Here is a 72,089-nt window from a genome sequence, read left to right as displayed (position 1 = left end):
CACATCCACTGGTTCTCCCTTATCCACTCTATTAGTTACATCCTCAAGAAACTCTAGAAGATTTGTCAAGCATGATTTCCCTTTCATAAATCCATGCTGACTTGGACCGATCCTGTCACTGCTTTCCAAAGGTGCTGCTATTACATCTTTAACAATTGATTCCAGCATTTTCCCCACCACCGATGTCAGGCTAACTGGTCTATAATTCCCTGTTTTCTCTCTCCCTCCTTTTTTAATAAGTGGGGTTACATTAGCTAACTTCCAATCCATAGGAACTGATCCAGAGTCCATGGAATTTTGGAAAATGACCACCAATGTATCTACTATTTCTAGGGCCACTTCCTTAAGTACTCTGGGATGCAGACTATCAGGCCCTGGGGATTTATCGACCTTCAGTCCCATCAGTTTCCCTGACACCATTTCCTGACAAATAAGGATTTCCCTCAGTTCCTCCTTCTCGCTAGACCCTCGGTCCCCTAATATTTTTGGGAGGTTATTCGTGTCTTCCTTCGTGAAGACAGAACCAAAGTATTTGTTCAATTGGTCTGCCATTTCCTTGTTCCCCATTATGAATTCACCTGATTCTGACTGCAAGGGACCTACATTAGTCTTCACTAATCTTTTTCACTTCACATATCTATAGAAGCTTTTGCAGTCAGTTTTTATGTTCCCTGCAAGCTTACTCTCATACTCTATTTCCCCCCTCCTAATTAAACCCTTAGTCCTCCTCTGCTGAATTCTAAATTTCTCCCAGTCCTCAGGTTTGCTGCATTTTCTGGCCAATTTATATGCCTCTTCCTTGGATTTAACACTATCCCTAATTTCCCTTGTTAGCCACGGTTGAGCCACCTTTCCTGTTTTATTTTTATGCCAGACAGGGATGTACAATAGTTGTAATTCATCCATGTGATCTTTAAATGTCTGCCATTGCCTATCCACCGTCAACCCTTTCAGTATCATTCCCCAGTCTATCCTAGCCAAATCACATCACATACGATCAAAATTTCCTTTCTTTAAGTTCAGGACTCTAGTCTCTGAATTAATTGTGTCGCTCTCCATCTTAATGAAGAATTCTACCATATTATGGTCACTCATCCCCAAGGGGCCACGCATGACCATATTGCTAATTAATCCTCTCTCGTTACATAAGACCCAGTCTAGGATGGCCTGCTCTCCAGTTGGTTTCCCGACATATTGGTCTAGAAAACCATCCCTTATACACTCCAGGAAATCCTCCTCCACAGTATTGCTACCAGTAATATTCTGCCTTCCTGTTTTTGCCACCAAAGTGGATAACCTCACATTTATCCACATTATACTTCATCTGCCATGCATTTGCCCACTCACCTAACCTATCCAAGTCACTCTGCAGCCTCATAGCATCCTCCTCGCAGCTCACACTGCCACCCAACTTAGTGTCATCTGCAAATTTGGAGATACTAAATTTAATCCCCTCGTCTAAATCATTAATGTACAATGTAAACAGCTGGGGCCCCAGCACAGAACCTTGTGGTACCTCACTAGTCACTGCCTGCCATTCTGAAAAGTACCCATTTACTCCTACTGTTTGCTTCCTGTCTGACAACCAGTTCTCAATCTACGTCAGCACACTATCCCCAATCCCATGTGCTTTAACTTTGCACCTTAATCTCTTGTGTGGGACTTTGACGAAAGCCTTCTGAAAGTCCAAATACACCACATCAACTGGTTCTCCCTTGTCCACTCTACTGGAAACATCCTCAAAAAATTCCAGAAGATTTGTCAAGCATGATTTCCCTTTCACAAATCCATGCTGACTAGGACCTATCATGTCACCTCTTTCCAAATGCGCTGCTATGACATCCTTAATAATTGATTCCATAATTTTACCCACTACCGATGTCAGGCTGACCGGTCTATAATTCCCTGATTTCTCTCTCCCTCCTTTGTTAAAAAGTGGGGTTACATTGGCTACCCTCCACTCCATAGGATCTGATCCAGAGTCTATGGAATGTTGGAAAATGACTGTCAATGCATCCGCTATTTCCAAGGCCACCTCCTTAAGTACTCTGGGATGCAGTCCATCAGGCCCTGGGGATTTATTGGCCTTCAATCCCATCAATTTCCCCAACACAATTTTCCGACTAATAAGGATTTCCCTCAGTTCCTCCTTCTTACTAGACCCTCTGACTCCTTTTATATCCGGAAGGTTGTTTGTGTCCTCCTTAGTGAATACCGAACCAAAGTACTTGTTCAATTGGTCTGCCATTTCTTTGTTCCCAGTTATGACTTCCCCTGATTATGACTGCAGGGGACCTATGTTTGTCTTTACTAACCTTTTTCTCTTTACATATCTACAGAAGCTTTTGCAGTCCATTTTAATTTTCCCTGCAAGCTTCCTCTCGTACTCTATTTTCCCTGCCCTAATCAAATCCTTTGTCCTCCTCTGCTGAGTTCTAAATTTCTCCCAGCCCCCAGGTTTGCTGCTATTTCTGGCCAATTTTATGCCACTTCCTTGGCTTTAATACTATCCCTGATTTCCCTTGATAGCCACGGTTGAGCCACCTTCCCTTTTTTATTTTTACGCCTGACAGGGATGTACAATTGTTGTAGTTCATCCATGCGGTCTCTAAATGTCTGCCATTGCCCATCCACTGTCAACCCCTTAAGTATCATTCGCCAATCTATCCTAGCCAATTCACGCCTCATACCTTCAAAGTTACCCTTCTTTAAGTTTTGGACCATGGTCTCTGACTTAACTGTTTCATTCTCCATCCTAATGTAGAATTCCACCATATTATGGTCACTCTTCCCCAAGGGGCCTCGCATAACGAGATTGCTAATTAATCCTCCCTCATTACATAACACCCAGTCTAAGATGGCCTTCCCCCTAGTTGGTTCCTCGACATATTGGTCTAGAAAACCATCCCTTATGCATTCCAGGAAATCTTCCTCCACCGTATTGTTTCCAGTTTGGTTAGCCCAATCTATATGCATATTAAAGTCACCCATGATAACTGCTGCACCTTTATTGCATGCACCCCTAATTTCCTGTTTGATGCCCTCCCCAATATCACAACTCCCACTAGCGTTTTCTGCCCTTTGGTATTCCGTAGATCCACCCATACCGATTCCACATCATCCAAGCTAATGTCTTTCCTTACAATTGCATTAATTTCCTCTTTAACCAGCAACGCCACCCCGCCTCCTTTTCCTTTCTGTCTATCCTTCCTAAATGTTGAATACCCTTGGATGTTGAGTTCCCAGCCTTGGTCACCCTGGAGCCATGTCTCCATGATGCCAACCACATCGTATCCGTTAACTGCTATCTGCGCAGTTAATTCGTCCACCTTATTCTGAATACTCTTCGCATTGAGGCACAGAGCCTTCAATCTTGCCTTTCTAACACACTTTGACCCTTTAGAATTTTGCTGCAAAGTGGCCCTTTTTGTTTTTTGCCTTGGGTTTCTCTGCCCTCCACTTTTGCTCATCTCCTTTCTGTCTTTTGCTTCTGTCTCCATTTTGTTTCCCTCTGTCTCCCTGCATTGGTTCCTATCCCCCTGCCATATTAGTTTAACTCCTCCCCAACAGCACTAGCAAACGCTCCTCCTACGACATTGGTTCCAGTCCTGCCTAGGTGCAGACCGTCCGGTTTGTACTGGTCCCACCTCCCCCAGAACCGGTTCCAATGCCCCAGGAATTTGAATCCCTCCCTTCTGCACCACTCCTCAAGCCATGTATTCATCTGAGCTATCCTGCGATTCCTACTCTGACTCGCACGTGGCACTGGTAGCAATCCCGAGATTACTACTTTTGAGGTCCTACTTTTTAATTTAGCTTCTAGCTCCTTAAATTCGTCTCGTAGGACCTCATCCCATTTTTTACCTATATCGTTGGTACCAATGTGCATCACGACAACTGGCTGTTCACCCTCCCTTTTCAGAATGTCCTGCACCCGCTCCGAGACATCCTTGACCCTTGCACCAGGGAGGCAACATACCATCCTGGAGTCTTGGTTGCGGCCGCAGAAACGCCTATCTATTCCACTTACAATTGAATCCCCTATCACTATTGCTCTCCCACTCTTTTTCCTGCCCTCCTGTGCAGCAGAGCCAGCCACGGTGCCATGAACTTGGCTGCTGCTGCTCCCCACTGATGAGTCATCCCCAGCGGTGTATCTGTTTTGCAGGGGGATGACCGCAGGGGATCCCTGCACTACCTTCCTTGCACTGCTCTTCCTGTTGGTCTTCCATTCCCTATCTGGCTGTGGACCCTTTACCTGCGAATAGTATAAACCAGGAAGGGAAACCCCACCTAGGTAGCAAGAACCTAGGCAGCGAGAACCTAGGCAGAGAGAACCTGGGAACAACACTCAACAGAATCAGGGACCAGGGAGTGACCATTAAAGGAACAGTGTCAGGACCGGATTGATCACCCGGGACGTATTGGGTAGCTATGAGAGTATGTTGAGTTGAACAGAGTTAGTATTTTGAGCGGAAAGGAACACCTTTTGGAAAGCTTTTTCTGCAGAGTTAAGCAGAGTTAAAAAGAGTATAATTATTGAGTCTTGTACTTCTTCTGTATCGGAGAATTATAGAATATAAGTAGTGAGTCTTGTACTTTTCCTGTATTAAACGAACATTAATGATACTGTCATTTGTCTAGTGTGTGATTTGATATTTAACTCAGGAACAGTCGCAGGCAACTACTAGTCACATGACTAGCGAAATTGCCGCTTGTGCAACAAGGACACCACGCTTGTGAACGGTTTGGTTCAGCCTCAGACAGTGCCCAGGGAGAGGGACGGAGTTTGTGGTGGGGACCAAAGACAATGGCAATATTGATGGACATTTCTGCTCATCCAATACTGGATGTTGAATAAGAAGCATGACAAATTAAAATCAGTAGAGGGGTTGAGAAAGGTGGTGATGAGGTAGAGCTGGGTGTTGTCAGCGTACATGTAGAAACTGATCTGAGGGGCAGCATGTAGATGCGAAATAGGAGGGAACCAAGGATAGATCCTTAGGGGACTCCAGAGATAATGGAGCGGGAGCAAAAGAATTGCATTTATATTACATCTTTCACGACCACCAGACGTCTCAAAGCACTTTACAGCCAATTAAATACTTTTGAAGTATAGTCACTGTTGTAATGTGGGAAACACGGCAGCCAATTTGCACACAGCAAGCTCCCACAAACAGCAATGTGATGATGACCAGATAATCTGTTTTTGTTATGTTGATTGAGGGATAAATATTGGCCAGGACACCAGGGAGAAGTCCCCTGCTCCTTTTCGAACTAGTGCTGTGGGATCCTTTACGTCCACCTGAGAGAGCAAACAGAGTGTCGGTTTAACGTCTCATTCGTAAGACAGCACCCCAGACAGTGCAGCACTCCCTCAGCATGGCACTGGAGTGTCAGTCTAGATTCATGTGCTCAAGTCCCTGGACTGGGACTTGAACCCACAACCTTCTGACTCAGAGGCAAGTGTGCTACCCACTGAGCCACAGCAGGAAGAGAAGCCATTGCAAGTGATTCTCTGGCTATGACTGGGTAGACAAGAATGGAACCAGGGAACAACCAGCTGGACGATGGAGGAGAGGCGTTGAAAAAGGATGCTGTGGTCAACCGTATCAAAGGCTGCAGACAGGTCGAGAAGGATGAGAGCTAGTTTACCACGGTCAAGTTTATCACGGTAACTTTGATAAGGGATATTTCAGTACTGTGGCAGAGGTAGAAACCTGATTGGAAGAGTTCAAACATGGATTTGCAGGAAATATGAGCAGATTTGGAAGGAGACAAGAAGTTCAATAGGGAATTGGTTCGAAGGTAAGAGACAGAACGTAGGGTTAATGGGTATATACTCTAATTGGCAGAATGAGACCAGGTATTTGTACCAGGGCCTCAGCTTTTCACTAATTTATAACTGACTTGGTTGAAGGCATACAGAGCCGTATATCTAAATTTGTTGATGGCACTAAATTAGGTGGCACAGTAAATAGTGTAGATGGGAGCAGAAAATTGCAAAGGGTCATTAACAGATTAAGTGAGTGGGGAAAACTGGCAGATGGAATTTAACGTGGGGAAGTGTGAGGTCATCCACTTTGGACCCAAGTGAGAGATCTCAAAGTATTTCCTAAATGGTGAAAAGCTATGAACTGTGGAGGAGCAGAGAAATTTAGAGGTACAAGTACAAAAATCACTAAAAGCTAGTGCAGAGGAACAAAATATATAAAGTACGAATGGGATGCTAACCTTTTTCTCAAAGGGGCTAGAATACAAAAAGTAGAAATTATGCTACAGTTGTATAAAGCTCTGGTTAAGACTCCATCTGGAATACTGTATTCAGTTCTGGGTACTGCACCTCTGGAAGGATATATTAGCCAGAATGATACTGGAGCTTAGAGGGTTAAATTACAAAGACAGGTTGCACAAACTAGGCTTGTATTCCCCTGAGTATAGAAGATTAAGAGGTGATATAACTGAGATGTTTATGATTGGAGATCATTATTTCCTCTGGTGGGAGAGTCCGGAACAAGGGGGCACAACCTTAAAATAAGAGCTAGGCCTTTCAGGGGTGATGTCAGAAAACACTTCTTCACACAAAGAGCAGTGGAAATCTGGAACTCTCGCCCTCAAAAAGCTGTTGAGGCTGGGGGTCAATTGAAAATTTCAAAACTGAAATTAATTGAATTTTGGTAGGCAAGGGTATTAAAGGTTACGGAACCAAGGCGGTTAGATGGAGTTAAAATGCAGATCAGCTATGATCTAATTGAATGATGGAACAGGCTCAAGGGGCTGAATGGCCTATTCCTGTTTCTATGTTCCTCCTGCTTCATTTCTATATTCGCCACCACAGGATGTTCCCTTATCCACTACAGGTTCCACCCACTCATACACTCACCTTCATAGGATATTCTCTTATTGGTTGTACACTTCTTCCTCCCACACTCTGAAATCTGTTCCACTGAGAAGAACTTGCCATCAGTCCTAAATCTGTCTCTTGCTCGTTTGAACCTGTGCCCCATAGCCAGTCATGATTTAACTTATAATGGTGTTTATATTTACTTTTTCTGCTGTTACCTGTTCAAGCCCAAGAAGTTTTTCCAGTCTCTCAAGTTCATTCCGTGACCAGTTTAAAAAAAAATTATCATGTATTACTTTCTTTCTCTGTTAAAACTGCTTTTAATTCCGCTGCAGAGTTGGTGTGCCTCTGAAGCAGCCTTTCCTGCACAAGTTGGCAGTGGTCACAGGCTGAGACTAGAAGCACTGACACCAGGATACACGATGGGTTACAGCCCTCCAGTCCATACCATCAGGAATGCAAATGAAGACTGAAACATGAGTCCAGCACAAAGAAATACATAGAAGTTACAACACAGAACCAGTTTGTGTCAGCAATTACCCACATACAATAGTTCTAATCACATTAACCCGTCCCATTCCCACGTTCCTTCATCCACCGATCCAATCTAATCTTCAATGTGGACAGTTTCTGGAACACCACTGACCCTGAAGGTGAAATCCATAAATTCAAGCTCATTAATAAAAAAATTAAATTTTGACCTTAGGCATTATCATTTGGACTGGCATAATCATTCATTTCTAATGATGTTCATATGCATCTACCGAGGCATTGTCACTCCGTTAAACTTTACTCTAGTTCCTTAGGTCTCCCAGCAGCTTGGGGGGGGGGCAAAGTTTTAGCGCTACTTATTAGCTAATCCTGGTGACAAAAATCAATCAGCAGGAGGGTGAAGAGAAGTGTACACAGAATCCTCTCCTCCACTCTCTGCTGCATGGGTACAACTCCAACAGTGCAGCAGCTCCCATACCTCACCCAGCTGGCCGGTTTTCAGTCAAGCCTGGACAATGATTGCTGGCCGACTATCCAACTATAAGAAACTTGGCAGCTGAGCCAGTGTCTGCCTCCACCTAGCATCATAAGATATACACTTCCACAGGAACCCTGGCTGAGAGATTTCTGTTTTGTCCCAGATTAGGAGTAGACTCACGTAGAAACATAGAAATTAGGTGCAGGAGTAGGCCATTCGGCCCTTCGAGCCTGCACCACCAGATGGCTGATCATGGCTGCTCATTCAACCTCAGTATCCCTTTCCTGCTTTCTCTCCATACCCATTGATTCCTTTAGCTGTAAGGGCCATCTCTAACTCCCTTTTGAATATATCTAACGAACTGGCCTCAACAACTTTCTGCGGTAGAGAAATCCACAGGTTAACAACTCTCTGAGTGAAGAAGTTCCTCCTCATCTCGGTCCTAAATGACTTACCCCTTATCCTTAGACTGTGACCCCTGGTTCTGGACTTCCCCAGTATCGGGAACATTCTTCCAACATCTAACCTGTCCAATCCCATCAGAATTTTATATGTTTCTATGAGATCCCCTCTCATTCTTCTAAACTCCAGTCAATACAAGCCCAGTCGATCCAGTCTCTCCTCATATGTCAGTCCTGCCATCCCGGGAATCAGTCTGGTGAACCTTCACTGCACTCGCTCAATAGCAAGCATGTCCTTCCTCAGATTAGGAGACCAAACCTGAACACAATATTCCAGGTGTGGCCCCACCAAGGCCCTGTACAACTGCAGTAAGACCACCTGCTCCTTAATTCAAATCCTCTAGCTATGAAGGCCCGCGAGATCGAGGAGCGGGAGTCCGGGGCCGATAAAAGGCCTGCGAGTTCGAGAGGTGGGAGATCGAGGAGCGGGAGTCCGGGGAGTCGGAGGCCTATAAAAGGCCTGCGAGTTCGAGAGGTGCGAGATCGAGGAGCGGGAGTCCAGCGAGTTGGAAGGCCTATAAAAGGCCCGCGAGTTCGAGTGGCGGGAGATCGAGGAGCTAGCTGGTGCAGGTGCAGGGACAGAAAGGTAAACAAAGTAGAAAGAAATCGAAAGGTGCCATCACAGCCAAGCGGGTAAGTGATTGACTGATGGATTGGTGAGTATTTAATCTTTTTTTCTTCTTTTTATTTCGTTATCGGTAGCTAACCTTTATCATTGCTGTTGCCAAATTAAGTTAATCTAGGGGTTAAATCATGGCAGGAGAGCTCAGACACGTGTCATGCTCCTGTGCTACGTGGGAACTCAGGGACGCTTCCAGAGTCCCTGACGACTACATGTGGGAAGTGTGTCCTGCTGCAGCTCCTGACAGACTGCACTGCAGCTGTGGGTGGATTCATTCTGGAGCATCCGCAATGCTGAGGATACCGTGAATAGCACGTTTAGTGAGTTGGTCATACCGCAGGCAAAGGTTACACAGACAGAAAGGGAATGGGTGACCAACAGGAAGAGCGGTGGCAGGACGATAGTGCAAAGGTCCCCTGCGGTCATCCCCCTCCAAAACAGATACACCGTTTTGGGTACTGCTGGGAGGGATCACTCATCAGAGGAAGGCAGAAGCAGCCAAGTCCATGGCACGTGAGTGGCTGTGCTGCACAGGAGGGCAGGAAAAAGAGTGGGAGAGCTATAGTGGTAGGGGATTCTATTGTAAGGGGAATAGATAGATGTTTCTGCGGCCGCAATCGAGACTCCAGGATGGTATTTTGCCTCCCTTGTGCAAGGGTCAAGGATGTCTCAGAGCGGTAGCAGGACATTTTGGAGGGGGAGGGTGAATAGCCAGTTGTCATAGTGCATATAGGTACCAACAATATTGGTAAAAATGGGATGAGGTCCTACAACCTGAATTTAGAGAGCTAGGAGTTAAATTAAAAAGTAGGACCACAAAAATAGTAATCTCAGGATTGCCACCAGTGCCACGTGCTAATCAGAGTAGGAATCGGCAGACAGCTCAGATGAATACGTGGCTTGAGGAGTGGTGCAGAAGGGAGGGATTCAAATTCCTGGGACATTGGAACCGGTTCTGGGGGAGGTGGGACCAGTACAAACTGGACGGTCTGCACCTGGGCAGGACCAAAACCAATGTCCTAGGGGGGAGTGTTTGCGAGTGCGATTGGGGAGGGGTTAAACTAATATGGCAGGGGGATGGGAACCTATGCAGGAAGACAGAGGGAAGTAGAATGGGGGCAGAAGCAAAAGATAGAAAGAAGAAAAGTAAAAGTGGAGGGCAGAGAAACCCAAGGCAAAAATCAAAAAGGGCCACATTACAGCAAAATTCTAAAGGGGCAAAGTGTGTTAAAAAGACAAGCCTGAAGGCTCTGTGCCTCAATGCGAGGAGTATTCGTAATAAGGTGGACGAATTAACTGCACAGGCAGCAATTAATGAATATGATATAATTCGCATCACAGAGACGTGGCTCCAGGGTGATCAAGGCTGGGAGCACAATATTCAGGGGTATTCAACATTCAGGAAGGATAGACAGAAAGGAAAAGGAGGTGGGGTAGCATTGCTGGTTAAAGTGGAAATTAACGCAATAGTAAGGAAGGACACTAGCTTTGGATGATGTGGAATCTGTATGGGTGGAGCTGCGGAATACCAAAGGGCAGAAAACACTAGTAGGAGTTGTGTACAGACCACCAAACAGTAGTAGTGAGGTTGGGGACGGCATCAAACAAGAAATTAGGGATGCATGCAATAAAGGTATAGCAGTTATCATGGGCGACTTTAATCTACATATTGATTGGGCTAACCAAACTGGTAGCAATACGGTGGAGGAGGATTTCCTGGCGTGTTTCGGGATGGTTTTCTAGACCAATATGTCGAGTAACCAACTAGAGGGCTGGCCATCCTAGACTGGGTGATATTTAATGAGAAAGGACTAATTAGCAATCTTGGGTAAGAGTGACCATAATATGGTAGAATTCTTTATTAAGATAGAGAGTGACACAGTTAATTCAGAGACTAGGGTCCTGAACTTAAGGAAAGGTAACTTCGATGGTATGAGACGTGAATTGGCTAGAATAGACTGGCAAATGATACTTCAAGGGTTGATGGTGGATAGGCAATGGCAAACATTTAAAGATCACATGGATGAACTTCAACAATTGTACATCCCTGTCTGGAGTAAAAATAAAATGGGGAAGGTGGCTCAACCGTGGCTAACAAGGGAAATAAAGGATAGTGTTAAATCCAAGTAAGAGGCATATAAATTGGCCAGAAAAAGCAGCAAACCTGAGGACTGGGAGAAATTTAGAATTCAGCAGAGGACAAAGGGTTTAATTAGGAGGGGGAAAATAGAGTATGAGAGTAAGCTTGCAGGGAACATAAAAACTGACTGCAAAAGCTTCTATAGATATGCAAAGAGAAAAAGATTAGTGAAGACAAACGTAGGTCCCTTGCAGTCAGATTCAGGTGAATTTATAATGGGGAACAAAGAAATGGCAGACCAGTTGAACAAATACTTTGGTTCTGTCTTCACGAAGGAAGACACAAATAACCTTCCGGAAATACTAGGGGACCGAGGGTCTAGTGAGAAGGAGGAACTGAAGGAAATCCTTATTAGGTGGGAAATTGTGTTAGGAAAATTGATGGGATTGAAGGCCGATAAATTCCCAGGGCCTGATAGTCTGCATCCCAAAGTACTTAAGGAAGTGGCCCTAGAAATAGTGGATGCATTGGTGATCATTTTCCAACAGTCTATCGACTCTGGATCAGTTCCTATGGACTGGAGGGTAGCTAATGTAACACCACTTTTTAAAAAGAGAGAAAATGGGTAATTATAGGTGAGCCTGACATCAGTAGTGGCGAAAATGTTGGAATCAATTATTAAAGATGAAATAACAGCGCATTTGGAAAGCAGTGACAGGATCGGTCCAAGTCAGCATGGATTTATGAAGGGAAAATCATGCTTGTCAAATCTTCTGGAATTTTTTGAGGATTTAACTAGTAGAGTGGACAAGGGAGAACCAGTGGATGTGGTGTATTTGGACTTTCAAAAGGCTTTTGACAAGCTCCCACACAAGAGATTGGTGTGCAAAATTAAAGCACATGGTATTGGAGGTGATGTACTGACGTGGATAGAGAGCTGGTTGGCAGACAGGAAGCAGAGAGTCGGGATAAATGGGTCCTTTTCAGAATGGCAGACAATGACTAGTGGGGTGCCGCAGGGCTCAGTGCTGGGATCCCAGCTATTTACAATATACATTAATGAGTTAGATGAAGGAATTGAGTATAATATCTCCAAGTTTGCCGATGACACTAAGCTGGGTGGCGGTGTGAGCTGCGGGGAGGACGCTAAGAGGCTGCAGGATGACTTGGACAGGTTAGGTGAGTGGGCAAATGCAGTATAATGTGGATAAATGTGAGGTTATCCACATTGGGGGCAAAAACTCGAAGGCAGAATATTATCTGAATGGCAGCAGATTAGGAAAAGGGGAGGTGCAACGAGACCTGGGTGTCATGGTACATCAGTCATTGAAAGTTGGCATGCAGGTACAGCAGGCGGTGAAGAAGGCAAATGGTATGTTGGCCTTCATAGCTGAGTATAGGAGCAGGGAGGTCTTACTGCAGTTGTACAGGGCCTTGGTGAGGCCTCACCTGGAATATTGTGTTCAGTCTTGGTCTCCTAATCTGAGGAAGGATATTCTTGCTATTAAGGGAGTGCAGCGAAGGTTCACCAGACTGATTCCCGGGATGGCAGGACTGATATTATGAGGGGAGACTGGATCAACTGGGCCTGTATTCACTGGAGTTTAGAAGGATGAGAGGGGATCTCATAGAAACATATAAAATTCTGACGGGACTGGACAGGTTAGATGCAGGAAGAATGTTCCCGATGTTGGGGAAGTCCAGAACCAGGGGACACAGTCTAAGGATAAGGGATAATCCATTTAAGACTTAGATGAGGAGAAACTTCTTCACTCAGAGCTGTTAACCTGTGTAATTCCCTACCACAGAGAGTTGTTGATGCCAGTTCATTGGATATATTAAAGAGGGAGTTAGATATGGCCCTTACGGCTAAAAGGATCAAGGGGTACAGAGAGAAAGCAAGAAAGGGGTACTGAGGTGAATGATCAGCCATGATCTTCCTTAATGGTGGTGCAGGCTCGAAGGGCCGAATGGTCTACTCCTGCACCTATTTTCTATGTTTCTATGCCATTTGCCTTCTTCACCGCCTGCTGTACCTGCTTGCCGACTTTCAATGACTGACGTACCATGACACCCAGGTCTCGTTGCACCTCCTCCTTTCATAATCTGTCACCATTCAGATAATATTCTGCCTTCCTGTTTTTGCCACCAAAGTGGATAACCTCACATTTATCGACATTATACTGCATCTGCCATTCATTTGCCCACTCACCTAAACTGTCCAAGTCACCCTACAGCTTCTTAGCATCCTCATCACAGCTCACACCACCACCCAGCGTAGTGTTATCTGAAAACTTGGAGCATTACATTCAATTCCTTCATCTAAATCATTAATGTATATTGTAAATAGCTGGGGTTCCAGCACTGAGCCCTGCGGCACCCCATTAGTCACTGCCTGCCATTCTGAAAAGGACCCGTTTATCCCGACTCTCTGCCAACCAGTTCTCTATCCACGTCAATACATTACCCCCAATATCATGTGCTTTAATTTTGCACACCAATCTCGTGTGTGGGACCTTGTCAAAAGCCTTTAGAAAGTTCAAATACACCACATCCACTGGTTCTCCCTTATCCACTCTACTCGTTACATCCTCAAAAAAGTCTATTAGATTTGTCAAGCATGATTTCCCTTTCTTAAATCCATGCTGACTTGGACCAATCCTGTCACTGCTTTCCAAATGCGCTGCTTTTTCATCTTTCATAATTGATTCCAACATTTTCCCCACCTCCGATGTCAGGCTAACCGTTTTCTCACTCCCTCTTTTTTTACATTACATTAGCTACCCTCCAGTCCATAGGAACTAATCCAGAGTCAATAGAATGTTGGAAAATGATCACCAATGCATCCACTATTTCTAGGGCCACTTTCTTAAGTACTCTGGGATGCAGCCTATCGGGCCCTGGGGATTTATCGGCCTTCAATCCCATCAATTTCCCTAACACAATTTCCTGACTCATACAGATTCCCTTCAGTTCGTCCTTCTCGCTAGACTCTCGGCCCCTAGTATTTCCGGAAGGTTATTTGTGTCTTCCTTAGTGAAGACAGAACCAAAGTATTTGTTCAATTGGTCTGCCATTTCTTTGTTCCCCATTATAAATTCACCTGATTCTGATAGCTAAGTTTGTCTTCACTAATCTTTTTCTCTTCACAAAACCACAGAAGCTTTTGCAGTCAGTTCTTGTGTTCCCTGCAAGCTTCCTCTCATACTCTATTCCCCCCTCCCCCCCTAATTAAACCCTTTGTCCTCCTCTGAATTCTAAATTTCTCCCAGTCCTCAGGTTTGCTGCTTTTTCTGGCCAATTTTTATGCCTCTTCTTTGTTAGCCACGTTTGAGACACCTTTCCCGTTTTATTTTTACTCCAGACAGGGATGTACAATTGTTGAAGTTCATCCATGTGATCTATAAATGTCTGCCATTGCCTATCCACAGTCAACCCTTGAAGTATCATTCGCCAGTCTATCCTAGCCAATTTACGTCTCATACCATCGAAGTTATCTTTCCTTAAGTTCAGGACCCTAGTCTCTGAATTAACTGTGTCACTCTCCATCTTAATAAAGAATTCTACCATTTTATGGTCACTCTTACCCTAGGGGCTAATTAATCCCCTCTCATTACACAACACCCAGTCTAGGATGACCAGCTCTCTAGTTAGTTCCTCAACATATTGGTCTAGAAAACCATCCCTAATACACTCCAGGAAATCCTCATCCACCGTATTACCAGCAGTTTGGTTAGCCCAATCTATATGTAGATTAAAGTTGCCCATGATAACTGCTGTACCTTTATTGCACGCATCCCTAATTTCTTGTTTGATGCCATCCCCAACCTCAGTACTACTGTTTGGTGGTTTGTACACAACTCCCACTGGTGTTTTCTGCCCTTTGGTATTCTGCAGCTCTATCCATACAGATTACACATCATCCAAGCTAATGTCCTTCCTTACTATCGCGTTAATTTCCTCTTTAACCAGCAACACTACCCTACCTCCTTTTCCTTTCTGTCTATCCTTCATGAATGTTGAATACCCCTGGATGTTGAGTTCCCAGCCTTGGTCACCCTGGAGCCATGTCTCCATAATCCCAATTATATCATATTCGTTAATAGTTGTCTGCGCAGTTAATTCATCCACCTTATTACGAATATTCCTCGCATTGAGACACAGAGCCTTCAGGCTTGTCTTTTTAATACTCTTTGTCCCTTTAAAACTCTTTGTCCCTTTAGAATTATGCTGTAATGTGGCCCTTTTTGATTTTTGCCTTGGATTTCTCTGCCCTCCACTTTTACTTTTCTCCTTTCTATCTTTTGCTCTTATATTGTGCTGGCTGAAAACTCTGGGTGCATACAGCATTTAGTAATTGATAGACACATGAGGAAAAAGACAATTTCCAACACAAATGTATTTAAAATTGAATAATTACCAGCGTAATTAAAGATTTAACATATATGGCTGGAATACACCATCAATAGTGACAGTAGCAAAATAATTCACACATTCGTTCCAACATTAGCATTTATTATCAAGTTCTGGAATTCATACAATGCACAATACCAAATGAGAAAATACTGGTGAAAGGATATTAAAAGCATCAGTTTTCCTGCTCATCAGGCAATATCCCTAATTTCTAATTTTGATTTCATCTACTGTGAAATGGCGTACAAATCCAATCAATGAATTTCAAATAAGGATAGCTGTTCAACATCCTTTTAAAACCTTCAAATTAAATTCACAGCAATGCTTTTAACTGTTAAATACCTTAAGAAAATAATATTTTCTGTGGAATAGTTCCCCTCAAAATCAACACAGGGCTGCAGACTGAACATATGCGGGAATGTTGCTGGGCACTCAGGTTATCGGAAGGTAACAGGAGATGGAAAAGCAGCAGTACACTTCAAGTCCTTCAAAATATGTTTAAACAGCAGAGGGGGTGGGGGCAGCAGGTGAAGCAGTAAAACAAAGCTGGGCTGTTTTCCACTAGTGACAGTATTTGGATTGGCCCCCACGTTATACAACTGTTAATGTAGGTTTTAGAATTCTTCGCCAACTTTACATCTAATGCGAAGGCTTGACAAAGTACGATTTCTCTCTGTACTTTTGCCAGTGTCTACTCTGCTTATTACAGGACTCCGAATAATTTAACACTGCCACATAAATGGATAACGAACAGCACATTCCTGGGGACAGTTCTGGGAGGAGTGGGGAGGAGCATGGGCAGCAATAGTCAGTTCCCATTCTGCACTCAGATCCACCTTTAGGGAGTGAGCATTCAGCTCTCACACTGGGGTACTAATGCAGTACACACTGCACTAGAGAACTCCCATCTGTACTGAGTTCAGGCAGGTTAGGGAGACTGCAAGACAAGCTCACCCGAGCACAAGCACAACTCCTTCAGTTAAACAACACGACTGACGTGGCTGTGTCAGATTTCGCTTCCTCTCATGTAAAAGCCCGCTCCTTAGTGAGTGCTTTATACAAGGAAAGACTCCTATACATGTAGTTTTCAAATGCTGCAGATTTAACGATTCAAGTGTCCCAACTTCCTTACAATGGGACTCTGAGGAACTGGTCTGCTGTTACTGTGTGCGACACACACTGCTCTCACTGTCACCAACTAAAATCCAGGGCAGTTCTCAGCACGCTGCTAGTCGGGCCAAATATCAAGGAAAATGTTCATTGGACCCTGCCCTTTGCCCGTACTGAAGTGGAGCAGTGTGATGTGTACACACCAAGCAACTCACAACTTGTGTTAAGCTAGTGATTGGTTAGAAACGGCCGTCAAAACTGAAAATGTATAGTCTGTCCGTCAGCTAGTGTTAAATTTGAGCCCTACAAAATCGAGGGAAAAAAAATTCTATAGACCCGGTGGTAAGGCTTCCTCCATCCTCCTTTCATTTGCAATAGAAACCGAATCTGATCAGCCGCAAGGTTATCCCAGAAGATGACTCGCTTGGCTCCTGCTTGCTGCAAGTTTCTTTGTGTGTTGACAGATCCAATGTTTGTTACTTTTACCCATGTTACCAGATGAATCTCAGTTTGTTTGCTGCATTTGAGACTGTTCCCTAAACTGAGAACAGGTTCTTTGTTGTGGATCCACTTTTGCTAGATGTGTCATCATGTGACTGGTAACCAATAAGAGCTTTCAAAGACAGTCCTAAACGTTCTTTGTACAATTGCCTGTAAAATACATTTAATTTGTTTACAAAATGCAAACATTAACGCAGAGTGAAAGTCGAAGGTACTACTGACAGCTAATGTGAGCGCTATTCTCAAAAAAAAGGAAACATTGGGAGTTCATAGGTTGATCAGCATGTGAAAGAGAAAATTTCATGTGAGATGCTTTATCAGAATTCAGATGCTGGGTCCCACCCAAAAGGTTGACCTGTCTTTTTAGCCTTCAGCTGCTGACACGCTTTTATCTGATTTCCAGCTCGTGGCTTTTCCCTTCATCTCAACTGTGTGGACTGCCTGCCCCTTTCCCTCAAACTGGCGCTGGAGAGGGTCTGCAGCAGCATGCCCCATTTCTCAATTACCAACCGGCGGTTTGGTAAAGGTCCTTGGCTGAAGTTCGATGAGCAGCAAAGCTCCCATTAAAGGCTCAGTTGTTAAAGGGAGCGCACCAGTGATATGATCCACATTGCACAGTAGGTCCCAGGTTGGACCCCTGCTCTCTGCTCTACTAGCTCATTTCCGGTGGCCAGCAACTAGGGACAGGCATTGTGCCGCAGGTCCCCGGACTAGGGAGAAAAAAAATAAACTCAGCCCAGCTCCTGTTTATTATTCAGTGAGTCCTACTGGTCACCTGGTGAGGAAAGGATAGGTAAAGGCACTTCAGTGAGGTAGTGGAGTGCGCACATGGAACCGTCTGCCAGTGAGTCAGCACACTGTCCAGGCAGAATAGCAGAATATCAGACATAAACTAATCTAATGTTCTTATGTTCTAACGCACACCTTGGCCCCATTATCAATAGATTCTGGGTACCACCGCCCCCCATCCGCCATACGTAAACAGGAAATGGATGAATCACCTGAGGTCAACTCACCCTCAGAGGAGGGGCTGGGTCACCTGGGGTCATTGCTGTCCCCCCCCCCCCACTTCTCCCATACAGGGAAGAAATGGGGGTTAACAGGGGGTCACACAGTGATCTGTGTTATGCAAAGTGAACAGCAAAACTGAACAGTGCTGGGAACCTGCCGAATCATTAGAGATGTTACAACATGGAAACAGGCCATTCGGCCCATTCAGTCTATGTCAGTGTTTATCCTCCACACAACGAGTCCGATTCACATTTGCCATATCCCTTTAATTCCTTTCCCCACATCCACTTAGCCAATCTAATCTTGAATGTCGACAATTTCCGCCTCAATCATTAACCTTGGAAGTGAATTCCACAGGTTCAAAACTCTCTGAAGTGCCTCCTGTCCTCTGTTCTAAATCTCTTCCATTTAATCTTATATCTATGGCCCCTTGTTCTAGACCCCTCAACTACTAGAAACAGTCTGCTTCTTTCTAACCTTTCCTAACTTAAAACATTTTGATCATATTGTGCTCGTATAACGAAGACCCAATTTTGCAAATCTTTCTTCGTATTTTGATTCCACACGTCCTGGGAAGACCCGAAACAGGACAAGGGCAGGGGAGAGTAAAATAGAATAAGCCACGGCACGATACAGAACAGCCCCCCACCCCCACACTTTAATAGTGAAGATTGTGACATTGAGACTTACCCTATTGAAACGACTGCTTCTCTGTTTTGGCAGTTCCCTGTCCAAATTGCTATTTTGTCACCTTTCGGCCTGACATTTACAACAGCTCCACACACCTCGTCACTGTACTCATCAAAGGCCTCCCCAATCAGACACAGGAGCTAGCGCATGCGACAGGAACAAAAAAAGAACATTTAAATACTACACCGAATAGTCTTCATGTATCAAGACAGTCATATAAACAATCCCATAGGCCACAAATGCGCTGCAGATATCTTGACCACTAGCAATGCAGAAAGTCTTGGAATTTATTTTGCCATAGTCAAGTGTTAATAGAACACCCAAGGCAGGTACAGAACGTTTAGATACAGACTAAAGCTCCCTCTACACTGTCCCATCAAACACTCCCAGGGCAGATACAGCACGAGTTAGATACAGAGTAAAACTCGCCCTGCACGCCACAAAACGTTTGATAAAGTGCCACATAATAGGCTTGCCAGCAAAGTTGAAACCAATGGAATAAAAGGGACAGTGGCAGCATGGCTACAAAATTGGCTAAGTGACTGGAAAGAGAGTGTAGTGGTGAACGGTTGTTTTTCAGACTAGAGGAAGGTATACAGTGGTGTTCCTCAGGGGTGGGTACTAGGACCACTGCTTTTCTTGATATATATTAATGACTTACAGATGACACAAAACTTGGTAGTATAGTGAACAGCGAGGAGGATAGTGAAAGACTTCAAGAAGGCATACACAGGCTGGTGAAATGGGTGGACACGTGACAGATGACATTTAACGCAGAGATGTGTGAGGTGATTCATTTTTGTAGAAAGAACGAGGAGAGGCAATATAAACTAAAGGGTACAATCCTAAAGGGAGTGCATGATCAGATATATCTGGGGGTATATGTGCACAAATCATTGAAGAAATAGGAGCAGGAGTAGGCCATTCGGCCCCTCGAGCCTGCTTCACCATTCAATAGGATCATGGCTGAACTGAAAGGTGAGAAAGCGGTTACAAAAGCCTACGGGATCCTGGGCTTCATGAATAGAGGTATAGAGTACAAAGCAAGGAAGATACGACGAACTTTTATAAAACACTGGTTCGGCCTCAACTGGAGTATTGTGTCCAATTCTGGGCACCACACTTTAGAAAAGATGTGAAGGCTTTAGAGAGGGTGCAGAAAAGATGTAAGAGAATGGTTCCAAGGAAGAGGGACTTCAGTTATGTAGATAGACTGGAGAAGCTGGGGTTGTTCTCCTTGGAGCAGAGAAGGTTGAGAGGAGATTTGATAGAGGTATTCAAAATCATGAGGGGTCTAGACAGAGTAAATAGAGAGAAACTGTTCCCATTGATGGAAGGGTCTAGAACCAGAGTTCACAGATTTAAGGTGATTGGCAAAAGAACCAAAGGCGACGAGGAAAACTTTTTTACGCCGTGAGTGGTTAGGATCTGGAATGCACTGCCTGAAAGGAGGGTGGAGGGACATTCAATTATGACTTTCAAAAGGAAATTGGATAAGTACCTGAAAGAAAAAAATGTGCAGGGCTATGGGGAGAGGGCAGGGGACTGGGACTTGCTGAAATGCTCTTGCTGGCACGGGCTCGCCGGGCCAAATGGCCTTCTTCTGTGCTGTAACCATTCTATGATTCAATGATGCACCATCCTATCAAATACCCCCAGGGCAGGTACAGAACAGTTAGCTACAGAGTAAAGCTCCCTCTACACTGTCCCACAAAACACCAAAGAACAGCATTCAAGTGACGAACTGCCAACCTTTCTCACACCAATCATCCATGAGATCAAAGATAACTAATGTTCCCAAATGATAGGGCAACTCTCTGGATGCAGGTCACCGCACAAGGGAATCAGTTAAGACGATCCAATGCCACAGTCACTCAGACTTTCAGCCAGATGGGAGACCATCGCTCCTTTCGGTGCTGAATTTGATTTATCAACTGAAAGAACTAACAAAGTGTAGAGTTCCCCCCCCAATACTAGCTCCTCCCAATTTTAACTTTAAAAAGATAGCTTCAGTACTGCTTGGTGACAGTAAGTCAATCACGGACGTTCAGTGAATTAGATTCATTTTCAACGATGCAGTTTCATACATTTAATAGAGAAGGCTTTGTATTTCAATTAAACAAAGTACTGATTTTATTCCGATACATAAAAAGGAAGATAGAATAAGTCCAGGGAACTGTAGAAGAGGGGGCGGAGAGAAAGGGAGGGGGAAAGGTGGGAGGATGGGGTGGGGGAGCGAGGGGGAGGGCGGGCGAGGGCGAGTGAGGGTCGGAAGGGGGGAAGAGGGTCGGAAGGGGGGAGAGGGTCGGAAGGGGGGGAGAGGGTCGGAAGGGGGGGAGAGGGTCGGAAGGGGGGGAGAGGGTCGGAAGGGGGGGAGAGGGTCGGAAGGGGGGGAGAGGGTCGGAAGGGGGGGAGAGGGGCGGAAGGGGGGGAGAGGGGCGGAAGGGGGGAGAGGGGCGGAAGGGGGGAGAGGGTCGGAAGGGGGGAGAGGGGCGGAAGGGGGGAGAGGGTCGGAAGGGGGGAGAGGGTCGGAAGGGGGGAGAGGGTCGGAAGGGGGGAGAGGGTCGGAAGGGGGGAGAGGGTCGGAAGGGGGGAGAGGGTCGGAAGGGGGGAGAGGGTCGGAAGGGGGGAGAGGGTCGGAAGGGGGGAGAGGGGCGGAAGGGGGGAGAGGGGCGGAAGGGGGGAGAGGGGCGGAAGGGGGGAGAGGGGCGGAAGGGGGGAGAGGGGCGGAAGGGGGGAGAGGGGCGGAAGGGGGGAGAGGGGCGGAAGGGGGGAGAGGGGCGGAAGGGGGGAGAGGGGCGGAAGGGGGGAGAGGGGCGGAAGGGGGGAGAGGGGCGGAAGGGGGGAGAGGGGCGGAAGGGGGGAGAGGGGCGGAAGGGGGGAGAGGGGCGGAAGGGGGGAGAGGGGCGGAAGGGGGGAGAGGGGCGGAAGGGGGGAGAGGGGCGGAAGGGGGGAGAGGGGCGGAAGGGGGGAGAGGGTCGGAAGGGGGGAGAGGGTCGGAAGGGGGGAGAGGGGCGGAAGGGGGGAGAGGGGCGGAAGGGGGGAGAGGGGCGGAAGGGGGGAGAGGGGCGGAAGGGGGGAGAGGGGCGGAAGGGGGGAGAGGGGCGGAAGGGGGGAGAGGGGCGGAAGGGGGGAGAGGGGCGGAAGGGGGGAGAGGGGCGGAAGGGGGGAGAGGGGCGGAAAGGGGGAGAGGGGCGGAAAGGGGGAGAGGGGCGGAAAGGGGGAGAGGGGCGGAAAGGGGGGAGAGGGGCGGAAAGGGGGAGAGGGGCGGAAAGGGGGAGAGGGGCGGAAAGGGGGAGAGGGGCGGAAAGGGGGAGAGGGGCGGAAAGGGGGAGAGGGGCGGAAAGGGGGAGAGGGGCGGAAAGGGGGAGAGGGGCGGAAAGGGGGAGAGGGGCGGAAAGGGGGAGAGGGGCGGAAAGGGGGAGAGGGGCGGAAAGGGGGAGAGGGGCGGAAAGGGGGAGAGGGGCGGAAAGGGGGAGAGGGGCGGAAAGGGGGAGAGGGGCGGAAAGGGGGAGAGGGGCGGAAAGGGGGAGAGGGGCGGAAAGGGGGAGAGGGGTGGAAAGGGGGGGAAAGGGGGAGAGGGGTGGAGAAGGAGGAGTGGAGGGAAGAGGGAGTGAGGACATCAGCGTTGATTCTATAGATGAAGATGATGATAAGAGTCAAAACAAGTACTGTTGCAATAAAGATTCTAACATGACCGCAAATTTTATGCAGGTCTCTGCTCGTCAAGTATATTCAGCACGGATTTCAGAAGAGGTCATACTTGACCAAGGCTAATGAATTCTTTAAATAAGTTAACAGTAAGTGTAGACAAGGGTAATGTAGATGATGTAATATATTAGGAATCGGGATTTGGAAATACAACTTAAAAATCTGTGGACGGCACTAAATTGGAGGCTGTAGTTAATACAGGGGGTCTGTTACAAAATACAAGACGATATTAATAAACGTGCAGAATGGGCACAGAAGTGGCAAATTTCCATATCGAAAAGTGTGTGGTGTTACTTTTTGATCGTAGGAATAACGAGGCCACATAGACTTTGGAAAATGTAAGGAGGCCACATAATCCCTAGAAAATAAGTTGAAATGGGGTAAATGAGCAGAGATCTCCGGGTGCAGATACACAAATTACAAGTAGCGGCGCATGTTACTAAAGCCATAAAACAGCAAACAAAGCACTGGGGTTCAGCTCTAGAGGGATAGAATTGAAAAGCAGCAAATTTATATGTTAAACTTGTATAGAACCTTGGTTAGAGTATTGTGAACTATGCTGGTCTCTATGATAAAAAGGATATAGAGCAACTGGAGAAGGTACAAAAAAGATTTACTAGAATATTACCAGAGAAGTAATACTCATCAGAAAAGGCTGAACAAGGGTTCTTTTCTCTAGAAACGAGAATGTTGGAAGGGATATTGGGTAGAGGTTTTTAAGATTATGTAGCGGTTTGATAGGGTAGATGTAGAGAAGATGGGCCCAAGTTTCCACAAGAAAAAAAACGGGCGCCCCTCCGAGCTGGGTGCCCGTTTTTCGCGCCTAAAAAAATCCTCGGTATTCTCCACCTACTTACAGGTCCTCTGGCCCTCGGCGCAGCCAGCACGAGCTGTGGGGGGGGGCGGAGCCAGGTCCCGGCGCTGAAAACAGTGCCGGGACCTCTGCACATGCGCGCTACAGTCGGCACGCAAGTGCAGTAGCTCCAGGCGCCGAACTGTGTGGGTTCCCTTCCCCCCCACCTCGTACTGGACGCCTAATTTGTAACCTGCGCCTGATTTTTTAATGTGTCGAACAGGTTTTTTCAGTTCTACACAAATCTTCACTGGCTCCATTCTACTTTAGTTTGGAGTACATTTTCACTGTGGAAACTTTCAAATCAGGAGTCAGTGGCCGGACACGCCCCCTTTTGAAGAAAAAATTCTGTTCTAAACTAGAACTGTTCTACCTGACTAGAACTGCAGAAAAAAAAAAATGTGGAGAATTGCGATTTCTAAAATAGTCCGTTCTCCACCAGTTGCTCCTAAAAATCAGACGCGAATCATGTGGAAACTTGGGCCCGATGTTTCCACTCGTGGGGGAGACCAGGACTAGGGGCCATTAATACAATAGGGAATTCAGAAGAAACTTCTTTACCCAGAGTCGCGAGAATGTGGAACTTGCTGCCTCAGGGAGTGGCTGAGGCAAATAGCATAAGATACATTTCAGGGAAAAACTAGATAAACACATGAGGGAGAAAGGAATAGAAGGATATGCTGATAGGATGAGATGAAGAGGGCTTGGGTGGGGGCTCATATAGAGCATAAACACCAGCACTGGCCTGTTTCTGTGCTGTAATTTCTATGCCACTCGTAGAATGTGTAGCTGACCGGTTTATTTTATTCCAGTACTAAGTCAGATGGGCTTAAAGTCAAGAACAAAACCCACACTGCAGCAGAGCTCAGGATTCAGGACTGTACAAGAGTGCGGGCGACTCTGAAGCTGATCATATTTATTCGCCAGGAGAGCTGCAGTTACCGTTTCCAGCCAGTATCGGTCCAAGTCATTGTGCCTCTGTTGCTTGTTAAGGGTCATTAGCCACCTTCCTCCTTTTTTATTTTTATCATCTTCCCACATTGGTTTAATACCATCCTGTTAAAATAAAGTCACCACATCATAAAGAGCGTTGGTACAATTTCACTGACAATATCAAGCATCTTTAGGAAACATTAAAGCAAACACCTCCCCCCCCGCCTCCCCCACCACCACAGGACCTCCCCTCGCCTATCCCCCACCACAGAGCCACCCCTCCCCCCCCACCCCCAGAACCCACCACAGGACTTCCCCTCGCCTATCCCCCACCACAGAGCCACCCCTCCCCCCGCTCCCCAGTCCTCACTACAGGACCTCCCCTGCCCCAACCCCAGACCCCCACTATAGGGCCTCCCCTCCCCTACCACAGAGCCTCCCCATCCCAACCCTCCACCAGAGGGCCTCCCTCACCCCCAGACCACAACACAGAGCCTCCCTGTTATATATGTATACTTGTATTTACTCTGTACAGCCGCCAGAGGGCTCATCCCCTGGACTCCCAAGGGATCCCATAATCCCTTGGGAGCACAGGTATTTAAGCAGGCTTCACAGATTGGAGGCGCACTCTGCAGACCTGCAATAAAAAACTACGGTCATACTTTACTTTGAGCTCACAGTGTTCAGTCTGACTCTTTCTCCATACATAACAACTGGCAACAAGATACAGATAGTGAACCCAAAGATGCAGAGAACAGTGTACATCCTGGAGAAATTCTCGGAGGGAGAAGATTGGGGAACTGTTGTGGAGCGACTCGACCAATACATCGTGGCCAACGAACTAGATGGGGAAGAGAGTGCTGCCAAACCAAGGGCAATCCTCCTCACCATTTGGGGGGGGGGGGGGGGGGGGGCAGCAACGTATGGCCTCATGAAGAATCTGCTCACTCCAGTGAAACCCACGGAGAAATGTACAGGGCAGGTCATACGTACCTGCAGCTACACATCCGCAGATGTTTCAGAGTCCATCATAAAAAGGTGATGAATGCAAGGCCATTAACACCTTGTTGGCGCTGTGGGGGTGATCATCGTTACCATTCATGCCGATTCAAAGAGTACGTTTGCAAGGGCTGTGGAACAATGGGACACTCCAACGAGCGTGCAGGCGAGCTGCAAAGCCCGTTAAACCTGCAAACCACCATGTTACAGAGGACAGATCCACGGATGATCACGACGAACCAGAGCCTCAGATCGAGGAGGCAGAGGTACATGGGGTGCACACATTCACCATGAAGTGTCCCCCGATAATGCTGAATGTTGAACTAAATGGACTCCCGGTGTCAATGGAGCTGGCGCGAGCCAGTCCATCATGGGCAAAAAGACTTACGAAAGGTTGTGGTGCAACAACGCCTCAATGCCACTCTTAACTCCAGTTCGCACGAAACTAAGAACGTAAACGAAAGAACTGATTCCTGTAATCGGCAGTGCTGCTGTAAGGGTCTCCTACGGTGGAGCGGTGCACAAGCTACCACTCTGGGTGGTACCGGGCGATGGTCCCACGCTGCTTGGCAGGAGCTGGCTGGGAAAGATACGCTGGAACTGGGACGACATCCGAGTGCTATCGCCCGCTAACGACACTTCGTGTGCTCAGGTCTTAAACAAATTTCCTTCGCTATTCGAACCAGGCATCGGGAAATTCCAAGGAGCAGAAGTGCAGATCCACCTAATTCCGGGGGCGCAACCCACCCATCACATGGCGAGAGCAGTACCGTACATGATGAGAGAAAGGGTAGAAATCAAGCTCGACCGGCTGCAAAGAGAGGGCGCCATTTCCCCGATCGAGTTCAACAAGTGGGTCAGTCCTATCGCCCCAGTCCTCAAGGGAGACAGCTCCATCAGAATCTGTGGTGATTACAAAGTAACTATCAATCGTTTCTCCCTGCAGGACCAATACCCACTACCAAAGGCCGACGACCTCTTTGCAACGCTGGTGGGAGGAAAGACGTTCACGAAGCTGGATCTGACTTCAGCCTACATGACGCAGGAACTGGAGGAATCATCGAAGGCCCTTACCTGCATCAACACGCAGATGTCCATTTGAAATCCGATCGGTGGCGGCGATATTCCAGAGAAACATGGAAATTTTATTGAAGTCGGTCCCGCACACCGTGGTCTTCCAGGACGATATCTTGGCTACAGGTCGGAACACAGTCGAGCATCTGCAGAACCTGCAGGAAGTTCTTAGTCGACTCAACCGCGTGGGACTCAGGTTAAAATGCTCGAAGTGCGTTTTCTTGGCACCTGAAGTGGAGTTCCTGGGAAGGAGGAATGCAGCGGACGGCATCAGGACCACCAACGCGAAGCCGGAGGCAATCAAGAACGCACCAAGGCCACAGAACGTGACGGATCTGCGGTCGTTTCTGAGACTCCTGAACTACTTTGGTAACTTCTTACCGGATCGCAGCACACTGTTAGAACTATTACATGTCTTACTACGAAAAGGGACGAATGAGTTTGGGGCAAAAGCCAAGAAAATGCCTTTGTAAAAGCAAGAAAATTGTTGGCTCAAACAAATTGCTTGTGTTAATAAGAACATAAAAATTAGAAACAGGAGTAGGCCATCTAGCCCCTCAAGCCCATCATGTTGTATGATCCATGTAAGCGTTTGGTACTAGCATGTGACGCATCGTCATATAGTGTCGGGTGTGTATTGCAACAAGCTCATGATTTCGGGAAACTGCAACCGGTTACTTATGCATCCAGGAGTCTAAGGCTGAGAGAGCCTACAGCATGATTGAGAAAGAAGCGTCAGCATGTGGCAATGGGGTAAAGAAAATGCATCAATACCTGTTTGGGCTAAAATTCGATTGGAAACTGACCATAAGCCACTTATATCCCTATTCTCCGAGAGTAAAGGGATAAATACCAACGCATTGGCCCGTATCCAGAGATGGGCGCTCACGTTGTCCGCATACAACTACGCCATCCGCCACAGGCCAGGCACAGAAAACAGCGCCGATGCTCTCAGTAGGCTGCCATTGCCCACCACGGGGGTGGGAATGGCGCAGCCCGCAGATCTAGCCATGGTTATGGAAGCATTTGAGAGTGAGCAATCACCTGTCACTGCCCGGCAGGTCAAAACCCGGACAAGCCAGGATTCCTTATTATCTCCAGTCAAAAGCTGTGTGCTTCATGGGAGCTGGTCCAGTGTCCCAGTGGAAATGCAGAGAGAGATAAAGCCGTTCCAACGGCGCAAAGATGAAATGTCTATACAGGCAGACTGCCTTCTGTGGGGCAATCGAGTAGTGGTTCCCAAGAAGAGCAAAGACACTTTCATCAATGACCTCCACAGTACCCAGGCATCGTAATGATGAAAGCGATAGCCAGATCCCACGTGTGCTGACCCGGTAACGATGCGGAATTAAGAGTCCTGCGTTCACAGATGTAATACATGCTCGCAGTTAAGCAATGTACCCAGGGAGGCGCTGCTAAGTTTATGGTCTTGGCCCTCCAAACCGTGGTCTAGGGTACACGTCGACTATTGCAGGCCCGTTCTTGGGTAAAATGTTCCTTATGGTTGTAGATGCGTACTCCAAGTGGATTGAATGAGAGATAATGCCGGCTAGTACATCCGCTGCCGCTACTCAAAGCCTGCGGGCCATGTTTGCCACACATGGCCTACCCGATGACCTGGTGAGCGACAACGGGCCATGTTTTACCAGTGCTGAGTTCAAAGAATTCATAACCCGTAATGGGATCAAACATGTCACATCTGCCCCATTTAAACCAGCGTCCAATGATCAGGCAGAGAGAGCAGTGCAAACCATCAAGCAAGGCTTGAAGAGGGTAACTGAAGGCTCACTGCAGACTCGCCTATCCTGAGTCCTGCTTAGTTACCGCACGAGACCCCACTCACTCACTGGGATCCCACCTGCTGAACTGCTGATGAAAAAAGCACTTAAGACAAAACTTTCGTTAATTCACCCTGATCGACATGAACAAGTAAAGAGCAGGTGGCTTCAACAAATTGCATACCATGATAGCGCAAATGTGTCACGCGAGATTGAAATCAATGATCCTGTATTTGTATTAAATTATGGACAAGGTCCCAAGTGGCTTCCTGGCACTGTCGTGGCCAAAGAGGGAAGCAGGGTGTTTCGGGTCAAACTTTCAAATGGACTCATTCACCGGAAACACTAGGACCAAATCAAACTCAGATTCACGGACTACCCTGAGCAACCCACCTTAGACACTACATTTTTTGATCCCCCAACATACACACCAGTGGCAACCGGCACCACGGTTGACCACGAAGCAGAACCCATCATCCACAGCAGCCCAGCAGGGTCCAACACATCAGGCAGCCCAGCGAGGACCCAACAAATGATTCAACACCACCAGCTTTCACACCGAGACGATCAACCAGAGCAAGGGCCCCAAATCAACTCATATTGTAAATAGTTACACTATTGACTTTGGGGGGGAAATGTTGTTATATATGTGGACTTGTATTTACTCTACAGCCACCAGAGGGCTCATCCTCTGGAGTCCCAAGTGATCCCATAATCCCTTGGAAGCACAGGTATTTAAGGAGGCTTCACAGGTTGGAGAGGCACTCTTGAGACCTGCAACAAAAGACTATGGTCACACTTTACTTTGAGCTCAGTGTTCAGTTTGACTCTCTCTCCATACACAACACTCCCCTCCCCCACCCCCCAAACCCCACCACAGGGTCTCCCCTCCACCACAACAGGGCCGCCCCTACCTACCCCCAGAGCCTCCCCTTCCCCACCCCCCACCAGAGTCTCCCCTCCCCCATCCACAGATTTCACCACAGTGGCTCCCCTCTCCCACACCTCACCAAACGCCCTCCCTTCCCCCACCGCCAGATCCCACCACAGCCTCCCCCAACCCCAGACCCCCACCATAGGGCCTCCCCTACCACAGAGCATTCACTCCCCCAACCCGCAACCATAGAGCCTCCTCTCCCCAAAACTCCACCACAGGGCCTCCCTTCCCCCACCACAGGACTTCCCCCACCCCCAGACCCGCACCGTGGGGCCTTCCCCACCCCCAGACCCCCACCGCGGGGCCTCCCCCACTCCCAGACCCCACCACAGAGCCACCCCTCCCCCCTCACCACAGGGCCTCCCCTTCCCCACGTCCAGACCCCCTCCCATCACAGGACCCCCTCCCCCACCACAGGACCTCTACCACCCCCAGACCCCCACCACTGGGCCTCCCCTCCCCTACCACAGAGCATCTCCTCTCCCACCCTGCAATCACAGGGCCTCCCTCCCCCACCCCCAACCACAGGGCCTCCCCACCCCAAGGCTCCACGACAGGGCCTCCCCTCCCCCACAAGAGGGCCGCCCCTACCCACCCCCCGACCCCACCACAGTGGCTCCCCTCCTCCATATCTCACCACATGGCCTCCCCTCCCCCACCCCCACTACATGGCCTCCCCTCCCCCACCCCCACCACAGGGCCTCCTCTTCCCCCACCGCCAGACCCCACCACAAAGCCCTCCCTCCCCACCGCCAGACTCCATCACAGGGCCTCCCCAACCCCAGACTCCATCACATGGCCTCCCCTCGCCTAACCCCCACCACAGAACCTCCCTTTCCCCCCAACCACACAGCCTCCCATTCCCCTATCGCCTACCATGGAGCCTCTCCACCACAGTCTCCCCTCCCCCACCTCCCACATCACAGGGCCACCCCTCCCCCACCAGAGTCTCCCCTCCCCCACCCCCACACCACAGAGTCTCCGCTCCCCCACCCACAGCAGAGAGCCTCCCAATCCCCACCGCCACCAGAGGGCCTCCCCTCCCCAACCAACAGACCCCCACCGCAGGACCTCCCCCACCCACAGCAAAGGGCCTCCCCATGCCCACCGCCACCGCATGGCTGCCCCTTCCCCCACCTCCAGCCCAGGGTCTCCCCTCCCCCAGACCCCACCACAGGGCCTCTCCTATCCACCCCCAGACCCCACCACAGGGGCTCCCCTCCCCACCCCACAATAGAGCCTCCCCACCACAAGACATACCCTCACCTACGCCCCACCACAGAACCTCCCTTCCCCCATCACAGATCCTCCCCTCCCCCACCCCCAGATCTCACCACAGGGGCTCCCCTCCCCCATTACAGGGCCTCCCATCTCCCACCCCCAGACCTCCACCACAGGTCCTCCCATCTTCCATCCCCAGACCCCCACCACAGGGCCTCCCCTTCCCCTCACCATCATTTAAACCGAGTAACTAAGTCACCTATTTTATAATCCATAAATCAGTTGCAGAATTAACCAAATGCTTTCAAACAAGTGTCAGAAGCCAAAAATGAGATGCAAACTTTACTGCATTTTTGAATTTAAGATTTGTACAGAATCCAATGCCATCACTGAGTAATGCACTATACTGCACTCAGGAAAAACTACAATTCAAACAGAACAATCAATTTTAAACAAAAAATCTCCTTTATTATCCCAGGAAGATGTGAGGTATGGTGAACTGTAGCATAGTGATAATGCTACTGGACTAGTAAGCCAAAGGCCTGGTCTAATAATCCAGAGAACAGAAGTTCAAATCCCACCCTGGCAGCTTGAGAACTTAAATTCAGTGGGGGGAAAAAAAATCAGGATATAAATAAAAAGCTCCTATCAGTAAATGACCAACGAGCTGTCAGATTGTCATAAAAACCCAACTGGTTCACTGATGTTGTTTAGGGAAGGGAACCTGATGTCCTTATCAGTCTGGTTTAAACAAGACTGCAGTTGCACACCAAGGTGGCTGATGCATTAAAAATGCATCAAATTTGATCGTCTCCTGTCGCACAAGTTGGTTACTGCACAGTCCATTTCCTCTCATCGTTGAGGAGTGTGATCTGCCTTCACATGGAGGCTGGGCCCTACTCTGGCTGCCACACAATTGCACCTCACTGAGCTGAGTCTAGTGTTTGGTGTTTGGCAGTGAGCTGAAGAGAGATTTAAAAGCAAAATACTGCAGATGCTGGAATCTGCAATAAAAACAGAAAATGTTGGAAATCTCAGCAGGTCACGCAGCATCTGTAGAGAGAAACAGAGTTAACGTTTCAGGACTGTGATCTGTCGTCAGAACTGGAAAAAAAGGGGGAAAAAATATGGGCAGAGGTTAAGGTCTGAAATTGTTGAACTTGATGTTGAGTCCAGAAGGCTGTAAAGTGCCTAAACGAAAGATGAGGTGCTGTTCCTCGAGCTTACGCTGAGCTTCAATGGAACAGTTGGGGTTGGATCTGAGAGAGCGGAGTGCTGCAAGTTCAGAGGGAGGTAGGCTGGAGGGAGTGAGGGGAGCAGAGAAACTGAGAAGGCCGATGTCTCATCGGCAATTCGCAATGAAAAGATCTAGAGGGCAAGAGGCCAGAGGGAGGGGTGCAGGTAGAGCGAGAATTCTGAAAACCGGAGAAATGGTCAGCCGTGTGGGGGACGACTCCTGGCTGAAGAAGTGGGCACGGAGGCGATGGCGGTGGAAAAAGAGCTCAGCACCTTGCTGAGCTCGAAATTCATTAAGCTGGGGGCGTAAGAGGATGAAGCTCTGGCCTTTGCTGAGGACTGATCGTTCGGGGTCAGAGAGGGGGTCATAGGGGATAGTGAAAACACGGCAGGGGGTGAGATTGGAAGAAGGGATGGGATCAGAGGGAACTGATGGGGAAGGTGGTTCTGGATAGGTGTTGGTGCTCAAGAGTTGTTGAAGCTTACGATCCTTGACGTTTTTTGTTAAATCGCTGGATAAGGTGAAGGATGAAATGGAACTGCGGACCAGGACATCTTACAGATAGAGTGAGTCGGTGCTGCTGAGGAGAGAGATCAAGAGTGTGCATGTGGCAGCGCACAGCATTGAATATGGATCCCAGGATGCGGCGAGAGCAGTGGTTCGAGGAACACTGAATATCTCGGAGGTAGCGATAATCCTGAATCCTGAAAGCTGAATAGAGAACTGGGCTTCCCAGTTCAACAAGCAACTCTGGGAGCCACCCCTTAACTATAAAATGCACTAAGACATATTGAGCACAAGGTTCTTGGTTTGATCACCGTCCTATGTTGAACGAGTCGGGAGCTGCTCAGGAGTCTGTTTCGTGTTCAATTTCAATTGAACTCAGTGCGCTCAGGAACTGATAGTGAGTGCACACTAAATTAAAATGAAGTTGGTTCTAATTTTGTCAATAAATCTGATCCCATTTGGCTTGTCTCCCTTTAGTCTCCAGAAAGTGAATTTAATCCCAACAATCCAGAAAACAGGAAATGAATCCATTACTGCTGTTGTATCTTGTCTTAGTAGCACAACACATTGTTTTTGTTGTCAAACTCTATAAAAGCTCTTACCTTAAACAAACAATAATCACAACCAAACAGAAGTTTACTAGGTTGCTGTATGTGATTATATAACCTATAGAAAAGGAAACAAAAGCACATTTAGACAATTTCAGATATTCTAACAGCAACAGTGCCCTGAATTGTATCCAGTGCTCCAGGTGTGGGCATTAGTGCCCTGAACTGTACCCAGTACTCCAGGTGTAGGATGCCAGTGCCCTGAACTGTATCCGGTACTCCAGGTGTAGGGTACCATTGCCCTGAACTGTATCCAGCACTCCAGGTGTGGGGTGCCATTGCCCTGAACTGTATCCAGCACTCCAGGTGTGGGGTGCCAGTGCCTTGTGCAAACTGATTATCCTCTCCTGGGATTTGTGCTCTACCCCTCTGACTATACATCCCAGCTTTCCTCATGGCTGCCACACACTGCACTAGTGGTTTCAATGAGTCAATCACCAGTTCCCCCATGACCCTATCCTGTGCTTTGCCCTTTAGCCTAGAGTCGTAAATTTTAAATCCTCAGTGTCTGTTTTCCTTCCCTCATCCAATTACCATGCACTTCTCCATATTAAACACCTAGCCCACAGAATTGGGAGAAAAATACAAGTTTACTCTCCGTTAACCTTAAAATACAATTCAGATACTGATATTGGTGGCCTTACCGCCCACTGCTGCCGGTTTCCCCTCTGTGAGGGAGGTGAGTACCGCCGGGAACCGCCCGCTGACGGCCAAGTAGCGCAAGTATCCTCCCGCCCGCCGAGCTGCCAGATTGGTACAGGCGGGAGTCAGCACCAGCAGGGGGAAGGACCGCTGCATGGAGGCAGGTCTAACCCCGACAGTAAGTACAAATACCTGCAAGAAAAGGTTAGTGAACATCTTTAAAAAAAAAATTTTTTTTTTACAGTGTCTTACCTGGATGGGGTCCCCTGAAGATGTTCCGGTGTTTATTTTTTTTTGGTAATGGTTTTTATTTTCAGCTCCTCCACCCTCCCTGGGCCCGACCAAATCCTCGGCAGTACATTTGCCGCCGAGATTGAGAGCTCCCGCCCGCTGCTGCCCAGGTTGACGACGTAAGCTGTTATTTTGCTGCCAGGCAGTACTGCCACCTTTTTTTTTTTTAAGAGGGATCTTCCTGGCAAAGTACCGCCTGGTCTCTCAGCAGCCATCAGCGGTACTTTGGGCGGCAATTGGCTTCGACCAAGTTCGGGCCCAGGGTGTACAAAGTAAATATTTCCTTAAAATCTCAAGTTCTAGTACAAATGTTGTACTGAGAAAATAAGTTATGAGACAGGCAGAACTTCTTATAAACCCCCGATTTTTTCAAAATAAAACATGAATAAGAGGTTTGATAGGATAGGCCTCTATAGCTCACACTCCAGATCCCCGCCCCCGCCACCCACAAAGATACGACTCTACCAATGTGATTTTGCATTGCCTCACTGTTAATAGTTGTCTGTGAGAGTTGCGTTGTGCAGACATTTGATCCCCATTCTTCCATTCCCCTCCCCACCCCACCCCCAAAAAAAGTTCTGACTCTTGCCGGGGTAGAATCAATGGGGACCGGGAGCACTGGAGTAGTTTTACACGTGACCATTAATGTCCTCACCCAATAAACAATCTGCAGCTTTGTATTCTCCTGCCATAACTTACTTTCTGCAGAGGTGAAACAAAGCCACTCACACATTTTGGACATCGTAACGCAAATCATACTTACGCCCAAAAGTCTTCCACAGTATCAAATTTAGCAATAAGTCGCAAGTTCTCCGTCCAACCTTTGGTCTTGTCGTTTTTAAAATACCACAGCGCCCACCTGCAATACAAAGCAGGAGCAATTAGCAGGGGTCAGAAGTGTACAGTTTAACAGGGCCAGAACCGTAAAAGCTATAGCATCGGATTACAGAAAAACATAAGAAATAGGAGTAGGCCAATTGGCCCCTCGAGCTTGCTCGGCTATTCAATAAGATCATAGTTGATCTGATCATGGACTCGGCTCCACTTCTCTGCCCGCTCCCCGTGACCCTTTATTACCTCATCACTCAAAAATCTGTATCTCCACCTTAAATATATTCAATGACCAAGCCTCCACAGCTCTCTGGGGCAGAGAATTCCCTGGATTTTCAACCCTCAGAGAAGAAATTTCTCCTCATCTCAGTTTTAAATGGGCGGCCCCTTATTCTAAGACTATGTCCCCTAGTTTTAGTTTCCCCTAACAAGGGCAGAACCATACAATCTATAGCCTCGGATTAACAGGGCCAGAACTGCACCGGATTAACAGGGCCACACCGTACAGGTTGTAGCACTGGATTAATAGGGCCAGAACCGTACAGGCTATAGCACTGGATTAACAGGGCCAGAACCGTACAGGCTATAGCACTTGATTAACAGGGCCAGAAACATACAGGCTATAGCACTGGATTAACAGGGCCAGAAAAATACAGGCTATAGCACTGGATTAACAGGGCCAGAAAAATACAGGCTATAGCACTGGATTAACAAGGCCAGAAACATACAGGCTATAGCACTGGATTAACAGGGCCAGAACCGTACAGGCTATAGCACTGGATTAACAGGGCCAGAAACATACAGGCTATAGCACTGGATTAACAGGGCCAGAAACGTACGGGCTACAGCACCAGATTAACAGGGCCAGAACCACACAGGCTATAGCACCGGATCAACAGGGGTTGGTGGTGCAGGTGGTCAGCACACTATCTCCCCCATTGAAACCTTTTCTCTTCAGATTCTGAATATGTATTTTACTTTGTACTGTGGACCTTCCTTCTCACTTTACAAATGCTGGTGGCTCTGCGGTGCACTTGCATTTGCCGTTGTTTTGTTTTCACCTCTATCCTGTGTGAATTGGGTTAGGACACAATGCCACAACACAGGATGACCCTGCCGTTTGTCACTAAAGTGGAATCTCAGGGAGGTTTGTGTGGGAAACCGAGAAAAACACAGTGGTGCAACAAGGGGTGCTCATGTGAGGCAGGGGTAGGGATGAGGGAGCTTTACTGTGCAGCTGGCTGTGGTATACTTGATCTGTGAATGCTTATTGCCAACACGAAGTACCCAAAATAAATACTTACTACAGCTTCAACTTTAACAGCCCTCACTTTGACCACTGATTAACTTTTTGCAATACTCACATTTATACTGCATCTTTAGCTCAAAGTGCTTTGCATAATGAATCATGTTTAAAGGGCTGTGACCATCATTTAGACACCATGGTGGAGCCACATTTGTTTTTTTGCCAATCTGGAGAGTTTCCCAGGAATACACAGGCACCGGAGGTCTTGCACGAAGCAAGACGATCAGCTCTACATGGTTCGCTCATTATTACTGAGCATTCAATTGTTCCAGACAGCTATTGTGTAAAGAAACTGAATACAGATGTTTGGAAAGCTGCACAGTACTGCAACTTTAATATATATATAGGTCTGTCTGTACATATACAGTGTGTATATTCAACCAGATTATGTATACATGGCTGAAATCCTGGATCCAGTCAAAAGGGTTTCGTATATGAAAGGAGTCAGTGAGTAACATGAGCAAATATCATTGAGAGGAGGGATGATGGGGGAAACAATTTAAAATATGTAACAGGAAAGATTAGAAAAATCAGATTAAGAGTTTCTGCTGGTGGAGGAGCCACAAAATGGCTGAAAATTTCACAGCCAGCCTGCATCCCGCCCCACCACCACCAAACTACTGTGTGATGAAGGCAGTCTCAGTGCTGTCAGATAGGGTGTTCCAGAATTTTGACTTCGCGACAATGAAGGGACGGCAATAAATGTCCAAGTTGGAATGATGTGTGACGTGAAGGGGAACTTGGAGGTTACGGGGTTCCCTTGTACCTACTGAACGTGTCCCTCTCTGTAGTGGACGTCATGGGTTTGGGAGGTACTGTTGAAGAAGCCTTGGCAAGTTGCTGCAGTGCACCCTGCAGATAGTACACACTGCAGCAATGCAGAGAGTGGTCAGCTGAAGCAAAATGACAGACACTTCCCTCTTGTCAACTCCAGCTGTGATAATCAGCACTCTGCACAACATTCATATTGTGAATAATGCAACGAGTTTGACCCTGCATAATCAAATCATTGAGCTATCAGTGTCGATGACTGGTGCCCCGGTAACGTAGAGGATAAAGGCATCGCGTGGTGCTTTGCTAACCCAAAGAGAGCAAATTGGGGGGGTGGGGGGGGCAACAGGTTAGCTTGTTTCATTCCACTGTTGTTGATAATTCACTGAAGGGCGTTGCTCAGCGCCAAGCTTACGGATCGCACCCCGCTGTAGGTAACTAGGCCCATACAGCAGTGCCTGGTCTCCAGTTGTCTTCGACCCCCTTGCCACTAGACCAAGACCTTGCTCTGCTAAGCCCGTGTGGTAGCGGATGTGCAACGGCCACCCCATGTTAAAAGAACTTACGCACAGGCATCTTCCACCCTTCAAAATGAAGTTTGGGACCTGGAACGTCAGAACACTCATGGACAACTCCAGCAACGATAGACTGGAACGCTGCACCGCCATCATGGCCCAGGAATTTACGCTTCGACGTCGACATTGAGACCTGGCGGACAGGGGAAGGCCAGCTCAAAGAACAAGGTGGAGGTTACAACTTCTTCTGGAAAGGCAAACCAGAAGAACGACGCCTCCACGGAGTCGGTTTCGCCATCAAGAACGAGCTGGTTGACCGCCTCAGAGACTCCCCCTGTGAGATTAGCGAACGTCTCATGACTCTGCGGCTCACCCTAGCCTGGAACCAGTGCGCCAGATATCAGTGCATACACCCCAACACTCAACGCAACAGATGAGGCCAAAGAGGTATTCTACCCCAGCCTTGAACAATCCCTGTGTCATGTCCCTATGGACGACAAACTGAACCTCCTCGGCCACTTCAACGCCAGAGTAAGAAAGGATACAGACCTCTGGGGAGGCATGATCGGCAGAGAGGGGATCGGGAAAACCAACTCCAGTGATACCCTGCTCCTGACAAAATGCCTAGAACACGACCGTGTCATTACCAACACATTGTTCCGCCAGAGGGACAAGTACAAGGCACCCTCACTCCAAGCACTGGCACCTGCTCGACTACCTCATCGTTCGAGCGAGGGATCACAAGGATGTGCGCATCAGCCACGCCATGACAGAAGCTGACGACTGCTGGATGGCCTAATCAGTTCCATCATCAACATTAATATAGCCCCAAAGCGACAATGGCGACAGAAGCAATGCGCAGAAAAATCAACGCTGGGGCACTCAAAGACCCAGTTAAGAAAGCCCTATACAGCCAGCGCCTCACTGCTAACCTGGCGACCCTCGATGACCCCGAGACGCAGAGTGCCCACAGCGCTTGGTCTGCCCTTCAGGCCACCATAAGCAGAGCCTGAGAAGAGACGCTCGGTCACTCAACCAGGAAACATCAGGACTGGTTTGATGAGAATGACCAGGAGATTCAGGAGCGACTAAACCGAAAGTGCAGAGCATTTATGAACCTAAAGCAACAATCCAACTGAGGAGCAGCAAAGCAGCTTTACAGATGGCTAAAGGCCGAGGTCCAATAAAAAACTCACGATCTAAAGAATAGATGGTGGGTGGAGAAAGCACAGGAGATTCAGCAGTTGGTCGACAGCCATGATGTGCGAGGATTCTTCACCGCAGTTAAGTCCATCTACGGCCTAAGCACCCAAGGCCCCACTGCTGGCCAAGAACGGGGAGACACTCATCAAGGACATCGAGGCAGTCAGGGCCCGCTGGAAGGAACACTTCGAAGATCTCAATAGAGACTCTTCCTTTGACACGAGTGTCCTCGACTCCATCTCGCAGCATGTTACCCACCACCATCTCAGCAAAATCCCAGCCCTGCACAAGGTAGAAAAAGCCTTCAGTCAGTTCAAGAACAAGGCATCAGGAGCAGATGGAATCCCCACTGAGGCACTAAAGTATGGTGCAGAGGCACTATTGGCGTGAATGCATGACCTCATCGCTCTCATCTGGAAGGAGAAGAGCATGCCGGGAGATCTCAGAGATGCCGTAATTGTGACCATCTTTAAAAAAGGGGACAAGTCCACCTGCAGCAACTACAGAGGAATCTCCCTGTTGTCGGCCACTGGGAAAGTCAGCGCCAGAATCCTCCTCAACCGTCTTCTCCCTCTAGCTAAAGAGCTCCTCCTAGTCACAATGCAGATTTTGTGCACTATGGGGTACAGCGGACATGATCTTCACGGCGCGACAACTGCAAGAGAAATGCAGGGAACAGCACCAACCCTTGTACATGGTCTTCTTTGACCTCACAAAGGCCTTTGATACTGTTAACCGCGAGGAACTATACTCCTCCGTTTCGGCTGCCACCAAAAGTTTGTCGCCATCCTCCGCCTGCTCCACGATGACATGCAAGCCGTGATCCTGACTAACGGATCCACCACAGGCCCAATCCACGTCCGGACCGAGGACTGCGTCATTACGCCAACCCTATTCTCAATCTTCTTCGCTGCAATGCTCCATCTCATGCTCAACAAGCTCCCCGCTGGAGTGGAACTAAACTATCGAACCAGTGGGAACATGTTCAACCTTCATCGCCTCCAGGCTAGATCCAAGTCCTTCCCATCCTCGGTCATTGAACTACAGTAGGCATACGATGCTTGCGTCTGCGCACAGAGGCTGAACTGCAAACCATCATCAACATCTTCACCAAGGCGTACAAAAGCAAGGGCCTTACATTAAACATCCATAAGACAAAGATCCTCCACCAACCTGACCCCGCCAAACAGCACTGTCCCCCAGTCATCAAAATCCACGGCGCAGCCTTGGACAACGTGGACCACTTTCCATACCTCAGGAGCCTACTATCAGACATCGACGACGAAGTCCAACACATCCTCCAGTGTGCCTGTGCAGCCTTCGGTCGCGAAATGTGGTACCAAGCTTATGGTCTACAGGGCTGTAGTGATACCCGCCCTCCTATATGGCTGAGAGCCGTGGACCATATACTGTAGACACCTCAAATCACTGGAGAAATACCACCAATGCTGTCTCCACAAGATCCTGCAAATTCCCTGGAAGGATAGACGCACCAACATCAATGTTCTTGATCAGGCTAACATTCCCAGCATCGAAGCACTGACTACTCTCGACCAGCTCCGATGTGCGGACAACATCGCCCGCATGTCCAAGACAAGACTCCCAAAACAAGCACTCTACTTGGAACTCCTACACGGCAAGCGATCCCCAGGTGGGCAGAGGAAACATTTCAAGGACACCCTCAAAGCCTCCTTGATAAAGTGCAACACTGGGAACCCCTAGCCAAAGACCACCCTAAGTGGAGGAAGAGGATCCGGGAGGGAGCTGAGCACCTCGCGTCTCGTCGCCGAGAGCATGCAGAAAACAAGTGCAGACAGCGTAAGGAGCGTGCGACAAACCAGACTCCCCACCCACCCTTTTCTTCAACGATTCTCTGTCTCACCTGTGACAGTCACCTGAGAACTCACTTTTAGAGTGGAAGCAAGTCTTCCTCAATTTCGAGGGACTGCGTATGATGATGGTGGTGGTAGTTTGCATTGTGTTTTAGGTTGATAAGATATCAATCCTAGTATTTTTAGTTAACTTTAATATCTCAGTTTAGGTGGTCAGTTAGTGTTATAGGTCAGTGTCTTGGACGTCAGTCTTACATTTTTAGAGTTCAGTGTCAAGTATTTTAGTGGTCGGGTCTCAGTGATTTAGAGGTCAGTGGATTGACTACCATGGCAGGCCAGCAGGGCCCTGTTGCATGTGTGGGAGCTATGTGGGAACTCCAGGACACTTCATTAATCCTGGATAACCATATGTGCAGGAAACGCAGCCGGTTGCTCGAGCTCCGAGTTTCGGATCTTGAGAGCGGCTGGAGTTACTGCTGCGTATCCGGCAGTCTGAGTTTCCAGGATTATACATTCTAGGAGATGGTCACCTCACCACCATGGAAGGTGCAGGTGAGGGAGTGGGTGACCACGAGGCACATGTCTGCCCATTTCACCAGCCTCTCTATGTCTTCCTGAAATCTATCACTCTCCTCCTCACTGTTCACTATACTTCCAAGTTTTGTGTCATCTGCAAGTGTGAAATTGTGCCTTGTACACCTACATCCAAATCATTAATATATATGAAGAAAAGCAGTGGTCCTAGAACCGACCCCTGAAAAACAACCGTTCACCACTATTCTGTTTCCTATGACTTAGCCAATTCTGTATCCATGTTGCCACTGTCCCTTTTATTCTATGGGCTTCAACTTTGCTGGCAAGCTTATTATGTTGCACTCTGGCGAAGGCCTTTTGGAAATCCATGTGCACCACGTCAACCACATTGCCCTCATCAACCCTCTCGGTTACCTCATCAAAAAACTCGATCAAGTTGGTTAAACACGATTTGCCTTTAATAAATCCGTGCTGGCTTTCCTTAATTAATCCACACTTGTCCAAGTGACTGTTCATTTTGTCCCTGATTACTGTTTCTAAAAGTTTCCTCACTACCGAGGTTAAACTGACTGGCCAGCTGGATTTATCTTTACACCCTTTTTTGAACAATGATGTAACATTTGCAATTCTCCAGTCCTCTGGCATCATTCCTATATCTAAGGAGGATTGGAATATTATGGCCAGCACCTCCACGATTCCCTCCCTCAATATCCTGGGATGCATCCCATCCACTCGTGGTGATTTATCTAATTTAACAGCCAGCCTTTTTGAATATCTCTTCTTTATCAATTTTATCCTATCAAGTATCTCCACTACCTTCTCCTTCATTATGTCTATGGCAGCATCCTCTTCCTTGGCGAAGACTGGTGCAAAGTACTCGTTTAGTATCTCAGCCATACCCTCAGCCTTCATGCATAGGTCTCCTTTTTGGTCTCTAATCAGCCCCACCCCTCCTCTTAATACTCTTTTACTATTTATATGCCGATAGAAGACTTTTGGATTACCTTTTGGCTGCCATTCTATTCTCGTACCCTTTCTTTGCACCTCTTATTTTATTTTTCACTTTTCTTCTGACCTTTCTATATATATAGCCTGATTCTCAGATGTATTTGCAACCTGACATCTGTCATACACGCTATTTTTCTGCTTCATCATATTCTCCGTCTCTTTTGTTATTCAGGGAGCCCTGACTATAGTTGCCCTGTTTTTTCCCCCTAGTGCGAATGTACCTCAACTGTTCCTGAACTATTTCCTCTTTAAAGACAGCCCATTGTTCCATTAGTTTTGTCTGTCAATCTTTGATTCCACTTTACCCAGGCCAGATCTGTTCTCATCCCACTGAAATTGGCCTTCCCCTAGTTAAATATTTTACTCTGGAATGTTCCGTCCTTTTCCATAGCTAATCTAAACCTTATAATACTATGATCACTGTTCCCTAAAAGTTCACCTACTGACACTTGCTCCACTTGAGCTATCTCATTCCCCAGAGCCAGATCCGGCAATTCCTCCTCCCTCGTTGGGCCGGTAATGAGATCAGGGAGCAGATATAAACAACAGTAAAATTTACAATATCCCCAAAATTGCAGGGACCAGATTGAGCAAAATAGCAAGTGTGACGAAGGAGATATTAAATTGTACGTATGTCAATGTCCGTGGTGTAGCGAATAAAGTTGGGGAGGTGCAGACACAAGTTGCCACATGAGATTATAATGTGGTTGAGTTAACAGAGACGTGACTCAAACAAGGTCAGGCATGGGTTCTTAATATTCCTGGTTACCAAATATTCAGAAATGATAGAGAAGGAAAAAGAGGAAGGGGCATGGCAGTATTGATGAAGGATAATATTACAGTTCCAAAATAGAAAGGATTTAGGAGATGCTTAGATGACTGAATCTATTTGGCTTGAGTTAAATAACAGAGGGGGAGACTGCAAGTTTTTTTTTATATAAAAGAGCTCCAAACACAGAGAAGGAGATAGATGTGTAACAAAAATGTAGTATTAGGAGACTTTAATTACCCTAATATAGACTGGAAAAATATAATGCTAAGGGTAGGGAAGGAGAGGAATTTCTGATGGGTACAGAAGAACTTTCTCGATCAATATGTCTCCAGTCCAACAAGGAAAGAAGCAGTGTTGGATCTGGTTCCGGGAAATGAAGTGGGGCAAGTGGAGTGTGTTACAGTAGGAAATCATCGAGCTAACAGTGACCATAACATAATTCATAACAGACCAGAAAATATCAAAAGTAAAAATGCTCAACTGGAGAAGAGCTAAATTTCAGTGATTTAAGAAGAGAGCTAGCACAGATAGATTGGAAAAGACAATTTCAGGTTAAAGCAGTAATGGAGGGCATTCAGTGAAGAAGTTCAAGTATAATCTAGGCATATTCCTTTTGAAAAAATAAGACTTGCATTTATATAGCGCCTTTCACAACCACAGGACATCTCAAAGCGCTTTACAGCCAATTAAGTACCTTTGAAGTGTGGTCACTGTTGTAATGTGGGAAACGCAACAGCCAATTGCGCACAGCAAGCTCCCACAACAGCAAAGTAATAATGACTAATCTGTTTTTTTAGTGATGTTGATTGAAAGATAAATATTGGCAAGGACACCAGGGATAACTCCTCTGCTCTTCTTCAAAATAGTGCCATGGGATCTTTCGCGTCCACCTGAGAGAGCAGACGGGGCGGGGCCTCAGTTTAACGTCTCATCCAAAAGACAGCACCTCCGACAAAATGAAGCACTCTGTGAGCACTGCACTGGAGTGGCAGCCTAGATTTGTGTGCTGAAGTCTCTGGAGTGGGATTTGAACCCACAACCTTCTGACTCAGAGACGAGGGTGCTACCTACTGAGCCACAGCTGACACTGTAAGGAAAAGGTACAGCTTCCAAAGCTAATGCACCCTGGATGACAAAGGAAATAAAAGTTAAAATAAAACAGAAAAAAGAGGCTTATGACAAAGTCAGCAGCAGGATTCAGTTAATAACCAGGAAATTATGGAAAGTGCAGGAGAGAATTGAAAAATTTAATACGATAGGTAAAGACAGGTTAAGAGAAAAGATTAGCAAGCAACATTAAATTGAACCTTAAAACTTTTTATAAACATAGAACGTGTAAGTTGCTTGCTCAGAAAAAAGTTGTGCCTATTAAGGAGCAAAGGGAAATCATCATGTCGAGGCAGAGTTTGTGACTACAATATTAAATGAGTACTCGACATCTGTCTTCACAAAGGAAGCGGATGATATAAAGGTTAAAAGAGGAGAGAGAAGTTATGGACAGGATTATAATCGAGATGTACTAAAAAGATTAGCATTACTGAAAGTTGGGAAGTAACCTGATCAGGATGGAATCAATCTTAGGTTGCTAAAAGAAACATAGAAAATAGGGGCAGGAGTAGGCCATTCGGCCCTTCGAGCCTGCACCGCCATTCAATAAGATCATGGCTGATCATTCTCTCAGTATCCCTTCCCTGCTTTCTTTCCATACCCCTTGATCCCCTTAGCCGTAAGTGCCATATCTAACTCCCTCTTGAATATATCCAATGAACTGGCATCAACAACTCTCTGCGGCAGGGAATTCCACAGGTTAACAACTCTGAGTGAAGAAGTTTCTCCTCATCTCAGTCCTAAATGGCCTACCCCTTATCCTAAGACTGTGTCCCCTGGTTCTGGACTCCCCCAACATTGGGAACATTCTTCCTGCATCTAACCTGTCCAGTCCCGTCAGAATCTTATACGTTTCTATGAGATCCCCTCTCATCCTTCTAAACTTCAGTGAATAAATGCCCAGTTGATCCAGTCTCTCCTCATATGTCAGTCCAGCCATTCCTAGAATCAGTTTGGTGAACCTTCGCTGCACTTCCTCAACAACAAGAACGTTCTTCCTCAGATTAGGAGACAAAAACTGTACACAATATTCCAGGTGAGGCCTCACTATGGCCCTGTACAACTGCAGTAAGACCTCCCTGCTCCTATACTCAAATCCCCTAGCTATGAAGGCCAACATACCATTTGCCTTCTTCACCGCCTGCTATACCTGCATGCCCACTTTCAGTGACTGATGAACCATGACACCCAGGTCTCGTTGCACCTCCCCTTTTCCTAATCTGCCACCATCCAGATAATATTCTGCCTTTGTGTTTTTGCCCCCAAAATGGATAACCTCACATTTATCTACATTATATTGCATCTGCCATGCATTTGCCCACTCACCTAACCTGCCCAAGTCACCCTGCAGCCTCTTGGCGTCCTCCTCACAGCTCACACCGCCACCCAGTTTAGTGTCAGCCGCAAACTTGGAGACATTACACTCAATTCCTTCATCTAAATCGTTAATGTATATTGTAAAGAGCTGGGATTCCAACACTGAGCCCTGCGGCACTCCACTAGTCACTGTCTGCCATTCTGAAAAGGACTAGTTTATCCTGACTCTCTGCTTCCTACCTGCCAACCAGTTCTCTATCCAAGTCATTACATTACCCCCAATACCATACGCTTTGATTTTGTACACCAATCTCTTGTGCGGGACCTTGTCAAAAGCCTTTTGAAAGTCAAAATGTACCACATCCACTTGTTCTCCCTTGTCTACTCTGCTAGTTACATCCTCAAAAAATTCCAGAAGATTCGTCAAGCATGATTTCCCTTTCATAAATCCATGCTGACTTGGTCCGATCCTGTCACTGCTTTCCAAATGTGCTGCTATTTCATCCTTAATGATTGATTCCAACATTTTCCCCACTACTGATGTCAGGCTAACCGGTCTATAATTACCCGTTTTCTCTCTCCCTCCTTTTTTAAAAAGTGGTGTTACATTAGCAACTCTCCAGTCCATAGGATCTGATCCAGAGTCAATAGACTGTTGGAAAATGGTCACAAATGCAACCACTATTTCTAGGGCCACTTCCTTAAGTACTCTGGGATGCAGACTATCAGGCCCCGGGGATTTGTCGGCCTTCAATCCCATCAATTTCCCGAACACAATTTCCCGCCTAATAAGGATATCCTTCAGTACCTCCTTCTCACAAGACCTACTGTCCCCTAGTACAATCGGAAGGTTATTTGTGTATTCCTTTGTGAAGACAGAACCAAAGTATTTGTTCAATTGGTCTGCCATTTCTTTATTCCCCATTATAAATTCACCTGAATCCAACTGCAAGGGACTTACGTTTGTCTTCAATAATCTTTTTCTCTTCACATATTTATAGAAGCTTTTGCAGTCAGTTTTTATGTTCCCTGCAAGCTTCCTCTCGTACTCTATTTTCCCCCTCTTAATTAAATCCTTAGTCTTCCTCTGTTGGAATTCTAAATTTCTCCTAGTCCTCAGGTTTGTTGCTTTTTCTAGCCAAATTATATGCCTCTTCCTTGGCTTTAACACTATCCTTAATTTCCCTTGTTAGCCATGGTTGAGCCACCTTCTCCGTTTTATTTTTACTCCAGACAGGGATGTACAGTTGCTGAAGTTCATCCATGTGATCTTTAAATGTTTGCCATTGCTTATCCACCGTCAACCCTTTAAGTATCCTTTGCCAGTCTATTCTAGCCAAATCACGCCTCATAGCGTCGAAGTTACCTTTCCTTAAGTTCAGGACCCTAGTTTCCGAATTAACTGTGTCACTCTCCACCTTAATAAAGAATTCTACCATATTATGGTCACTCTTCCCCAACGGGCCTCGCACAACGAGATTGCTAATTAGTCCCTTCTCATTACACATCACCCAGTCTAGGATGGCCAGCTCTCTAGTTGGTTCCTCGACATATTGGTCTAGAAAACCATCCCGAATACACTCCAGGAAATCCTCCTCCACCGCATTGCTACCAGTTTGGTTGGCCCATCAATATGTAGATTAAAGTCGCCCATGATAACTGCTGTACCTTTATTGCACACATTCCTTATTTCTTGTTTGATGCTGTCCCCAACCTCACTACTACTGTTTGGTGGTCTGTACACAACTCCCACTAGCGTTTTCTGCCCTTTGGAATTCCGCAACTCCACCCATACCGATTCCACATCATCCAGACTAATGTCCCTCCTTACTATTGCATTAATTTTCTCTTTAACCAGCAACGCCACCCCGCCTCCTTTTCCTTTCTGTCTATCCTTCCTAAATGCTGAATACCCTTCGATGTTGAGTTGGTCACCCTGGAGCCATGTCTCGGAGATGCCAATGACATCATACCCATTAACTGCTATCTGCGCAGTTAATTCGTCCATTTTATTCCGAATACTCCTCGCATTGAGGCACAGAGCCTTCATGCTGGTCTTTCTAACACACTTTGCCCCTTTAGAATTTTGGTATAATGTGGCCATTTTTGTTTTTTGCCTTGGGTTTCTCTGCCCTCCACTTTTACTATTCTCCTTTCTATCTTTTGCTTCTGCCTCCATTTTGTTTCCCTCTGTCTCCCTGCATAGTTCCCATCCCCCTGCCATGTTAGTTTAACTCCTCCCCAACAGCACTAGCAAACACTTTCCCTAGGACATTGGTTCCGGTCCTGCCCAGGTGCGGACCGTCCAGTTTGTACTGGTCCCACCTCCCCCAGAACCGGTTCCAATGCCCCAGGAATTTGAATCCCTCCCTTCTGCACCACTGCTCAAGCCATGTATTCATCGGAGTTATCCTGCGATTCCTACTCTGACTAGCATGTGGCACTGGTAGCAATCCTGAGATTACTACATTTGAGGTCCTACTTTTTAATTTAACTCCTAGCTCCTTAAATTCATCTCGTAGGACCTCATCCCGTTTTTTACCTATATCATTGGTACCTATATGTACCACGACAACTGGCGGTTCACCCTCCCTTTTCAGAATGTCCTGCACCTGCTACGAGACATCCTTGACCCTTGCACCAGGGAGGCAACATACCATCCTAGAGTCTCGGTTGTGACCGCAGAAACGCCCATCTATTCCCCTTACAATTGAATCCTCTATCACTATCGCTCTCCCACTCTCTTTCCTGCCCTCCTGTGCAGCAGAGGCATTGGTCACAATCTTTTAATCCTCATTTTATGTTTATCATCATCATCATAGGCAGCCCCTCGTAACGAGAGTAAACTGGCAAGAAATATAAAAACAGACAGTAAGAGCTTCTACAGGTATATAAAAAGGAAGAGAGTAACTAAAGTAAATGTTGGTCCCTTAGAGGATGAGACTGGGGAATCAATAATTGGAAACAGGGAAATGGCAGACTTTGAACAAATATTTTGTATCAGTCTTCACGGTAGAAGACACTAAAAACATCCCAATAATTGATAATCAAGGGGCTATTGGGAGAGGGGAAACTTAAAACAATCACTATCACTAGAGAAAAAGTACTAGGCAAACTAATGGGATGAAAGGTGGACAAGTCCACTGGACCTGATGGTCTGCATCCTAGGGTCTTAAAAGAAGTAGCTCAGAGATAGCGGATGCATTGGTTGTAATCTACCAAAATTCCCTGAATTCTGGAGAGGTCCCAATGGATTGGAAAACCGCAAATGTAAGGCCCTATTTAAGAAAGGAAGGAGAATGAAAGCAAGAAGCCAGTTAGCCTAACAGCTGTCATTGGGAAAATGCTGGAGTCCATTATTAAAGTAGTGGTGGCAGGACATTTAGAAAATCATAATACAGTCAAGCAGAGTCAGCATGGTTTTATGAAAAGGAAATCATGTTTGACAAATTTGCTGGCGTTCTGGAGGATGTAATGAGCAGGGTGGATAAAGGGGAACCAGTCGACGTCGTGTATTTGGATTTCCAGAAGGCATTCAGTAAGGTGCCACATAAAAGGTTACCGCACAAGAGCTCACAGGGTTGGTGTAATATATTAGCATGGATAGAGGCTTGGCTAACTAACAGAAAACAGAGTTGGGATAAATGGGTCATTTTCAGGTTGGCAAACTATAACTAATGGGGTGCCACAGGGATCAGTGCTGGGGCCTCAACTATTTACAATCTATATTAATGACTTGGATGAAGGGACCGAGTGTAATGTAGCCAAATTTGGGGAGGATACAAAGATAGGTGGAAAAACAAGTTGTGAGGAGGATGCAAAGAATCTGCAAATGGATATAGATAGGCTAAGTGAGTTGGCAAAAATGTGGGAAAATATGAGGTTATCCACTTTGGTAGGAAAAATAAAAAAGCTAAATTAGTTAAATAGGGAGAGATTACAAAATGCTGAGGTACAGAGGGATCTGGAGGTCCTTGTACATGAAACACAAAAAGTTAGCATGCAGGTACAGCAAGTACTTAAGATGGGAAATGGAATGTTGGCCTTTATTGCAAGGGGGATGGAGTATAAAAGTAGGGAAGTCCTGCTACAACTGTCCAGGACATTGGTGAGACCACACCTGGAGTACTGCGTAGAGCTTTGGTCTCCTTATTTAAGTAAGTATATACTTGCATTGGAGGCAGTTCAGAGAAGGTTCACAAGGTTGATTCCTGAGATGAATGGATTGCTCTAATGAAGAAAGGTTGAGCAGGTTGGGCCTATACTCATTGGAGTTTGGAAGAATGAGAGGTGATCTTAAAGAAATGTACAACATTCTGAGGAGACTTGACAGGGTAGATGCAGAGAGGATGTTGCCCCTCGTGGGGGAATCTAGAACTAGAGGGCATAGTTTCAGAATAAGAGGTCGCCCATTTAAAACGGAAATGAGGAGGAATTTCTTCTCCCAGAAGGTCGTGAATCATAAAATTCTCTAGCCCAGAGAGCTGTGGAGGCTGTCATTGAATCTATTTAAGGTGGAAATAGACAGATTTTTGACTAAGGGAGTCAAGAGTTATGGGGAGCGGGCATGGAAGTGGAGTTGAGGCCAAGATCAGATCAGTCATAATCTTATTGAATGGCGGAGCAGGGATGAGGAGCCAAATGGCCTACTCCTGCTCCTATTTCTTATGTTCTTATGTTCATTGGATACAGGAGTGGTGTCGGAGGACTGGAAGGTTACTAATGTTATACCATTATTCAACAAAGGGGAGATGGATAAACCAGCAACCACAGGCCAGTAAGCCTAACATTGGTGATGGGGAAGCTATTGGAAACCATCAACAGGGACAAAATAAACTTTCATTTGGAAAGGCATAGGTTAATCAAGGAGAGCCAGCATGAATTTGTGAAAGGCAAATCGTGTCTGACCAACTTGATTGAATTCTTTGATGAGGTAACAGAGAAGGTTGATCAAGGTAGTGCAGTAGATGTTGTATATATGAACTTTCAGAAGGCATTTGACAAAGTGCCACACAGGAGGCTTATTAAGATGAAAGCCCAGGGAATTAAGGGGAAAGTGGATGTATGGATACGGAATAGGCTCAGTGACAGGAAGCAGGTGGTGATGGTGGATGGATGTTTTTCCAAACTGGGAGGTTGTTTGCAGTGGTGTTCCCCAAGGGTCAGTTTTGGGTCCATTATTCTTTGCAATTTTTATCTATGACCTAAGACTCAGGTGTAGGGAGTAGCATTATAAAGTTTGCTGACGATACAAAACCTGACAACGTGGTAGTGATGAGGATAGTTGTCGACTTCAGGGTTACATTAGATAGGATATACAGCACAGAAACAGGCCATTCGGCCCAACCAGTCCATGCCGTCAATGATGCTCTACTCGAGCCTCCTCCCGTCTTTCCTCATCTAAATCTATTCCCTTCTGCCTCATATGCTTTTATCTAGCCTCCTCTTAAATGCAGCTATACTATTCACTTCAATAACTCCCAGTGATAGCGAGTTCCACATTCTCACCACTCTTGGGTAAATAAGTTTTTTCTGAATTCCCTATTTGATTTCTTGGTGACTATCATATTGCTCTTCCCCACAAGTGGAAACACTCTCTCTGTATCTCCTCTATCAAAACCTTTCATAATTTTAAAGACCTCTATTCGGCCACCTCTCAGCTTTCTTTTTTCAAGAGAAAAAAGACCCAGCTTGTTCATCCTTTCCTGATCGGTATACCCTCGCATTTCTGGTATCCTCCTTGTAAATCTTCTCTGTACTCTCTCCAGTGCCTTTATAATATGGCGACCAGAACTGTACGCAGTACTTGAAGTGTGATCTAACCAAGGTTCGATACAGATTTAGCATAACTTCCCTACTTAGGTTGAGCTTGTACTCATTGGAGTTCAGAAGGATGAGAGGTGATCTTATCGAAACATGTAAGATAATGAGGAGTCTCGACAAGGTGGATGCAGATAAGATATTTCCACTCATAGCGGAACTAGGGGGCATAGTCTCAGAATAAGGGGCCGCCCATTTAAAACTGAGATAAGGAGGAATTTCTTCTCTGAGGGTTGTAAATCTGTGGAATTCTCTGCCCCAGAGAGCTGTGGAGGCTGAGTCATTGAATATATTTAAGGCGGAGATACAGATTTTTGATCAATAAGGGAATAAAAGGTTTTGGGGAGTGGGCAGGGAAGTGAAGCTGAGTCCATGATCAGACCAGCCATGATCTTATTAAATGGCGGAGCAGGCTCGAGGGGCCAAATGGCCCACTCCTGCTCCTTTTTCTTTTATTCTTATGTTCAAATCTATACCTCCAGAAATAAACCCTAGTGCTTGGTTTGCTTTTTTATGGCCTTGCTCACCTGTGTCACAACTTTAATGATGTGTGTATTTGTACTCCGAGATCCCTTTGTTCCTCTACCCCACCTAGACTCGCACCCTCCAAGTAATAAGTGACCTCCCTATTCTTCCTACCAAAATGTAATACCTCACATTTATCTGTGTTGAACTTCATTTGCCAATTATGCCCATTCTGCAAGTTAATTAATGACCTCCTGTAATTTGTTGCAGTCCTCCTCGGTATTGACTACTGTCCCGAATTTTGGTGTCATCCGCAAATTTAGAAATTGTGTTTTTGATTCCAAAGTATAATCGTTCCAATATAAATCGTGAACAGTGGTCCCAACACTGATCCTTGTGCCACTGTGAATAGCTACCTTTTACCTCTACTCTCTGCTTTCTGTCTTGAAGCCTTAGAAAGGTACAAAGGAGGTTTATCATGATGTTACCGGGGTAAGGGGCGTCAATTATGAGAGGTTGGAAATATTAGGACTGTTCCCCTTGGAACAGAGGAGGTTAAGGAGTGACCTAATAGAGGTTTTCAAGATGATGAGGAGCTTTGATAGAATAGATAAAGGCTGTTCCCTCTGGTGAGTGGGTCAATAACCAGAGGCCATAGATTTAAAATCATTGGAAAAAAAATCTAGAGGGGAGATGAGGAGAACTGTTTTCACTGAGTCGTGGGGATCTGGAACGCTCTACCTGAAAAGGTGGTGGAAGCTGATTCCATTTAATACATTTTAAAAGGGAGTTGGACAGGTACTTGAGGATGAGGAGCTTACAGGGTTATGGACAAAAATTGGGTGCGTGGGACTAAGTACAACTGCTCTTTCAAAGAGCCAGCGAGGCATGATGGCCTCCTTCTGTGCTGCAAGTTTCCATGATCCCCATAATAGGGTGCCAAAGCTAAACACAATACTGCAACTCCAGTCTGGTACAAATTCAACATAACCTCTTTGCTTTTATACTCTACACCTCTAGATACAAAACCCAAAATTCCTTTCAACTCTTCAGCCCCTTTGCCACCTCCCCAAAATTGTCATAATGCATGTCAATCCCTGGTGTGCTGGTTTTGCCCTGATGTACATTCAGACCAACCTGTTCTGGAGAGGATGTTTTAGGTATTGATCCTGGGTAACAGTGTCGGAACACACCTCTGGCGCTGCTGCTGCTGAATCAGCTTCCAGCACTTCTGTTACTTCTTGCTGTGAAATAAATACAATGAAGAACAGAGTATACTGTGAGAATTACAAATAAACATCAGCTTTACAAGCGTTTTGAAAGTCATCTTTCTTGGCATAGACAAAAATCTGAGACTTTTATAAAACCCTGAAGTACACACAAACTGTGTAAACATAGTCGATGACAGGAATCAGCCGACAGCCCCCCTCTGCCTGACCACCACAGTATATCGTTGTTCAATCTGCACCACAGCTGACTTGTGTCACTGTTTCTGCACTGTATCATGGCATCTAGCCAATCATTGGAGAGTATTGAGGTTTTTAAAATGTCGTGACCAGTTTAGGCATGACATCAACAACAACTTGCATTTTTATAGTGCCTTTAAGAGTCAAACATCGCAAGGAGCTTCACAGGAGTGTAATCAGAAAAAAATTGTCACCAAGCCAAAGGAGGAGACACTAGGACAGGTGACTCAAAGCATAGTCAAAGGGGTAGGTTTTACGGTGCAGCTTAAAGGAGAAGAGAGAGGTAGAGGCGATGAGTGGTTTATGAAGGGGATTCCAGAGCTTTGGGCCAAGACAGCTGAAGGCACAGCCATGAATAGTGGGACAAAGGAAGTGGTGGATATACAAAAGGCCAGAATGGGAGGGTTGTTGGGCTGGAGGAGGTTAGCGAGATAGGGAGGGACAAGGCCATTGAACACGAGGATGAGAATTTTAAAATTGAGGTGTTGCCAGACCGGGAGCAACGTAGGTCAGCAAGCACAGAGGTGATGGAGAACAGGAGTTGGTGCAAGTTATGATATGGCAGCAGAGTTTTGGGTGAGCGCATGTATATGGAGGGTGCAAGATGGAAGTCTGGCCAGGAAAGCATTGGAATAGTCGAGTCTGGAGTTAACAAAAGCATGGATGAGGGTTTCTGCAGCAGATAGGCGGAGGTGAAGTCGGGCGATGTTACGGAGGTGGATGCGGATATGGGGTCAGAAGCTCAGCTCAGATAGGACGCAGAGGTGGCGAACATGCTGGTTCATCCTGAGACAGCAGCCAGGGAAGGGGATGGAATCAGTAGCTAAGGAATGGAGTTTGTGGTGGGGACAGCAAAAAAACGGCTTTGGACTTCCCAGTGTTTATTTCGGCTCATCCAACATTGGATGTTGGACGAGCAGTCTGACATCAGATAGGTAGTGGAAGGGTTGATAGAGGTGACAGAGAGGTAGAGCTGGGTGTTGTCGACGTACATGTGGAGCCTTACATTGTCTTCGGATTATGTTTCTGAAGGGAAGCATGTCGATGAGAAATAGGAGGGGGCCATGGATATATCGGGAAGCCAATGCAGGAGATTCTCTGGCTACAACTGGATAAGAGTAGCACTAGGTGAGGGCAGTTCCACTTAGCCGGACAACAGAGGAAATGCATTGGATGTTGTGGGTAACCGTGTCAAAGGCTCCAGACAGGTCAAGAAAAACGAGGAGAGACCCGGGCCTCAGGAAGGATGTAATAGCCTTGGAGGGGGTGCAGTGCAGATTCAACAGAACGATCCCGGGGCTAAGTACGAGGACAGGTTGCATGGACTAGGCTTGTATTCCCTCCAAGTGTAGAAGATTAAGGGATGAAATTGAGGTGTTTATGATGATTAAAGGAGCTGAGGGAATAGATGGAGAGAAACTATTTCCTCTGATGAGTCCAGAACAAGGGGGCATAACCTTAAAATTAGAGCAAGGTCATTCAAGAGTGATGTCAGAAAACACTTCTTCATACAAAGAGCAGTGGAAATCTGGAACTCTCCCTAAAAAGCCGCTGAAGCTGAAAATTTCAAAAATGAATAGGCACGGGCATAAGAGTTACAGAACCAAGGCGGGTAGATGGAGTTAGGATACAGATCAGCAATGATCTAATTGAATGGCGGAACATGCTTGAGGGATTGAATGGCCTTCTCCTGTTCCTGTGTTACTTGTTGTAGAATTCACCATTTCTTGTGGCAGCAGCTTGCGACATAGATATGACTAGGAATTCCTGCACAAAACTGGTCCTTCAGCTCAGTACCACACTGATGCCTCTCCTTGCTGCAGAGGTCTGGACTGTGAAGGTTTAAAAACAGCCTAACAAAATAAAACTGAGCATTTTCTGCCCCGACTTAAGAGACCATTTGAAACCCAGTTAATGGCATAGCTATGCAACTAAGAGGTAACAAATCGGCAATAATAGGTAATCAACCCAAGGAAAGCTCATACTTATTTCTTGGTCATGGGGCAGACCCAATGTGCGTTGGCATTCACCTTCACCTGCCCAGGTCTTTCCCCACCCATCTGGTGACCCAAATATAAAACCTGGGCCATACAGATAGTCTATTCCTATTAATTGTCATTTTTACACTAAATACTCAATTAATCCAGTAACTTGAAGCATAGTAAAATAAACCACAGCAAAGTGGCAATTTAGTGTTAGAATTTGAACACTCATGAATTCAAGTTAAATTAATTTCAGATTAGGAGCAAAATTGTATTACCATTAATACAAAAGCAAAATAGTGCAGATGCTGGAAATCTGAAATAAAAACAGAAAATGCTGGAAATATTCAGGTCAGGCACCATCTGTGGGGAGAGAAACAGTGTTAATGTTTCAGGTCAATGAATCTGTTTCTCTCTCCACAGATGCTGCCTGATCTGCTGAGTATTTCCAGCATTTTCTGTTTTTATTTTGTATTACCATTAACCTTGCTTAGCTTAACCAGGTTAATGTTGACAACACAAGTGATGTTCCTTCCATGTCATAAACGGATAGTGGTGCAAGTCCGGGTCAGGACAGGACCCAAGCACAGCCCAGGTCCCCCAGCTCAGCCGAGATGCAATGCACCAGCTGTTGGAACATGACGGATTCATTTTTGATTCTGAAACACCTGATTGAGCCCACCTGGGCCTCTGCACCGACTGGAACCAATCAATACCTTTCAGTCGGGTCCAGAGTCATTAGTGGTGCTCGAGGTTATATAGCATCTCCTCCAGTACATGCCTCTGTCAAATCACCAAGTTTAAAATAATCTACACAGAACCACATGCTCTTTTTCCTGGGGACCAGCATCATTTGCTAGAGAATGGCAGTATTATTATTCACATCTCCTGTGCCTCTCTGTGTGGGGAACTTGGTATGCACCCATGAGCAAGTGGCCGAAACCCAACACTAATTTCCTTTCTTGCTCTGTGGGAATTAATCAGTGATCCTGTCTACTGACGGACTAGCTTTGCTCTCCCTCTGGGGCAATGATACGTAGTGCCACTTCTTCCTTGGGGGGGGGGGATGGCTTTATCATGTTCACATGGTTGGCCTGGCATTTACATGGCCAATTGGGTATGTCTTGCATTTCACCAGTGTATAAATCTGCCCAGTCAACCTGTAGCTGGTTACACTTCACAGGCAGTGGCACGGACACTCTACCCACCGCAGTGCTCCCGATGGACAGCATCGCAGCTGCTATTTTGCCAGTCATTTAAATTCTCATGCAATTTCAGCCAACCTACGCTGCTTCCCAATTCACCATCCAACCCCTGCTCCGATCCCAACAACCTCTCCATCCCAGCTCCCCGAGCCCAACAACCCCTCCGTCGCAGCCCCCCAACCCACCATCCAACCCCTACCCCAACAACCCTTTCATCCCAGCTCCCCGACCCCCACAACCCTTTCATCCCAGCTCCCCGACCCCCACAACCCTTTCATCCCAGCTCCCCGACCCCCACAACCCTTTCATCCCAGCTCCCCGAGCCCCCCAACCCACCATCCAACCCCTACCCCAACAACCCTTTCATCCCAGCTCCTTGACCCCAACAACCCCTCCATCCCAGCTCCCCGAGCCCAACAACCCCTCCATCACAGCCCCCCAACCAACCGCTACCCCAACAACCTTTTCATCCCAGCTCCCCGACCCCAAAAACCCCTCCATCTCAGTCCCTCCTCTCTTCCCCCCCCCGCAACCCCTCCGATCCCAGCCCCCCCGACCCCAACAACCCCTCCGATCCCAACTCACCACCATCAACTCCAGGACAAGGTCTCCTTTAATTTGTTTATGTGCAGGCTCTGCAACCATACAGGTGAGGTACCTCTACCAGCAGTAGCAGCTGGTGATTAGCCTGTGCGCCACCTCACGATCTGGGAACATCTCGCCCCCTCCATCCCAGAAGTTTGTCCTAAATTTCCTCTTGAATTTATGAGTGACTATCTTTTATTTATGGCCCCCAGTTCTGGATTCCCCCACAAGGAAGAACATCTTTTCTACGTTTGCCCGATCAAACGTATGCTTCATTTTAAAAACCTATCATGTGACCCCCTCAGCCTTTTTGTTTGCAGAGAAAAGAGCCCAGCCTGTTCAACCATTCCTGATAGATATAACCTCTCAGTTCTGGCATCATTCTTCACCATCTTTTTTGTACTTTCGCCAGTGCCTCTATCTCTTTTGTAATAAGGAGACCAGAACTGTGCACAGTACTCCAAGTCTGGTCTGATCAAGGTTCTATACAAGTTTAACTTATCTGCTTTCAATTCTATTCCTCTAGAATAATCCCCAGCGCTTTGTTTGCTTTTTTTTTTAAAATGGCCTCATTAACCCACATCATTAATTTTACTGATGTGCATCTGTACCCCTAGATCCCTTTGCCCCATCTCTTATTTTCGCACGGTGTATGTGGCCTCATTCTTCCTATCAAAATGAACCACTTCACATTTATCTATATTGAACTTCATTTGCCAATTACAAACCCATTCTGCAAGTTTATCACCTTGTATTTTGGCAGTCGTCTTCAATATTAAATACACCCCCCCACCCCCGCCAATTTAGTGTCATCCAGAAATTTTTAAATTGCACTTACAATTCCAGAGTCCAAATTGTAAATATGACCCCAGCACCATTCCCTGTGGAACACCACTTCCCATTTTTTGCCAGTTTTATTAACTATCCTTAATCCAATTCCTGGTTTCTGTTTTGTAGCCAACTTGCTATCCATTCTGCTGCCTGGCCCAAATGGCCTTTGTCATGAGTCAACTATGTGGTGGTAACTTGTCGAAGGCTTTTGAAACTCCAAACATATTACATTGTCACCAATAGCTCAGTTGACAGCAGTCTTGCCTTTGAGTAGGAAGGTTCAAGTCCCACTCGAGACTTTAGCACAAACATCTAGGTTGACACTCCAGTGCAGTACTGAGGGAGTGCTGTCTTTCAGATGAGACGTTAAACCAAGTCTGCTCTCTCAGCCAGACTTAAAGAGCCTATGGCACTATTTCAAAGAGGAGCAGGGGAGTTCTCCCCACTGTCCTGGCCAATATTTATCCCTCAATCAACATCACCAAACAGATTATCTTGTCATTATTACATTGCTGTTTGGTGGGAGCTTGCTGTGCATTTGCTACATTACAACAGTGACCACACTTCAAAAGTATTTCATTGGCTGAAAAGCGCTTTGGGACGAGGTTGATATAAATGTATCAATAAATAATAGTGCTCCTGCATTTATCTTGTGCATTACTTCGTGACCGTATCCCGATTTTTCTTTAGTTTTTTTTTTATTCGTTCACAGGATGTGAACTTCGCTGGCAAGGCCAGCATTTATTGCCCATCCCCAATTGCCCTCGAGAAGGTGTTGGTGAGCCGCCGCCTTGAACCACTGCAGTCCACAATACATCTTTGTAGCGGTTTGATACACCAGAGTGGCTTGCTAGGCCAGAGGGCAGTTAAGAATCAACCACATTGCTGTGGGTTGTCCGAGTCACACAAATGCAAGATTTCCTTCCCTAAAAAAGGACATTAGTGAACCAGATGGGTTTTTAAACAAGAATCCGATAGTTTCATTACCAATGCTTGCATTTTATTACAAATTTATTTAAATCACTGAATTTAAATTCCCCAGCTGCCAGGGTGGGATTTGAACTCACGTTCCTGGATCATTAGCCCAAGCTTCTGGATTACTGGTCCAGTAACATCACTATGATACCATATCCCTTTGGTCATCCTCCATCCCAGCTCAGCTCAGCCCCACCCACCCCCCCCAAACAACCCAACTCAGGCCCACACTCATCTAGCCCCTGCCCCCCAACAACCCAGCTCAGCCCCCCCCACCCCACACCTCCAAAGCCCAGCTAGACCAGCCACATGCCCCCCCGGCTCAGGATTCCTCTCCTCACCACAGTGCCCCCTCCAACACCCCAGCTCAGCCCCCCTCACCTTCCACACCCTGGCTCAGGACTCCACCCCACCTCCAACACCCCAGCTCAGGACGCCCACACCTCCAAACCCCCAGCTCAGGACCCCCAGACCTCCAAACCCCCCCCCCCCCGATCTCAGGGCTCCTCTCCACGCCTCAGCTCAGCATCTCCCCCCCCCAAACTCGGCCCCCCCAACCTCCAACGCCCAGGCTCAGACCCCCACCTTTCCAAAGCCCCGACTCATGCCCCCCCCACTTCCCTTCTCCAGCGCTCCCGCCCGGACTGCAGTAGTACACTTCACCCCGGGGCCTGTGGTCCTGTCTTGAGCCCGCCCCTGGAGTTTGTGACGCTCCGGCCCCGGTTACTGCGGGTTACCCGCCTCCCCCGCGACTCTCTGACCGGGGAAGGTGGTGGGGGAGCAGGGAGATCCAGCCCCTTGGTACATCTTCAGGGTTCGCCTTCGGTGCCGGCGACAACTGGGCCCCGGCTCGGCTTGATCAGGCCTCCGTGGGCAGTTACAGCCCTCGCCTGGCCAGCGAGGAGCCGGGGTTGGACCGTGAACCAAACCGGCACAGACTAAGTAGGCCCGCCTCCACTCACCGGCCGGCCGAGGCCAAGCCAGGGGGTCCCACGCTCCCCTCTCCCAGGAGCCGGGCTAGGGCCGAGGCCAAGCCAGGGGGTCCCACGCTCCCCTCTCCCAGGAGCCGGGCTAGGCCCGGGCCCTGCCCCGTCTCACCGGCTCTGCCGCTGCTGCCGGCTCCGCAGTCGCCATCTTGCTGTCTCCGCAGCCCCTCCCCCAGCGCGCGCTCCCACCGCGCCCGCGCATATCCGCCAATCAGCAGGCGACCGCGGGCCAGCTGAATCACATGCTACGTTGCCAGGTGGAGCTTTAAGCAGATCCGCGCTGTGATTGGCTGCTGACTATCAATGAGCGAGACTTTTGGCGTTCTATTCCCGCCTCTACACGTGGTGTCTGAAAATCTTCAGTGTTGCAAGGAGACGGTAAATTAAATTCTCTTACAGCTGAGAAAGAGGCCATTCGAGCTGACATGCCGGAGTCTGCTCTTTGAAAGAACTATCTAATTAGTCCTCTTCAAGTACATGTCCAATTGGCTTTTGAAAGTTCCCAAGGCATCTGATTCCACCACTCTTTCAGGTAGCGCGTTTCAGATCATAAAAACTCTCAAAGAATCATAGAACATAGAGCACAGAAGTAGGCCATTCACTTTGGTAGAGTTATCCAATTAATTGCTTTCCCACTCCCCGCTGTGTGAAAGTTCTCCTCATTTCCCCTCTCGTTCTTTTGCCAATTATTTTAAATCTGTAACACCAACCCATTTGCCAGAGAAAATAGTTTCTCCCTACTCGCTCTATCAAAACCCCTGATAATTTTGAACACCTCTTAGATCTCCCCTTAACCTTCTCTGCTCTAAAGAGAACAATCCCAGCTTCTCCAATCTCTTCACATAACTTAAACTCCCTCATCTCTGGTATCATTCTGGTAAACCTCCTCTGTACCTTCTCCAATACCTTGACATCTGCCTAAAGTGTGGCACCCAGAATTGTACACAATACTCCAGCTGTGGCTTAACCAGTGAATTGTAACTTCCTTGTTTTTGTATTCAATGCCCCTATTTACAAAGCCAAGTATCCCATACAGTTTCTCAACTGCCTTATCAATTTGCCCTGTCACCTTCAAGGATTTTTGAATATGCATCCTAAAGTCCCTCTGTTCTTGCACCGATGCCCCCCGTCAATATAGTACCATTTAGATTTTACTGCCTCTCCATGTTGTTTCTCCCAAAAGTGTATCACTTCACACTTAACAGCATTACATTTTATTTGCCATGTGTCTGCCCATTTCACCAACCCAACTAAGTCCCCCTGAAGTCTGCTGCTATCCTCACTATTTACTATGTCGGCAAGTTTTGTTCCATCCGCAAACTTTGAAATTTTACTCCCAATACCCAAGTCCAGGTTATTTATATATAACAAGATAAGTAATGGCATTAATACTGGCCTCTGCATACTTTTCTTCAGTCAGAAAAAGATCTGTTCACTGCTACTTTCTGCCTCCTATCCCTTAGCCAATTACATACCCAAGTTACGCTGTCTCTTTAATACCATGTGCTTCTATTTTCAAAATAGGTCTATTATGTGATACTTTATCAAATGCCTTTTGAAAAGTCCATCTATACAACACTATTGCACTGCCTTCATCAACCCTCTCTGTTACTTCATCAAAGAAGTCAATCAGGTTAGCCAGACACAATTTGCCTTTAATAAATCCGAGCTGACTGCCCCATGCTTCTCCAAGTGAGAATTAATTTCATCCTTGACAATGGTCTCTGGTAGTTTTCTCACCACTGACGTTAGACTGATTGCCCTGTAGTTACCTAATTTATCTCTCTCCGCTTTTTTGAACAGGGGTGTAACATTTCCAATCCTCCAGTCCTCTGGTACTACTCCCCTATCCAAGGAGGATTGAAAGATTGTGGTCAAAGCTTCTGCTATCTCCACTTAGCTTCGCTCAGCAACCTAGAATGCATTCCATCTGGACTGGGTGACTTGTTAACTTTGAGTGATGCCAACCTATTTAGCATTTCCTTTTTATCTATTATTAGCCTATCCAGTATCTCTACTCCCCCTAAATCTACTGCAAAATTAATGTCATCCTCTTTTGTGAAGACAAATGAAAAGTACTCATTCAGTACCTCAGTCATGCCCTCTGCCTCCACAAGATTTCCTTTATTGTCTCTTATCAGCTGCACCATTCCATTAACTATCCTTTTACTTTTTATATGTTTATAAAATATTTTTGGGTTCCCTTTTATGTGACCTGCTCGTCTTTTCTCTATTTGTCCTTCTTGTCCCCTTTTTTTCAAATTTCCCCTTGCACTTTTGTATTCTGCCTAGTTTTCCACTGTAATTTGTCATAAACTTAAATTTTCTGTTTTATTTTAACCTCTGTTTCCTTTGTCATCCAGGGAGCTCTAGCTTTGGATGCCCCATCTTTCCTCCTTGCGGGAATGTGCTTGGTTTGTACCCGAACTATCGCTGCCTTGAAGGCCTGCCATTGCGCATTTACTGTTTTCCTGGCCAATCTTTGTTTTCAGTCCACCTGTGTCACATGTGGTGTCAGAAGTGGGACTTGTGTTTCTCATAGAGAAAATATTTATTGAACTGGTGCAGACCACATAAGAACATAAGAATTAGGAGCAGGAATAGGCCTTATGGCCCCTTGAGCCTGCTACTCCATTCAATAAGATCATGGCTGATCTTCGACCTCAACCTCAACTCCACTTTCCTGCCCTATCCCTACATCCCTAGATTCTTCTGGAGTCCAAAAATCTATCTGTCTCAGACTTGAATATACTTAACGACTGAGCATCTACTGTATTTTTGGGTAGAGAATTCCAATGATACACAACCCTCTGAGTGAAGAAATTCCTCCTCATTTCAGTCGTAAAAGGTTGGCCCCTTATCCTGAGACTATGCCCCTCTAACCTCTCCAGCCAGGGGAAAAAAAATCTCTCAGCATTTATCCTGTCAATCCCCCTCAGCATCTTATATGTTTCAATGAGATCACCTCTCATTCTTCTAAACTCCAGAGAGTATAGGCCCAATCTACTCAACCTCCTTATAGGGCAACCCTCTCATCCCAGGAATCAATCCAGTGAAACTTTGTTGCACCGCCTCCAAGGCAAGTATAACCTTCCTTAAATAAGAGACCAAAACTGTACACAGTACTCCAAGTGTGGTCTTACCAGAGCCCTGTACAATTGTAGCAAGACTGCCTTACTCTTTTATACTCCAACCCTCTAGCAAAAAAGGCCAACATGCCATTTGCCTTCCTAATTGCTTGCTGTACCTGCATGCTAGCTCTCCGTGTTTCTTGTACTAGGATACCTAAATCTCTCTGAACACCAACATTTCTCACCATTTAAAAAATATTCTGTTTTTCTATTCTTTCTACCAAAGTGAATAACCTCACATTACCCCATATTATACTCCATCTGCCACTTTATTACCCACTCACTTAACCTCACTTGCGTCCTTCACACATCTTACTTTTCCATCTAGCTTTGTATTGTCAACAAACTTGGATACATTGCACTCGATCCTTTCATCTGAGTCACTAATATAGATTGTAAATAGCTGAGGCCCAAGCACTGATCCTTGCAACATCCCACTAGTTACAGCCTGCCAACCTGAAAAAGACCCGTTTATCCCTTCTCTCTGTTTTCTGTCCGTTAACCAATCCTTTATCCATGCTAATATATTACCGCCAACCCCATGTGCCCTTATCTTGCTTAACTATTCCAACGTACTCTTGGCTGGCCTCCCACATTCTATCCTACGTAAACTTGAGGTCACCCAAAACTCGGCTGCCCGTGTCCTAACTCGCACCAAGTCCCATTCACCCATCACCCCTATGCTCGCTGACCTACATTGGCTCCTGGTTAAGCAGCGCCTCAATTTCAAAATTCTCATCCTTGTTTTCAAATCCCTTCCATGGCCTCACCTCTCCCTGCCTGTCTGTAATCTCCTCCAGCCCCACAACCCACCGAGATATCTGCACTCCTCTAATTCTGCCCTCTTGAGCATCTCTGATTATAATCGCTCAACCATTGGTGGCTGTGCCTTCTGTTGCCTAAGCGCTAAGCTCTGGAATTCCCTGCCTAAACCTCTCTGCAAGAACACCAGCTAGTCCCACCCCACCTCCCTATCCCTGCAGCTCTGCACATTTTTTTCCTTCAGGTACTTATCCAATTTCCTTTTGAAAGCCACGATTGAATCTGCCTCCACCACTCTTTCAGGCAGTGCATTCCAGATCATAACCACTCACTGTGTAAAAATTTTTTCCTCATGTTGCCTTTGGTTCTTCTTACAATCACCCTAAATCTGTGCCCTGTGGTTCTAGACCCTTCCACCAATGGGAACAGTTTCTCTCTATTTACTCTGTCTAGATCTATCATGATTTTGAACACCTCTATCAAATCTCCTTTCAACTTTCTCTGCTCTAGGGAGAACAACACCAGCTTCTTCAGTCTATCCATGTAGCTGAAGTCCCTCATCACTGGAACCATTCTACAGGTATCTAAAAAGGAAAAGAGTGGCTAAAGTAAATGTTGGTCCCTTAGAGGACGAGACCGGGGAATTAGTGATGGGGAACATGGAGATAGCAGAAACTCTGAACAAATATTTTGTATCAGTCTTTATGGTAGAGCACACTAAAAATATCCCAACAGTGGATAGTCAACGGGCTATAGAGGGGGAGGAACTCAACACAATCACTAAGGAGGTGGTACTCAGTAAGATAATGGGACTAAAGGCAGATAAATCCCCTGGATCTGATAGCTTGTATCCGAGGGTCTTAAGAGAAGTAGCGGCAGGGATAGTGGATGCATTGGTTGTAATTTACCAAAATTCCCTGGATTCTAGGGAGGTCCCAACTGTTTGGAAAACTGCAAATGTAACGCCCCTATTTAAAAAAGGAGGCAGACAAAAAGCAGGAAACTATAGAACAGTTAGCCTAACATCTATGGTTTGGAAAATGTTGGAGTCCATTATTAAAAAAGCAGTAGCAGGACATTTAACAAAGCATAATTCGATCAGGCAGAGTCAGCATGGATTTATGAAGGGGAAGTCATGTTTGACAAATTTGTTGGAATTCTTTGAGGATGTAATGAACAGGGTGGATAAAGGGGAACCAGTGGATGTGGTATATTTAGACTTCCAGAAGGCATTTGACAGGGTACCACATAAAAGGTTACTGCACAAAATAAAAGTTCACAGGGTTGGGGGTAATATATTAGCATGGATAGAAGAATTGGAGCGAGGAGTTAAATTAAAAAGTAGGACCTCAAAGGTAGTAATTTCAGGATTGCTACACGCTAGTCAGAGTAGGAATGACAGGATAGCTAAGATGAATACGTGCTTGAGGAGTGGTGCAGAAAGGAGGGCTTCAAATTCCTGGGACATTGGAACCGGTTCTGGGGTGGTGGAATCAGTACAAACCGGACGGTCTGCACCTGGGCAGGACCGGAACCAATGTCCTCGGGGGTGTGTTTGCTCGTGCTGTTGGGGAGGGGTTAAACTAATATGGCAGGGGGATGGGAACCTATGCAGGGAGACCGAGGGAAGTAGAATGGGAGCAGAAGCAAAAGATAGAAAAAAGAAAAGTAAAAGTGGAGGGCAGAGAAATCCAAGGCAAAATCAAAAAGGGCCACATTACAGCAAAATTCTAAAGGGGCAAAGTGTGTTAAAAAGACAAGCCTGAAGGCTCTATGCCTCAATGCGAGGAGTATTCATAATAAGGTGGACGAATTAATTGCGCAGGCAGCAATTAACAAATATGATATAATTGGCATCACGGAGACATGGCTCCAGGGTGACCAAGGCTGGGAACTCAACATCCAGGGATATTCAACATTCAGGAAGGATAGACAGAAAGGAAAAGGAGGTGGGGTAGCGTTACTGGTTAAAGAGGAAATTAACGAAATAGTAAGGAAGGACATTAGCTTGGATGATGTGGAATCTGTATGGTTGGAGCTGCGCAATACCAAAGGGCAGAAAACGCTAGTGGGAGTTGTGTACAGACCACCAAACAGTAGTAGTGAGGTTGGGGTCAGCATCAGACAAGAAATTAGGGATGCGTGCAATAAAGTTACAGCAGTTATCATGGGTGACTTTGATCTACATATTGATTGGGCTAACCAAACTGATAGCAATACAGTGGAGGAGGATTTCCTGGAGTGTATTAGGGATGGTTTTCTAGACCAATATGTCGAGGAATCAACTAGAGGGCTGGCCATCCTAGACTGGGTGATGTGTAATGAGAAAGGACTAATTAGCAATCTTGTTGTGCGAGGCCTCTTTGGGAAGAGCGACCATAATATGGTAGAATTCTTTATTAAGATGGAGGGTGACACAGTTAATTCAGAGACTAGGGTCCTGAACTTAAGGAAGGTAACTTCGATGATATGAGATGTGAATTGGCTAGAATAGACTGGCGAATGATACTTGAAGGGTTGACAGTGGATAGGCAATGGCAAACATTTAAAGATCACATGGATGAACTTCAACAATTGTACATCCCTGTCTGGAGTAAAAATAAAACAGAGAAGGTGGCTCAACCGTGGCTAACAAGGAAAATTAAGGATAGTGTTAAATCCAAGGAAGAGGCATATAAATTGGCCAGAAAAAGCAGCAAACCTAAGGACTGGGAGAAATTTAGAATTCAGCAGAGGAGGACAAAGGGTTTAATTAGGAGGGGGAAAATAGAGTATGAGAGGAAGCTTGCTGGGAACATAAAAACTGACTGCAAAAGTTTCTATCGATATGTGAAGAGAAAAAGATTAGTGAAGACAAACGTAGGTCCCTTGCAGTCAGATTCAGGTGAATTTATAATGGGGAACAAAGAAATGGCAGACCAGTTGAACAAATACTTCGGTTCTGTTTTCACGAAGGAAGACAAATAACCTTCCGGACGTACTAAGGGACTGAGGGTCTAGAGAGAAGGAGGAACTGAAGGAAATCCTTATTAGGTGGGAAATTGTGTTAGGGAAATTGATGGGATTGAAGGCCGATAAATCCCTGGGGCCTGATAGTCTGCATCCCAGAGTACTTGAGAAAGTGGCCCTAGAAATAGTGGATGCATTGGTGATCATTTTCCACAGTCTATCGACTCTGGATCAGTTCCTATGGACTGGAGGGTAGCTAATGTAACACAATTTTTTAAAAAAGGAGGGAGAGAAAACGGATAATTATAGACCGGTTAACTTGACATCAGTAGTGGGGAAAATGTTGGAATCAATTATTAAAGATGAAATAGCAGCGCATTTGGAAAGCAGTGACAGAATCGGTACAAGTCAGCATGGATTTATGAAAGGGAAATCATGCTTGACAAATCTTCTAAAATTTTTTGAGGATGTAACTAGTAGAGTGGACAAGGGAGAACAAGTGGATGTGGTGTATTTGGACTTTCAAAAGGTTTTTGACAAGGTCCCACACGAGAGATTGGCGTGCAAAATTTAAGTACATGGTATTGGGGGTAATCTGCTGACGTGGATAGAGAACTGGTTGGCAGACAGGAAGCAGAGAGTCAGGATTATCGGGTCCTTTTCAGAATGGCAGGCAGTGACTAGTGGGATGCCACAGGGCTCAGTGCTGGGACCCCAGCTATTTACAATATGCATCAATGACTTAGATGAAGGAATTGAGTGTAATATCTCCAAGTTTGCAGATGACACTAAGCTGGGTGATGGTGTGAGCTGTGAGGCGGATGCTAAGAGGCTGCAGGGTGACTTGGACAGGTTAGGTGAGTGGGCAAATGCATGGCAGATGTGGTACAATGTGGAGAAATGTGATGTTATCCACTTTGGTGGCAAAAACATGAAGGCAGAATATTATCTGAATGGCGGCAGATTAGGAAAAGGGGAGGTGCAACGAGACCTGGGTGTCATGGTACATCAGTCATTGAAAGTTGGCATGCAGGTACAGCAGGTGGTGAAGAAGGCAAATGGTATGTCTTACTGCAGTTGTACAGGGCCTTGGTGAGGCCTCACCTGGATTATTGTGTTCAGTTTTGGTCTCCTAATCTGAGGAAGGACGTTCTTCCTATTCAGGGAGTGCAGCGAAGATTCACCAGACTGATTCCCGGAATGGCTGGACTGACATACGAGGAGAGACTGGATCAACTGGGCCTTTATTCACTGGAGTTTAGAAGAATGAGATGGGATCTCATAGAAACATATAAAATTCTGATGGGATTGGATAGGTTAGATGCAGGAAGAATGTTCCCAATGTTGGGGAAGTCCAGAAGTAGGGGACACAATCTAAGGATAAGGGGTAAGCCATTTAGGACTGAGATGAGGAGAAACTTCTTCACTCAGAGAGTTGTTAACCTCTGGAATTCTCCACCGCAGAGAGTTGTTGATGCCAGTTCATTGGATATATTCAAGAGGGAGTTAGATATGGCCCTTACGGCTAAAGGGATCAAGGGGTATGGAGAGAAAGCAGGAAAGGAGTACTGAGGTGAATGATCAGCCATGATCTTATTGAATGGTGGTGCAGGCTCGAAGGGCCGAATGGCCTACTCCTGCACCTTGTTTCTATGTTTCTATCAGAAAATAGAGAGTCGGGATAAATGGTTCAATCTCGGGTTGGTAATCAGTAACTAGTGGGGTGCCCAAGGGATCAGTGCTGGGACCCCAAATATTTACAATCTATATTAACGACTCGGATGAAGGGACCGAGTGTAAAGTAGCCAAGTTTGCGGATGATACAAAGATGGGAGGAAAAGCATTTTTGTGAGGAGGACACAAAAAACCTGCAAAAGGACATAGACAGGCTAAATGACTGGGCAAAAATTTGGCAGATGGAGTATAATGTTGGAAAGTGTGAGGTTATGCACTTTGGCAGAAAAAAAATCGAAGAACAAGTTATTATTTAAATGGAGAAAAATTGCAAAGTGCTGCAGTACAGCGGAACCTGAGAGTCCTGGTGCATGAAACACAAAAGGTTGGTATGCAGATACAACAAGTGATCAGGAAGGCCAATGGAATCTTGGCCTTTATTGCAAAGGGGATGGAGTATCAAAGCAGGGAAGTCTTGCTACAGTTATACAGGGTGTTGGTGAGGCCACACTGTCTCGAATACTTTCCATGAGCTCATCCTCCAGACTACCCTTGCCAATTTGATTTACCCAGTCAATATGTAGATTAAAGTCCCCCACGATTATTGTATTACCTTTGTTACAAGCTCCTATTATTTCTTGATTAATACGCTGTCCAATGGTATAGTTACTGTTAGGACGCCTATAAACTACTCCCACTCGTGTTTTCTACCCCTTGTTATTTCTTATCCCCAGCCATACTGATTCTGAGCCAAAATCCTTTCTTACTACTGTCCTTATATCATCCTTAATTATCAGGGCTACCCCCACTCCAGTTCCAGTCTGTCTGTCTTTTCGATAAGTCAAGTACCCTGCAATAGTTAGTTCCCAACCCTGGTCACCTTGCAGCCATGTCTCTGTAATGGCTATTATATCATACCCATTTATCACTATTTGTGCCACTAATTCATCTATATCGTTACGAATGCATTGTGCATTCAGGAAAAGAGCTTTTAGTTATAACATTTTACCATTATTCTCGGCTTTCATCTTATTCGCTGATGCACAATTACCTTTAAAGTTCCTGTCACACTCTGCTTACCTTTACCCAAATTGCTACACTGCCTTGACTTTTCTCTTAGATTTCTAAATTTACCCTCACCTGACCCCCTCCCTCCCCACTTTTTAGTTTAAAGTCCTATCTACAGCACTAGTTATTCGATTCATGAGGACACTGGTCCCAACCCGGTTTGAGTTGAGACCGTTCCAACAGAACACCTGCCTCTTTCCTTAGCACTGGTGCCAGTGCCCCATGAATCGAAATGAGATCTGCAAGAGGTGGGCCTGTGTGTGGAGACCAGGGACTGTGGGCCTGTGTGTGGAGACCCGGGACTGTGGGTCTGTGTGTGGAGACCCGGGACTGTGGGTCTCTGTGTGGTGACCCGGGACTGTGGGTCTGTGTGTGGAGACCCGGGACTGTGGGTCTGTGTGTGGAGACCCGGGCTTGTGGGCCTGTGTGTGGAGACCCGGGACTGTGGGCCTGTGTGTGGAGACCCGGGACTGTGGGTCTGTGTGTGGAGACCCGGGACTGTGGGTCTGTGTGTGGAGACCCGGGACTGTGGGCCTGTGTGTGGAGACCAGGGACTGTGGGTGTGTGTGTGTGGAGACCCGGGACTGTGGGTGTGTGTGTGTGGAGATCCGGGACTGTGGGGGTGTGTGTGGAGACCCGGGACTGTGGGTGTGTGTGTGGGTGTGTGTGTGGAGATCCGGGACTGTGGGTCTGTGTGTGGAGACCCGGGACTGTGGGTTTGTGTGTGGAGACCCGGGACTGTGGGCCTGTGTGTGGAGACCCGAGACTGTGGGTCTGTGTGTGGAGACCCGGGACTGTGGGTCTGTGTGTGGAGACCCGGGACTGTGGGTCTGTGTGTGGAGACCCGGGACTGTGGGTCTGTGTGTGGGGATCCGGGACTGTGGGCCTGTGTGTGGAGACCAGGTACTGTGGGTCTGTGTGTGGAGACCCGGGACTGTGGGCCTGTGTGTGGGGATCCGGGACTGTGGGTCTGTGTGTGGAGACCTGGGACTGTGGGTCTGTGTGTGGAGACCTGGGACTGTGGGCCTGTGTTTGGGGATCCGGGACTGTTGGCCTGTGTGTGGGGATCCGGGACTGTGGGCCTGTGTGTGAGGACCCGGGACTGTGGGCCTGTGTGTGGAGACCCAGGACTGTGGGTCTGTGTGTGGAAACTCGGGAATGTGGGTCTGTGTGTGGAGACATGGGACTGTGGGTCTGTGTGTGTGGAGACCTGGGACTGTGGCTCTGTGTGTGGAGTTGCGGGACTGTGGGTCTGTGTGTGTGGAGACTCGGGACTGTGAGTCTCTATTTGGAGAAGCGGGACTGTGAGTCTGTGTTTGGAGACGCGGGACTGTGGGTCTGTGTGTGGAGACGTGGGACTGTGGATCTGTGTGTGGGGACCAGGGACTGTGGGTCTGTGTGTGGAGACCAGGGACTGTGGGTCTGTGTGTGGAGACCCGGGCCTGTGGGCCTGTGTGTGGAGACCCGGGACTGTGGGCCTGTGTGTGGAGACCCGGGACTGTGGGTCTGTGTGTGGAGACCCGGGACTGTGGGCCTGTGTGTGGAGACCCGGGACTGTGGGTCTGTGTGTGGAGACCCGGGACTGTGGGCCTGTGTGTGGAGACCCGGGACTGTGGGCCTGTGTGTGTGGAGACCCGGGACTGTGGGTGTGTGTGTGTGGAGATCCGGGACTGTGGGGGGGTGTGTGGAGACCCGGGACTGTGGGTGTGTGTGTGGGTGTGTGTGTGGAGATCCGGGACTGTGGGTCTGTGTGTGGAGACCCGGGACTGTGGGTTTGTGTGTGGAGACCCGGGACTGTGGGCCTGTGTGTGGAGACCCGAGACTGTGGGTCTGTGTGTGGGGATCCGGGACTGTGGGTCTGTGTGTGGAGACCCGGGACTGTGGGTCTGTGTGTGGAGATCCGGGACTGTGGGTCTGTGTGTGGAGACCCGGGACTGTGGGTCTGTGTGTGGGGATCCGGGACTGTGGGCCTGTGTGTGGAGACCAGGGACTGTGGGTCTGTGTGTGGAGACCCGGGACTGTGGGCCTGTGTGTGGGGATCCGGGACTGTGGGTCTGTGTGTGGAGACCTGGGACTGTGGGTCTGTGTGTGAGACCTGGGACTGTGGGCCTGTGTGTGGGGATCCGGGACTGTTGGCCTGTGTGTGGGGATCCGGGACTGTGGGCCTGTGTGTGAGGACCCGGGACTGTGGGCCTGTGTGTGGAGACCCAGGACTGTGGGTCTGTGTGTGGAAACTCGGGAATGTGGGTCTGTGTGTGGAGACCATGGGACTGTGGGTCTGTGTGTGTGGAGACCTGGGACTGTGGCTCTGTGTGTGGAGTTGCGGGACTGTGGGTCTGTGTGTGTGGAGACTCGGGACTGTGAGTCTCTATTTGGAGACGCGGGACTGTGAGTCTGTGTTTGGAGACGCGGGACTGTGGGTCTGTGTGTGGAGACGTGGGACTGTGGATCTGTGTGTGGGGACCAGGGACTGTGGGTCTGTGTGTGGAGACCAGGGACTGTGGGTCTGTGTGTGGGGACCAGGGACTGTGGGTCTGTGTGTGGAGACCAGGGACTGTGGGTCTGTGTTTGGAGACGCGGGACTGTGAGTCTGTGTGTGGAGACGTGGGACTGTGGATCTGTGTGTGGGGACCAGGGACTGTGGGTCTGTGTGTGGAGACCAGGGACTGTGGGTCTGTGTGTGGAGACCAGGGACTGTGGGTCTGTGTGTGGAGACCAGGGACTGTGGGCCTGTGTGTGGGGACCAGGGACTGTGAGTCTGTGTGTGGACCAGGGACTGTGGGTCTGTGTGTGGGGACCAGGACTGTGAGTCTGTGTGTGGAGACCAGGGACTGTGGGCCTGTGTGTGGGGACCAGGGACTGTGAGTCTGTGTGTGGACCAGGGACTGTGGGTCTGTGTGTGGGGACCAGGACTGTGAGTCTGTGTGTGGAGACTAGGGACTGTGGGTCTGTGTGTGGAGACCAGGGACTGTGGGTCTGTGTGTGGGGACCAGGGACTGTGAGTCTGTGTGTGGAGACTTCAGCTTGGAGTTGTTGAGCTGGAGTATGAGCTGCAAACATTGTTATGCATCAGGGAGGGGGAGTGTTACCTGGATACTTTCATCCAGGAGGCAGTCACTCCCCTTAGGTTAGGTGAGTGGTCAGGGAACATAAGAACATAAGAAATAGGAGCAGGAGTAGGCCATTTGGCCCCTCAAGCCTGCTCTGCCATTCAATAAGATCATGGCTGATCTGATCTTGGCCTCAACTCCACTTCCCTGCCCGCTCCCTTACTCCCTTACCGTTCAAAAATCTGTCTATCTTCACCTTAAATATATTCAATGACCCAGCCTCCACAGCTCTCTGGGGCGGAGAATTCCAAAGATTCACAACTCTCTGAGAGAAGAAATTCCTCTTCATTTCCGTTTTAAATGGGTGACCCTTTATTCTGAAACCATGCCCCCTAGTTCTAGATTCCCACACGAGGGAAACAACCTCTCTGCATCTACCCTGTCAAGCTCC

General features: G+C 47.1%; 1 protein-coding gene across 1 annotated transcript; it reads right to left on the bottom strand.

Annotated features, from left to right (window-relative positions):
• Positions 1 to 15,475: 15,475 nt before the first annotated feature.
• eif4e1c (eukaryotic translation initiation factor 4E family member 1c) lies at positions 15,476 to 59,173 on the bottom strand. The gene is made up of 7 exons (XM_070876290.1): positions 59,117 to 59,173; positions 52,112 to 52,218; positions 34,257 to 34,352; positions 32,555 to 32,618; positions 24,209 to 24,322; positions 18,703 to 18,842; positions 15,476 to 17,151 (listed from the first exon to the last, which is right to left on the bottom strand). The coding sequence occupies exons 1-7, from the start codon at positions 59,150 to 59,152 to the stop codon at positions 17,037 to 17,039; spliced, it is 672 nt and encodes a 223-aa protein (XP_070732391.1). The 5' UTR covers positions 59,153 to 59,173; the 3' UTR covers positions 15,476 to 17,036.
• Positions 59,174 to 72,089: the final 12,916 nt, after the last annotated feature.

This window comes from Pristiophorus japonicus, chromosome 3, assembly GCF_044704955.1.
Source record: "Pristiophorus japonicus isolate sPriJap1 chromosome 3, sPriJap1.hap1, whole genome shotgun sequence".
Lineage (NCBI taxonomy): Eukaryota > Metazoa > Chordata > Chondrichthyes > Pristiophoridae > Pristiophorus > Pristiophorus japonicus.
The sequence above is the reverse complement of the archived record's forward strand: the minus strand, read 5'-3'. Positions and strand labels throughout refer to the sequence as shown.

Coding starts and splice junctions, on each gene's coding strand:
- eif4e1c (XM_070876290.1), bottom strand. CDS start 59,152: ATGGCGACTGCGGAGCCGGCAGCAGCGGCAGAGCCG. Junction 32,619..34,256: donor ACTGTGGAAGACTTTTGGGC/GTAAGTATGATT, acceptor CCTTTTCTATAG/GTTATATAATCACATACAGC. Junction 17,152..18,702: donor GAAGCAGTCGTTTCAATAGG/GTAAGTCTCAAT, acceptor TGTATTTTACAG/GCAATTGTACAAAGAACGTT.